General features: G+C 41.7%; 4 protein-coding genes across 6 annotated transcripts; 2 read left to right on the top strand and 2 right to left on the bottom strand.

Moving 5' to 3' along the window:
* Nucleotides 1–5,184: 5,184 nt before the first annotated feature.
* zbtb25 (zinc finger and BTB domain containing 25) lies at nucleotides 5,185–10,771 on the bottom strand. 2 transcript variants are annotated; one of them, XM_066677591.1, is made up of 3 exons: nucleotides 10,698–10,771; nucleotides 9,142–9,340; nucleotides 5,185–7,516 (listed from the first exon to the last, which is right to left on the bottom strand). In XM_066677591.1, exons 2-3 carry the CDS (start codon nucleotides 9,312–9,314, stop codon nucleotides 6,379–6,381), a joined length of 1,311 nt encoding a protein of 436 aa, XP_066533688.1. In that variant the 5' UTR covers nucleotides 9,315–9,340; nucleotides 10,698–10,771; the 3' UTR covers nucleotides 5,185–6,378. The 2 variants fall into 2 exon arrangements, with proteins under 2 accessions (XP_066533688.1, XP_066533689.1); XM_066677592.1 differs by lacking the exon at nucleotides 10,698–10,771 and having other exon boundaries at nucleotides 9,142–9,424.
* A 1,990-nt stretch (nucleotides 10,772–12,761) lies between these two features.
* zbtb1 (zinc finger and BTB domain containing 1) lies at nucleotides 12,762–21,114 on the top strand. The gene is made up of 2 exons (XM_066677573.1): nucleotides 12,762–12,964; nucleotides 15,271–21,114. Exon 2 carries the CDS (start codon nucleotides 15,285–15,287, stop codon nucleotides 17,328–17,330), a length of 2,046 nt encoding a protein of 681 aa, XP_066533670.1. The 5' UTR covers nucleotides 12,762–12,964; nucleotides 15,271–15,284; the 3' UTR covers nucleotides 17,331–21,114.
* A 14,489-nt stretch (nucleotides 21,115–35,603) lies between these two features.
* zgc:153157 (uncharacterized protein LOC751674 homolog) lies at nucleotides 35,604–38,070 on the bottom strand. The gene is made up of 2 exons (XM_066677243.1): nucleotides 36,933–38,070; nucleotides 35,604–36,846 (listed from the first exon to the last, which is right to left on the bottom strand). The coding sequence occupies exon 1, from the start codon at nucleotides 37,813–37,815 to the stop codon at nucleotides 36,943–36,945; it is 873 nt and encodes a 290-aa protein (XP_066533340.1). The 5' UTR covers nucleotides 37,816–38,070; the 3' UTR covers nucleotides 35,604–36,846; nucleotides 36,933–36,942.
* A 9,263-nt stretch (nucleotides 38,071–47,333) lies between these two features.
* Nucleotides 47,334–52,379, top strand: vrtn (vertebrae development associated). 2 transcript variants are annotated; one of them, XM_066677240.1, is made up of 2 exons: nucleotides 47,334–47,584; nucleotides 48,984–52,379. In XM_066677240.1, the coding sequence occupies exon 2, from the start codon at nucleotides 48,986–48,988 to the stop codon at nucleotides 51,035–51,037; it is 2,052 nt and encodes a 683-aa protein (XP_066533337.1). In that variant the 5' UTR covers nucleotides 47,334–47,584; nucleotides 48,984–48,985; the 3' UTR covers nucleotides 51,038–52,379. The 2 variants fall into 2 exon arrangements, with proteins under 2 accessions (XP_066533337.1, XP_066533336.1); XM_066677239.1 differs by having other exon boundaries at nucleotides 47,334–47,594.
* Nucleotides 52,380–71,877: the final 19,498 nt, after the last annotated feature.

The raw sequence follows: 71,877 nt of genomic DNA, 5'->3' as shown, positions 1-71,877 counted from the left end.
CTGCTTTAGAACTATGCCACTGTTATTTTTGTAAATATTTGAACATGAATGTAAAACAGAACTATTTCATTGATTGATTGGACCATGGACTTCAGTAGTTAGTATAGTTTTAACAGTTTATTTTTTTATCCGCAGTAATCTCACGCTTACATTTGGTGAACTACAATCTCAGACATCTACTTTCAGTCAGAATACAGACTGACAATGCTTTAAACCCTAAACACTCCAATCACAGTCATTTCATTTTTCTAAAATATATTTGGAAAGCTCATTTATAGCTCATAAAGAAGGGTAAAGTATATAAAAATTATATAGAGTTTGCACTTCTCTGGAGCATTAGAAAGCTGCCTTTTAGTAGATGCATTCAACTCTGAACTGATTTCATTGAAAGGGATTTTTAAGCACTGAGCTAATGCCCCTGTTTAGAAAAGTAAAGAAGAGTTTTATGAGGAAGAATGCATGTCCAGTGCATGTTTAGTTTGAGTATCTGGACCTCCTCCAAGCACACAAGTTGTGATAAGAAGCAATCCAGTCAGTGTTTTTGTGGGATGCCTAAATCAGAAAATATAAGCTCTGCTTTTGTGCTGCTTCCTAAGTACTGAGACTCCAGAATCATTCTGCCTCCTTGTCTGACTATCTTCAGTCACAACACTGGACCTGCATGTATGCAAGAGCGCAAAACAAGGTTAAATGCAGTAAAATAAACACAATGAGAGCACTGATTAATGGATAAATAGAGAACCAAGCGAAAATACCCTTTAATTAAAAAAAACAGCTTCTGCTCCTCACTTCTCAGCTCTTTGGATGAACTGAGCTGTGGGTCATTCTCATTTAAAGGAACCGGTTCAGAACGACTGAAATGTTCAGAAGAGAACAGTGCTAACTTGTGTAAAAGGGGTATAATGGGTTCCTTTTAAAAACACTCTTCACACAAAGCAAGATCAACTACTGTTTAGCGATATTCTGTAGAGATGATCATAATGATACTGATAACTTTACACCTCACATGATGTTATCTTGTTTGTTTGTTTTGCTTTGCAGCCACACTGAAGGTTTGACACTTGAAGACACAACCTCTGAATATCTGACTGTTCCATGATTTCTGCCATGGCTTATCGTCCTTATTTTTGCTGACCGGATTCGTCTCTCTTTACAAAGAAATGGAAAATGAGGAGCCAGGAGAGTTTCAGGAGAAGGTAGGCTTAAAGAGAAAACTAACAGGGCCACCCAGGCTTCTTTTGGGCAAAACCAAATCTCCAACTCAAGATGAGAAGAAGTCAGACGCTCAGGCTTTGAGAAAGCAACGGCGAGAAAAAAATAACGGTTCGCCCAAGCACATGGCAGAAGAGCAAAATGGCAACGAAGATGGAGGCTGTGAATCTCAGCAGGTTATGTGTCAAAGCCCTACACCTGCCTTAGCTGTAGAAGAAGAAACTTGCACAGATTTTCAAGAAGAGTCTTTTGAAACGGCGTCAAAGTCGGAGAACTGCAAGGACAGACGAGAGAAGCGTAGGATGAAACGAAGCAGAGCTAAAGCAGCGATCAGAAGGGTGTTCTCCCCTGCCTTTATGTGTGCTCGAAGGAGAAAACCGCTGGATATTAAATCTGTGGAGGATGCGGAAGACAATGAGACACACACAGCACACATCAACCTTCAGGACACTGAGACTAAGACCACATGTGAACTTCTGACCCTTTCAGGTGTTGGTGAAAGGCACGAAAGTGTCCTGAGTAAAAAACATGGCACAAGTAAAGGGAAAAGAAAGTTCCATGTCAGAATATGGCCTATCTTCAAGAGACTTTCAGCGATGTCCAACAGCAACCAAAAGCAAGACCAGGGTTTTGCAGGCCAGGATAATGACACTTTCATTGAAATAACTTCAGAACGAAGCATTGAAAGGTCCAGCTCAGCGGCTAATCAGTCAGATTACTGTACTCCTGAGCCATCTGGGGATAAAGCTGTGGCTGAACAGCTGCAAGGATCAAGTGAGATTCATGAGGACATGGCAAGACTCCACAAAGAATGCTGTCCAAGGAAAGATGAAGATCATGAGTTGGAGGGTACAAAGAAAGCTCTATTCAGTGCAGAGGTGAATGAGGATTTGAATCATGAGGAGATTGGAGAAGTACATTGTCCGGAGCAAGATTTATGCACATCACAAACCCCAGACCTAAAGGATGAAATTCGGACGACAGAGATGGCAATATCTGAACCTGAGACGTGTTCTCATGAGGCTAATAGAATGAATTCAGTTCCTGGGACTTCAGCAGATATTGATGCCCTAAATCTAATCCCAAATGACATGGCTAAGACTGTCCCAATTCAAAATGAAGTTAAGTGCAAACCAGTAATCACAATAGAAGATGCCCACTCATCAGACGATGAAATCCAAGAACCTGTGGAGAACAGCCCTCTACAGCGCAATACCCTGTCGCCACATGTATCAGTGAACGGAACCTGCCATCGGTTAAATGTTAACAGAACTGCAAGAGACGTCATACACCCATCAGACCACAGTGACAACAACAGTCAGCTTTCTGAGATCTTACTGGTCCAGACTGCCTTCTCTTTAGTCCATGCAGCTATTAACAGTGCTATAGAACAGCTTTCAGCGGAGATCCAGAGTAATCAGATAGAGCACGACCATGCTTAATAGACAACACTGTGCAAAAGACAGAGACCACCCCTCATTTGTTACATTTTCAATCAAGAAGTTACACATTTTTCAGCATAAACAGCAAAGACATTTTGCCTTTAGTAGAGCTTCAATACGTATCTGAAAATCTGCTTTCAATTTTTTATGCAAATCTGCGGGGATAAGTTTCTACACGTCCAAAGTTCAGTATCAGAACTCGCATATTCTCCTTCTCACAGTGGAAGTTGGCACTCACACAGTCGGTGATGTGGAGGTCTGAGCTCTGCGAACAGTCTGAGAACAGCAGGAGTCTCTTTGTCTAGTTGAATTTTTTCAGTAACAGCTCTTTCAACACACTTTATTCTTTCAGACCCAGAGCGTTGGGTTGTGTTCTCAGTGGGAGGGTGGACACAAACGTCTGCAGACATTTACAGAAGCTAGGTCTGGGCTTGCTTTTCCTATGTTTACCTGATGGGGAATGTTTGTTACATGGTTGTTAGGTGTCCATTTTCTCTATAACGTCAATAGGATTAGGGGTTTGTTTTTATTTTGAACTCCTTCGTTAGCCAAGTGAGAAATATCAGAAATATATATTGATAAATGAAATGAATCATTTGTTTTGACTGGAAATGAAATAAAGGCTGGTCAATACTGACCATAAACTTGTCTCACAGCATGCAGCAGAGAAAACGTTCTTTTTCTGATTTATATAACTGTAGCATCCAGGCTCCTGTTTGGGTGAAGAATCTATATTCTTTTTCGTGTAATCAGTGTTATGCGAGTTAGCATTGTATTGATTGCTTTTTAATTATGCATGATTATGGCATTTATAATAGAACAAGAGCTGTTACATTACTACTATTGTGTACACTGGGGTGTATTATATGTAATGATTATGTTCATATAATAAATGTCATTGCAATATGATTGTCAAGTCCATAACAAATGCACATTACTCAAAGTTGCGGGTAATCACCTATTAGAATGGACAAATATGTGCCTAAAACGTGCATGTGCAAGTATTTATATAAATATATTTTTCATTATTTCTCCCACTGTTTGTATTTTTAGCCAGAATGTGACATTATCCTTCATATCACTGCGACATAAGCCTAGTTTCTATAGCAATGGATAACCCACGTATTTCAGTTTGCAGCTACACAAGAACATTTATAACTCCTTGGAGCCTTCTGTTGTGTAAATCCATACAAAATAAGACGGCTCCTGCAGTCTTAGTCTGATCATCATCTGTGATCTGTGTGTGTTGAACCCACAAAGAAACATTCAAAGATTTGTTTAAATAAATGGAAATATGCGGTGAGGGCAGACAGGAAAAGAAGTCATTAGTCTTCCGGTGGATCATGATCATATTTAAACGTAGTAAAATGTTTCATGCTCTAATGCGTGTTAAGGATATGTATAACGCTCCAGTTAGGTTTAAGATGTTTAAAACTGACTTATTTATATTAAATTGTGGTTTGTGAATTACAGTTTGTAAGCGTCTTCGTCTCAGTACGTGATTTCTTCACTTCTCAAGCAAATGCTGCCCTCTTGTGGAAAGGTGGAGGCTCCAATATTCACATAAAAGTAAGGAGACATTTCGAGGCGTTAATTTTTCAGATTCTTTTGTTTTTCCGAAGTCATTCAGAGTGTTTAAATATGAAATGGTCTGTTCTAGAGAGAGTTCTTTGTTCATTACCTTGTCCTGAGTAGTGGTGATAGAATTTAAGGTTTCTAAAAGCTACATGATGAAAAAACAACGTTGCACCAAATGTTTTAAATGGTAAATGGCCTAAAAATATTGTTAAAAAATGTATTACATGTTGTAGATGCACAGAGTGTGAAAGAACAAAAAATAGTGTTCAAAAAACATTTTCAGATTTTAAACTTAACACTATCAAGGTTACATTTTTTAAAACGTATAATAGTAAAGAATAAAGCTAGATTTGTGAGGTGAGCTCCTGTACACATGACCACAAGGAACGTCCCTGGACGTTCAAAATAGGTCTAAAAGTAGTCTGTCCGTCAAGGACATATTTTAAACGTTAATGGACGTCCAAAATCCATCTTAATAAGTTAGTTATCAAGTGGTGACCAATCGATAACGTCAGTGGACGTCCAAAACGCGTTTTATACAAGTAATTTATTTCGGGACCAATTAATAACGTCAATGGACGTCCAAAATACGTCTAATAGTCGTCTTTTCAATGTCTGTGTTTGGACGTCTTTTCAACTTTCACTTTCAACCTTAAGAGAACGTTGATTGGACGGCAGTCATTGCGTTGTTTCAACGTTGATTCAACGGCTAAATGTTTACTGGGTTGTTTTGTTTATATTTTTGGCCACCTACAACCGACCATTTCACATCACGTGACTCTGAATAACTTTTTCATATCAGTCACTGGATTAAAGTAATTTTGAAGATAATGAAAAAAGTGGAGTTTCTCTGTGCGCAGTGTTGAAGGTCGTTCACTATCTTCATCGATGACATTCCAACGCTGCGAATTAAAACGCAGTTCACTGAAAATGCCATTTATTTAAAAAAATAATCAGAACACAGTATTACACAACATTACTCAGTGCTGATCAAATAAAAGTCATAAAGAGACTATTCAAAATGCACTCTACGAGTCACACGAGCATCACAGACATTAGCTTTTCACGGGTTTAAACTTCTCATCACAGTACACTGACCTCGAGTGCTCAATAAATACAAAACAAAATCTTGCCTGTGGACACTCCAGACACAAGTAAAGAGTGAATCATCGTTATCATTTGCTATTTACCGTTCCATTAGAGACAGAAAGGTCAGCTCTCAGTACATACCACACATATTCCACCGGTGCTGATGACAGGAGACCTTTAAGACATCGCGGTTGTAGGTGAGAATGTCAGTGATGTTACTGCAGCCGCCTTGAACTTTGACCTTATTATAGAGAGACATTTTCACTTCCAGTGGCGTGACCACGTAATACCAATTATGCAAGATTTCTCTTGGTGATGTGTCAAAGTGCCAAGTAAAGATTTTATTAACTGCTTTTAGTTTCTTTCTGTGTACCCTTTGACGGTTCTTGTTTAGGGATTCACTTAAACAGAAAGCACCAGTACATTACATTAGTCCAGCTGTGCAGATTTCAGAGAGCGTTTCACAAAATCAGGCACTATACTAATGTGGTAACACCAACATACGGTACAACAAAGGAAGGAATGATGTGTTTTTGTAATTCACCACAGACCGGATTTGGTTTGGCAACACTTTAAGTGCTTTTAGCGCTTTTAGCGTTTGCTTGGCAAATATTTCTAAGGCACTGAACCAGATTTCACAGAGGATTAATCTCATGTTTTTAGAGTGAATGTCTCACGTGTGTGAATTCAATCTTTTGGACTACAAAACATTAAGAAAACTGTTCTGGACCTGCGCCCTTGTTGTAACAACGTTAGAACTGTAATCGGAAATTCGTTATCTGTGCTGCTTTAGTTTCTTGTGTGAGATCTTTGAAAATACAGTATTACCGAACAAAACACAACACCTAGCTCTTCAGTCCAGCGGTGCTCAGTTACATCCACAAGCCACAAAAGAATATACACTAACACTGGACTCGTCAACAGAGGGCTCTTAAAAACAGCACTTCTCAAACTGAAACGTACTGACGTGGGTTACATAAGACGGGACAGTGTCTGAGGTCAAAGCTGAATGGTGTGACTGCATGTCAAAGAGAGGGGTCCAGCTGTTAGTGTTGCTTCACTCCACAGTCACAGCGTCTACACTCTCCTGAGACACCTCAGAGTCCAGAGAGTAGCAGGAGCTGCCGTTGTCCTGAGTGTCCCGTACGGCCTCCTCGGCAGCCGCAGCTACTGCAGCGATGTCCGGCGGCCCCTCGCAGCCGTGTAGGAGCTGACCACAGAAGCGGCCGTAGCGGTGGTAACGCAGAGGTTTCCCCACGTGGGCGAACATGTGCTCCTGCAACTGGCTCTTATGAGAGAAGCGCAGGTTACACACGGCACAGGCCATTTTCCTCTTGCGGGTGAAACCTGCCGTCGGGCTGCTGCCTCCTCGCCTCAACTCGGCTGCTAACTCATCGGCCAGCGCCTGGCTTTGCCTCAAGGCCTCCTCTAAAGTGCCCCCATCCGCTCGCTCTTTCTGGGCTCGTCTCTCTTCTGGACCCCTGACATCTCCACCTCCATCCTCTGAAGGGCCCCCTTCCATCAGACTGCTTATTGAGGGCTCCAGTGTGCAAGCTGCATGGGTGAAAAGATGCTCCTGCAAGCCCTCGGGAGACAAGCAGCGCTCTCCACAGCGTGGACACAGTAGGGCTAAAGGTCCGTCCTTGAAGAGGGATGCCTGGCAAGGGCTACCCTGGGCTGAGGGGAGAGAGCGGGGGGCTTGCTGTTCCTCCTCCGCCTCCTCCCGCTCCTCCTCCTCCACCCTCTCCTGCTTGATCTTGGTGGAAATGGAGTTTGAATCATCCCCCGAGGCCACTGAAGAGACGTTGCAGAGGCCGCGGGAGGACGGTAGGCCTTCCAGCCCCAAAGCCAGAGTGGGTCGGCTGCTGTGGGTGCGGTCAGGCCGAGCGCTGGAGCGTCCATCCTCAGTGTCCCGGGAGCCGGCGGCGGCTTTTAGGCCTGAGGACTCTTTAGCGGCCAGCTGGGAAGAGATCTGGATGCCGTAAAGGTTGGACATGCGGATGGAATCGGAGGAGGCGTCGGCTCCACCCTCCCCTGTCTTGCGGCACAGCTGGTATGCGTGAAGGAACTTGATGCCGTCCTGCAACCTGCTCTGATCCACAGGCTGCTTAGGGCCCATGCCTGTGTACATGATGTGCAGCAGGTAGCTGAAGACGTCTGGCTGAATGTCTGTGGGCTGGATCTTAATGCACTCACTAAACACAGGAAAAGAATTGGAGTACATTTAGCTTGAATGCTACATGTGCAGACTTTATACAGAGAGGGATTAAGGTAACTGAAGCACATTTACAACACTCTGCAAATCAGACACCAGCTTTAACATTTAACTACGACTTATTCATGTGAGAACAATAAACAGAAGCCTCAAGAACCCAGTATGACCACTTCTAATTTTTTTCCGTATTAAAAGTGTGCAGGGCGGCTCGGTGGCGCGGCCTGGAGGTTGTGGGTTTGATTCCCGCTCCGGGTGACTGTCTGTGAGGAGTGTGGTGTGTTCTCCCTGTGTTCGCGTGGGTTTCCTCCGGGTGACTGTCTGTGAGGAGTGTGGTGTGTTCTCCCTGTGTCTGCGTGGGTTTCCTCCGGGTGACTGTCTGTGAGGAGTATGGTGTGTTCTCCCTGTGTTCGCGTGGGTTTCCTCCGGGTGACTGTCTGTGAGGAGTGTGGTGTGTTCTCCCTGTGTTCGCGTGGGTTTCCTCCGGGTGACTGTCTGTGAGGAGTGTGGTGTGTTCTCCCTGTGTCTGCGTGGGTTTCCTCCGGGTGTCTGTCTGTGAGGAGTGTGGTGTGTTCTCCCTGTGTCCGCGTGGGTTTCCTCCGGGTGACTGTCTGTGAGGAGTGTGGTGTGTTCTTCCTGTGTCCGCGTGGGTTTCCTCCGGGTGACTGTCTGTGAGGAGTGTGGTGTGTTCTCCCTGTGTCTGCGTGGGTTTCCTCCGGGTGACTGTCTGTGAGGAGTATGGTGTGTTCTCCCTGTGTCCGCGTGGGTTTCCTCCGGGTGACTGTCTGTGAGGTGTGTTCTCCTTGTGTCTGCGTGGGTTTCCTCCGGGTGACTGTCTAAGAGGAGTGTGGTGTGTTCTCCCTGTGTCTGCGTGGGTTTCCTCCTGTGCTCCGAGACTCAAAAATGTCCGTAGGTGTGAGTGAATGTGTGTGGGTGTCTGTGTTGCCCTGTGAAGGACTGGCGCCCCCTCCAGGGTGTATTCCTGCCTTGCGCCCAATGATTCTGGACCCACCGCGACCCTGAACTGGATAAGCGCTTACAGATAATAAATGAATGAATGAATTAATTAATTAAATGTGTGCCACTTTTGTCTTTGTTATAGCTTCCACACTTTTTAGGCAACTTGAAGTCTCAGAATTTTATTTTTTTTTTTCAGTAAATAGCTGTATTCTTAAAGTCGAAGGATTGACAGAAACACTTAAGAATCAGATCTGGAACAACAGGAGCTTCAGATGTACGTAACAGATATTTGCAAAGCGTTTAACTTGTCTTTGGGTAGTGACTTGTGTGAATGCCAGGGTCTGTGAAGGTGTAGATTGCAGTAACTTGTTGGTTTTAAGGCTAGAAGCATGGAAGATGTAAAGTGGCAGTAGCTGTGCAAAGAAGTAGAGAGATTTCATATTATACTTAGTGTTGTTGGCTATAAATATATTTTTGTTTTTTTTTCTCTGGCACCATTTCGACTGGAAATTAAATAAACAGAATGGTGGCTTCTGACTTTAACAAATTATTGCGCGGCATGTTGCCAATATACAGTCAGTATTACCGTGTGCTTACTGTGTTTTTGTGTTCACTTCTAACAGGAGGAGTATTAGCAGTTTTGCGAACCTGGACTGATGGATGAAGATCATTTTGAAATAGTTGGAGAAGGCTGCCAGCACTGCTCTATGGGCTTTGAAGTACACATTGCCAATGGCCACTGTGCAGTCACACAGGAAACCGAACTCCCTTTGGATATTCAGCTGCTGCAGGAGGAACAGACTGTGGCTGGAAACGTCCATGATGCCTCCTCTGTTAAACTAATAACCTGCACACAAAGTGAAAGGCAAAAGAAAAACATCTGGCACATAAATGAAAGACATGTGAGATAATATATATATAATATATATGTGATGGGTTTGATAAATTGATAATTAAGACTAGCCCTGGACTACCCAGCATTCAGAATGGAGATCATCCACGGAGAGGACAGTTTAATGAAGAACTAGGACTAGCATTAGGATTTTGTCCAAATAAAATAAACTCATAAAGGAGTGCTATATTTTCACCAAATACATTTTCTGTGTAAGGCTCAAGTTGCAAGACACGTTGCTTGCAGTAGATACTGTGAAATGTGCCGTTAACCTAATTGAACCTGAGTAAAACATCATTTAGACTCTGCATGAAACATTCTGGAACAGTGGGCAGTCACACCTGTGTCTGGGGAGCAGTTGGTGGTAAGGAAGCATGATTAAGGGCTCTTCAGCTGGGAATGCTGAGGGAGGAGAAAGCATTGTTCCTTCACTCTCCCTGGCTCTGTTTGTTCCTGTCAGTCTAAGGGGTCAAATGACTGTATGGTCCCAAACCTATTTCTCTAACCTTCAAGCCACCACTGACCCGTTGATAGAGGCATGACACCAAAGAGATGATGAAAGGCTTTCGTCATAAATGACAGAAAGTGCAGTGTAAGAACAATCTGACAACAGCAGGGTAGGGAACTATGGGCTTTCATCATATACCTGGGTAGATTCATAGAGTGAAGGTGAAGGGGCAATGGGCGACCTCTGTTGGTGAAAAGAGGTGAAGCTTCCCCCCCCACACACACATTTTTGGGGGAAGCCTAGGCCAGATGTTTACATCTGGAAGGGATTGTCCCGGCGACTCTGACGTCTGCGAGGCTACACGTCTGCGCTCGGCCTCGCGTTACAGACTTTTACTGTGGCGCAGACAGGCGCGTGCACCTTTTTGCAACTTAGAACAGTGGTTATGTAGGTGTCTCGCTTACTGGGGGGTCAGTGTGAGTATGTGGAGGCCTGCTTCTCAAATCAGGGGCTCATTTATTGTTTGTGGTGAAGTGGAGAGGTTTGAGCTTCTTATAAACGCCGAGGAGCTGAGACAATGCCGGACTGGCGTTACACAAAAAGCGTTTCTTTATCCTGAGCGGCGCTAATAGTTGCGAGAACAGTTGGCGTCAAATGGCAGCCAGACAGACAGACTCTCGTGCTTTTGTAACGTGCTCGTTTGCTCTCCCACCACCAGCATCTCGTCCATCTCTCGCACGTCTGCTCTACGCCGAATAGGGACGGGGAAGGAGCGGGGAACGGGACTCACGCTGCATGCATCTGCACAAATAACGCATGCACGTGTTCACGGAAAGACGCCAAAGAGAAAAGACGCAATCTTACCGCCTATGTGCGTGAAAGCGCTTTGTATTTGGTGCGCGCCGCCGCAGGAAAGCGCTCGAGCTGCTTCCTATGCGTCTGACTGACGGGGCTCTGCTCCGCCGCGTCACGTGACCGAGATGTATATTAGCAGCTGCAGACGAATGTGAAACGTTACTTCACGTCACTCTGGTGCGGTGTGTGGAAGGCTTCGCCAGAAAACAATGCAGACGTTCCACTGGAAACATATGTCCATAAGCGACTAAGTGGCTTTTTAGTGGTCATCTGGACAGTTGTAGAAGTGTAGAAGCCCGGGAGAGAAGCAGCAAACAACCAATACATGCACTGTATACATTTCTGGCAAAAGACTGGTGAAAAATAAAGTATCTACCGCTGTGAAAAGACAGAGGATTCATTTCTTGATGTACACGTTTGGTACTAAATAAAAAAATAACGTTATGAACGTACATTTAACCCATCAGCGAACACACAAAGTATTACATTTCAAGGCAATTTGGGAAAAATAAGTCAGCCGTATATTTACATAGTCACATTTTATTTTACAATAGAAAGAAAACAATGAATTTCCAGATGCTCCCTCATTGGACATTATTGCCAGAAAATAAGAAAATCCTTGTTTTTTATTGATTTTTAAAATGTGTTTAAAGGCTAAGCACCAGCTCTATGAAAGTGTCAAACAAATAAATACAGTGGAGTTTGAGTTGCTAACTTGTGTTTATTGATAGTCAGAAAACATGTTATTTCTTACTAATTGAAGGAATAAGGTTTAAAAGACCGTTGGACACCCCCCCCCCCCCACCGGTGTTGGGAAACTCTAATAGGCGTCTTGCCTGTGACGTAGATGGTGGACAACAACTCTAGAAGCTGCACTTAATTTAATGCAAAATGACGAAAAGGTGTGTTGTTTTTGGCTGCAATCATTCAATGTACAGTGGGACATCTGCGCACAAATGGCCCAAAGATCCCAAAATATCCAGAAAATGGACTAAATTTGTCAACTTTAAACGGGCACTTTGGAAAGGACCATCCGCTCACTCCGTTATCTGTAGCTCAGTTTGAGTTTAGCTTATTGCTAGGCTATTGTACTGTCATAACAGTCAGTCATAACGGTGTTTTACCGCGGCGTTGTTCAGCTGTTGTCCACCAGTGACGTCACGGTTGCGTTCAAGAATTTCCGTAGCGAGCTCGGGTTTTTCCGTCAATTTAATAAAATTGTCAGTTTTAAAGCAAATTAAGCTGCTATTTTCATTTTAATTCATACTTATATATGTCAGTAACTAAAATAATGTGAAATATTCATGGAGGTCCATTAAGTGGTGCTTAGCCTTTAAAGCCCCCTGTGTAAAAATCTAGTTGTTATTCTTGTTAATTTTGTCTGTGTAGTTTTCTAAGTTAAAGGATGTATCCTGACTGAAATAGTTTCCACTTTGGAACTGCAGTGCTGCAATAACAGTCACAAACACGGATTCAGAAAGCCAGGGTTTCTGATGTCATAAACCTGAGGAACAAATTAATCTACCCAGAAATTAATTAGGGTTTAGGATTAGATGTAAAATACAAAAGCAGTTGGCCTTTTCCTTAAATAATAACCACTAAATTTATAATCTTTATGTGAACATAGATGTGGTTTTGATTTAATCAGTTTAGCCATAATTTTTAACATTGTTTACTATCAGATGTGCTCTGTGCAGAGGATACGGTAATTAGTTTTTATGTAATGCTTTCAAAACTGAGTTGTATGTCCCATCTTCTCTGCGGGGAGTCTGTACTTCTATTCACTCAGAGTTTAAAGAAACCGCCTTTTCTGACACCAGGGAGGTGTTGAAGCATCTGAGAAAGACTGTAGATATTATATACGCTTTCGTTTCCAGTGGGTGCTGCGGTATGGCCGTGTCGGAGGGTTACATTTACACACAGCCTAAATGTAGTGTATGGTTGCAGTTCACTGCTGCTGTTGTGTGGTCGTGTTTTAGGGCGGGTTGCGTTTCTCTTTCTCTCCCCCCCTCACACCCCCCTCCTCTCCTTCATTTGCGTGTGCGTGCTCGAACTCGCTGTGCGGAAGTTCTTTCATCCTCCTGCCCCTTTCTGCTAGTGCTGCGAGGAGAAAGAAAACGAGGGAGACATTAAAGCAGCTCTCCGCGTCCCAGACGAACACCAACTTTCCTCCGCGTCTCCAGCCCAGAGAGAGAGAGAGAGAGAGAGAGAGAGAGAGAGAGAGGCGAACCCGGCTCGGTTCCCTGCTCGCCCCCGCTCCGCGCTCGGTTTCCGCGGTGAGTAACTCGGGCCTGGTGCGGAGTGTAAACATTAGCTTTAGCTCCGAGGAGAGAGAGAGAGAGACCGACCGAGCCCTTCTATCGCTATTCACTCTCTCCTCATCTCTCGCTTCTTTCTTTTCCTTCTCACTTTCTCTTCTGTCTGTAGTTCATATTCTCCTCTCTCTTTTCTCTCTATCTACCCTCTCTCTCGGTTGGTGCGGGGCTTGCGGGAGAGACACACACTGAGAGAATAAGACAAACAGGGGTAAAGTTTGGGTCCTTTTACGCCAGTGTCTTACTCTAATTATTCGTTCCACCTTAAACTCTGCGAAGGTTTACACTGTAAATAAACGAACGCCTCTAAACGCAGAGAGCATTTTTTAGTGCCCCCCCTTTCACCTCCCATTGCGGGATGATTGACAGCTTCGGTGTCCGCATGAGTCCGACCCCCAAACTGACCAATCAGAGCAAAGGGGCGGGACCTACAGCTCACTCAGCACAACAAAGGGAAAGAGCAGAGATAACGCCAAGTCTATTGTGTATACTGTAAGACATATAGACAGTCTCTCTCTGATGTGTCTATTGCTCACTACCAAGAGAGTTTGCCTTTGTACAATGAGGTAAATATTACTGGCTGAATTAGACTACAGGTAAAAGTATCTTCCCAAAAAAATAAAAACACCACAGAAGTACAAAAATAGCTGCCCAGAAAAAACAACTGCTGAGTAAGTTAGGCTTTAGAACCGCATGGCAATATTTAAATATGTACAGATGCAAATCCTCAGCACAACAGAGGGAAAGTACAAGTGGTTTAATGTATACTCAGAATGGAAGGGATGTTTCTGAAATCTCATTATTTGCAACGCTGTATGTTCAGGGCTCAACAGTTAAACCAGACTTACCTGCAGAGGCTAAATCCATACTCAAGAAAACGTACCATCTCAAAATCTACTTGAATAGAAGTACAGAAGTGACAGCTAAAATATGTGTACAGATAATAAGTAACTAATTTTCTGAACTCTGTTGAAACATTTGAATATATTTCACATCTACAAAGATCTACAGATAATAATAAGTGCACACTACACTTTACCAAAAAAATCCAAAAGTTAATTTAAAGTGTTTAGTGTAGATTTTGTATTGAAGCGTAGGCCTATATTTCAAATTAATTTTGTTTATCTACGATATTTATTTACTTATTTTACATTCGACCAGGGGCACACTATTATAGCTCTCTCTGGATTGATAGAATGGATGTCCCTCTCCCAACATCAGTTAGCATGATGTTAGCTAATGCCAGCCTCTTTTAGCTTTTATAACAGATCTGGGCTGTTCAGCGCCCCAGTGGCATATTGTTAGTGACAGTTCAATGGAATCTGTGTCTGGCTTCACTTATCTCAAAGGATGCTAGTGCTTGTGTTACTGTCTCAGCTTAGTAGAATCGTGTGTGTGTTTGGACGAGCTTTGTTAATGGATGAAATTGGCAGTGTGTTTAACAAAAGAATAAAAACACTTTGCATTCATACATTTTATATACATAGTGTAGCCTAAATCCCCACCCAGGTTTGTCTATGGGTAGAAACTGCAACCCAAGTGAGTGTCTACACTCTGCTCATGAGTCTGTGTAGACTTTATAAAGCCTATAGGGACGGTTCAATTTTAGTAAATGTGTGTCTAGATATATTCATACGTTATATATTTTATGAAATATTATTTTTCATAATGTGGCTGTCCAATAATAAAAAAATCATTTGAACACAGTAGCTGTACTTTACATTGTGTGAAAATGTCATGATGAATGAACCAATAGAAATGCTCCATTCACTTTCTTTGAAAATGAAGAAGAATCAGTGTAAGATCTACACAGTGTAATTATATATAACATTTAATTTAATTCATCACAAATATAATCATGATTAAATGATTAGCTATTTGTGGGTGGTAGGTAAATGTTTGGTGTGTTATGCATTACGGAGAGTCTAAAGAAAACGTTTTAATAAAGTAATAAAGTGTAGCTTTGGTGATGTTTGAATTACATTCTCTTATTTTGCTGAGTAACATTTTTTTTAAGGGAGAATTTTAGTTTTGAAATCTATAAAGTTGTAATGGAGAGCATTAACCCTGCTGTTGTTCTTGTTTGTGATTATGTGAATCTATTGTATAACTGCTAACACTGTCATAAGAAACTTTATTTTTACAAATAGTTAATGTTTATTTTGTCTGGTAATAGCTACTGCATAGATGTGCTGTCTCGTTATTTAACACAACACAAGTCTTATATCATTACGAAACTGTGTTATGTTTTTTTTTCTTTCCTGTAGTCCTCTACAGGGTGATGGCAAGGCCAAGCCACAGTGAGCATGTCTTGCAGCAGCTTAACAACCAACGGGAGTGGGGCTTCCTGTGTGATTGTTGCATCGCCATTGGTGACATATACTTCAGGGCCCACAAGGCTGTGCTTGCAGCTTGCAGCTCCTACTTCAGGATGATGTTCATTCGAGATCAGCAGGGGACAGCACGCCTCGATCTCAGCAACATGCAGATCAGTGCAGAATGCTTCGACCTCATCTTGCAGCTCATGTACCTCGGCCGGATCATGGTGGGCCATTTTGAGTTTGAGGAACTGAAATCCTCCATGGTTTATCTGCAAATGTACTACATCCCTGATTCTTTGGAGGATCTCAGAGACCTAAGAACATCCAACCTAACTCCCTCATCCTCTGCATCTTCATCATCATCCAGCTCCTCGTCTTCCTCCAGTGCTGCAGGGGGCAAGATGATGTTTGGCGTACGCATGTTTGAACAGCGGAGGCCAAGCCCCGTCGAAAGTGAGCATGCGCCTAAGGTTGTAAACACAACCACCCGTCAAAGCCTTACCATCTCAAATGTGAGGCCTGTTGAAGATGTGGTCCTCACACTTGCTCCATCACACACTGAGAATCTAGGGGAGCAGCCTTGTGACTTGAGAAAGAGGACCTCGGGCCGAAACGCCACCTTAAAAGAAAGACCCCGGTTTGGCCGCACTTACACATGTGATGACTGTGGCTTTGTCTTCAGCTGTGAGAAGCTGCTCATTGAGCACATCCTCACATGCACCAACCGCAAAGCTTTCCAGACACCTAGGGCCAGCAAAGCTGCTGACAATGACTCCAGCAAAGCAGAGAGTTCAGCCTCTGAGGGAGTGGAGGAAGGACAAAGAGTAGTTTGCAAGGGTGAAGAAGATTGGCCTGACCACAAGTCAGATTCAGAAGCTGTGATCAGATCCATTGCCACAGGAATGGACACGGATTCTGCCATGTCCAGGAACATAACTATCAAAGTAGAGCCGGAAGATGATTCAGACACAGAAATGGAAAATATCAAAGTGGTCCAGGTGGGCAACCATAGTGTAGGGAGCTGTAAGGTACGCCGCAGGACATTTAAGTCTGACGTTGCAGACCAAATGAAGTTTGACAGTGAGGAAGAGGCCGGAGGGTCTGCCATAGATGATACCGCCAGTGCACTGGAGGGCCATAGTAAGGAATCTGGTCCAGAAGAAAAGATGCGCAGGGTCAAAGAGGAAAGGCAGGATGGGGAATGCACTCCCTGTGAGCTGTGTGGAGTCTTGCTGACTGAGGAGAACCAGTCTGCGCATTACATTTCTAACCATATGGGACATATATGTGCCTGCGGAAGGTGTGGCCAGGTGCTCATCAAGGGCAGGCAACTGCAGGAGCATGCTGAGCGCTGTGGGGAGCCTCAGTGTGTGGAGACCGATTCCCCAGGTGAGGAATCCCCTCTACCAGAAGAGGGGCAGGCCATGGAGGAAGGGTTACTCGAAGGTGCTGATTTGGGCTTCCGCTGTCCCCTCTGTGGCTTGATATTTGAGACTGAAAGCCTGGCCATTGAGCACACCCTAGCCTGCCCTGAACAGGAGCCCTTCCGGCCTGCCATGATCGAGGACGGCAGCGAGCCAGACCACCGGCGCAAGCACTTCTGCGCCATTTGCGGCAAGGGCTTCTATCAGCGGTGCCACCTGCGGGAGCACTACACTGTGCACACCAAAGAGAAACAGTTCACCTGCCAGACCTGCGGCAAGCAGTTCCTACGAGAGCGGCAGCTCCGGCTGCATACTGACATGCACAAGGGTATGGCGCGCTATGTGTGCCCTGTTTGCGATCAGGGCACCTTCCTTAAGCACGATCACGTGCGCCACATGATCTCGCACCTCTCGGCCGGTGAGACCATCTGCCAGGTGTGCTTTCAAATCTTTCCTAGCGGGGAACACCTGGAGAAGCACATGGATGTCCATCTGTACATCTGTGGCGTGTGTGGGGAGAAATTTCGCCTTCGCAAAGACATGCGGAGCCACTACAACCTAAAGCACACCAAGAGACAGTGAGAGACAGAGACGTTGTATATCATGTAAAAGTAAAATAAGCCATTCTGTATCAATGTGAGAAGAAATCTATGCACTCAGACACCAAATAATTACCTGTAAAACTGCACTTTTAAATGATATGCATAATCCAGGTGTTTTTCTTATCTTTTTGTTTATGGGATTCAGTGCCTCTAATTTTAGGCATCACCCCACGTGTTGAATCTCGGTTGAACACTCTAAATATAAGTGATTAAAGACAGTATATTTTACTGAACAAACTCATTGGTCTAACACACAAAGTTCCTTAACTTGTAAACATTCGTTATTGGTTTACCCTCACGTGATATGCCAAGCTCTGTGTGCCTGCTTACCTTGTAAAAAAGGGGTTAAACAGAGCCTTTTAATTTGCCAACGACGATCTTTTTGGTGCTCTACATTTTCTGTGAAACATAAGACCTTTTTATGGTTATTTTCGTTTATAGTAGCTTTGGAGAATTTTTTTTTAGGTGTAGATGTTTAAGAACAAAAATATTTTGGAGTTTGAGGTAAAAGCCTAAAATAGCATTACAGGGTAAGCGTAGACCCCCTTTTTTATTTTTTTTTTATAACCAACAAAACACTAAAATACTTCATTTGAATACAAACCATTCTTGAAACACTCTCCAGCTCATTCTAATTTGCCGTCAGTCTCATGTCCTTTGATGTAGAATTTTATGTACTAACTATGCAACTCGGGCTTGTTAATAATACATAAACTTAGTCAGAAATCAGCAGGAGCCGATAAGTACTGTTATTAGACATTATCCGCTATGTTTCTTATTATTTAAGGAATATCTGTCAAATTTTATTAAGTAATAATTTCTTAACTGCACATTTCAAGATCTACCGTGAATAATTTCAGGCGTTTAAAAGATATATAATTATGCAGTTGTGATAAACTAACAGTGATGGTCTAAGTCTGTCTTTTTTTTCAGTTGGTCTTTAAACGTAAACATTTAAATGCTTGAAAAATATTGGACAGGTTACAGCAGGTTTATTCCTAATGGAATGAACCATTTACAGTGTGGGCACAGATACTTGCGTTAGACTTACTGCATGGTACACAAAGACACATTCTTATTATTCTTATGTTTTTAAGTTTTGTTATGGGGTGCCTTGTAGGTTTTGGTGTTGTATAAGCTGTTTCACATCTCACTTTTCCTTGGGCAATAGCACCACCACAGAAAAATATCGACATGATTTCAGGGTGTTGTAAAATGTCATATTATGCCTTTATGCACATTATGAGATTACAACATTAAAGACTAGTAAGTGAGAAGTGTCTGACTCATCTGAAGCATATTATGAGAGAATCACCCATGGAAACACCTGATTAAACTGATCTCAGGCAGCCTTTTATGGCTGGACGGGCTATAGATCCCCTAGCAGGGCAAAGTTGCTGTTTATCGTACTGGTTTGCAATACTAATGTTAACTGTTATCAGTTTGCCTGTTGAGGACCGAGTGTATATGTATCATTTTACAGAAGTCGTTAATGTCCCTGACCCCTTCAGGGTGTGTTCCCTCCCCGGGCCGGGTATGCTCTGGACACAGCGAGACCCTGAACTTGGTCAAACATCATGAATGAATGAATGTTAATGCCCCCATGAAATGCCAGAAACATTCAGTTTAAAAACGATTTAAATTTACTGAACAAAATTTTCAAACTTTAAATGAAATGTTTTAGAATTATAGCGTTTTCATTTTCTTGACGAGTTGAAAGAATACGTTCTTACTGGTTTAGCCATTTCATTTTTTATAATAAATATAATATATATTTATACACATAAAATGACATCGCATTTTACTAGTAACTTCAACTGTTTGAATTGTAATTTTCAGTTTCTTAAAAACAATGGTGACCAACTGTATGCATGAACATATCTACTTTTATCAGAATGATACAGATAACCTGAAAATCACGCCTGAAATGAATATATATAAACGCAGGGCAGACATTGTTTTGTTTTGGTAGTGGCATATGCAATTTCCATTGTGACTAATTTGCTCCAAATATTGACATACAGGGGGTCCTCGACTTACGACGTTGATGCGTTCCTACGTCGCGTCGTAAACCGATTTTCGGTGTAAGTCGGAACATACGTACATATTGTACGTAAATAACAAACTGTAAGCACTTATCCTATCCCAACACCTATCCTCCTCGGTCCCGAGCCGCGTAACCGTGTATTCTTCCGCCGCGCACACCAAACACGAAGTTCGCGTTATGACGTTTACGACGCAAAACCACTTAAGTCGAAACTTTATACAGTAAATGGGAGATGTGTAGTAACCACGAAACATCGTAACTCGGGACTGACGTAACCCGAGGACCTGCTGTAATATATATATATAGTTGATAACGTAAGTAGGAATTCAAATGTGTTTAGAGAGGTAGTAAATTTGGCAATTAGAGAAAGTACTTGCTTTTTTTGTTTTCTAGTATTAGAGAAGTAAAATAAGATTTCGTCTTCAAAGATAACCTTTTTAAAAGTTTTTTGAACCCTTCTATAAAATGACCCTTATGTCAGGCTCAGTTTCAAGAGAATTTCCTTAATTGTGACTTTTTAAAGACAACAATTGACAAGCTTGAGTTTCTTCTTTGTTTTTAGTATCTGGATAATACTGATAAAATATGTTCAAACATTAGGCATATATATAATATTTTGCTGAATCTATTGCAGATTCGTCTGGTCAGATGTGAATTTAGAACAGTGGCCATGTTCTTATAATAACATCTGGTATTCAAACTGTATTCACCTTTTAAATGTGCTGTACCACGTGAGAAATATTTGATATAAAATGAGATGCAAGCCTCGTTTCCTGTTTTTTTCCCAATAAAACATACTTGAAAACTTGGAGCACATACACTTATAGATGATGGCTCTACAAAGATTCTTTAGTAAAGAAAACTGTTCTATATAGAACCCTGAACACTTGAAGGACCGTGTGCATGATTAAAGTGTTCTTTGCATCATGAAGGGGTTCTTTAGATTGATGAAGAATGTGCTTTAGACGGAACTAGCACCTTTTAAAAAGTGTTCTAGAAGGCACTAAACATTTCTTTTATTGTAACAAGCTTGACATCATAACAAAAGAAGAACCCTTTTAGTGCCTCTTTTTGTGAAAGGTGCCATTCATTCATTCATTCATTCATTCATTGTCTGTAAGCACTTATCCAGTTCAGGGTCGCGGTGGGTCCAGCTTACCCGGAATCACTGGGCACAAGGCACAGACACACCCTGCAGGGGGCGCCAATGCTTCACAGGGCGACACACTCACACATTCACTCACACCTACGGACACCAATCCACCTATCAACGTGTGTTTTTGGAGCTGTGTGACTGCGACACTACCTGCTGCGCCACTGTGTATAAAAACATCTATAGCATATCCTCCATCAATCTGAATACACCCTTTACAATGCAAAGAACCCTTTAATCGTGTGTTTCTTTAATAAATAATCCTTGAAGAACCATACAGTTTAAGAGTGGTAGACAAATGAAAAACATATCCATGATACATAATATGACAATATCTAAATATGGCTTTAAAAATGCATCATATTACAGGGAACAAACAAATATTCAGTGCAATGTCTATGCATTTTGATACTAGTATATTGGAAAAATATACCATAACTTTTGTATTTTTCCCCTCACCCCAACGTCAAATTCAGCAAGTACACTGCAACTGTGTATTCAATGTACAGAAACATGTTTTCTGTAGCAAATGTACACTATAGAATAAAAAATGTTCCTGGAAAATCCTTATGACCCAAACGTTTTTTTTGTTTGTTTTTATTTGATTTTTGTTTGTTTTTATTTGATTTTTTGTTTGTTTTTATTTTTGTTTGTTTGTTTGTATTTGATTTTTGTTTGTTTTTATTTTTGTTTTTATTTGATTTTTTTGTTTGTTTTTATTTTTGTTTGTTTGTTTGTTTGTATTTGATTTTTGTTTGTTTTTATTTTTGTTTGTTTGTTTGTTTGTTTTATTAAAGTTTTTTGTGGAACCAAGTCCTCCAAAGGTAATGTGTCATTGCAGTGACACTCAAATTTGCATCTGTCACATTTTAGCTCCTGAGAATTGTTAAAAGAAGAATAAATTTACAGCTTCTTTTAAAAATATGCATTGGTTATTCGAGCTCAATTGTAATCAAACATTGACCTAAATTTGACAATAAATTAGTAACTGTAATTTATGCATAATGTTAACATTCAGCAATGAGCGGTTACAGATAATGAATGAATGAATATAGACTGTATAAACAGATATAGACACTATAAACAACCATTTTTTTTAAAAGAAATTAAATAAATAATTTATAGTATTTTTATCTGTATAAACGTATTTTGTAATATAAATATTACAAAATATTTTGTCCAAATATGTGACAAAACTTATTTTTAAGGAGAAAAGTAATTTCCTCTTTCAATTTCATATATAACCCTTCTTACCATAAGTTTAGATTAAAAAAATACAACAATAAAAACAAAAAACAAAACCATAACAGTTTTTGCCAGAGATTATTTCTTTGATCAATCGTCCCCTTTGTGTCCAGATGATTGTTTGGGTCATATTCTTGGCTCTGTCTCTAATATGGCAGGCCTAAGAAAAGGTAGATAGATCTAACACCTCATAAAAAGCCACGTTTAGTAAAACATGTAATAATTTGATGGATTTGAAACCAATACGCTTTGTACAGTAAGTAACATTAACTGCTTTCTAGCTGAAGTAGTTGCACACGATACGGAGGTTTTAAATAAAAGTCAGTACGAACAAATTATATAGCTACGCACTTAAGTTCATCTTCATATAACTGCTAAATGTTAATATACATTAAGAGTTGAGTTGTGTAATTAATCAAGAGCTTTGCTTTAAACTATTTATCGCTACAGGTCTTGTATTTATCGCTAAGCAGATTTCACTGTTGTCATAGCAACACTAACCGAACACTTTCGTGTATGATAAACCAAAACAACTCAAATTTTGAGAGCTGGAGAAATTGAAGACTTTAATACAGTTCACATGGAGAAGGGACAATCTTCTTTTACCGAGGTAAACCCCTTGAAAACGAGCTAGAATGGATGCACACTGTTTCTCGTGTGGAAACCAAACTGAATCAGGTCTGAGCTGAAATGGACCTTCACGTTACTTTCATCCTACAGCAGCATAATTCAGTTGCTGAGACGTAAATGCTCGGTCTCAATCAGCTCCCTGCTCCCTACGTAGTGCACCAGATAGCACAATAATGTGGACAAACTTCCTGTCTAAGATTTTTACCCGGATGGTGATGGGAATCAGATATTGCAATTTCTAATAGTCATGGTCATTTTGTTTACCACACGTATGTATTTATGAACCTATAAGATCTGTATTGTTTTTGGTGGTAAAATCTGATTACTTTGTCAACTAATTGGTCCTATTAAGGGTGAGTGTGGGCAGAAAGCTTGTTCATTGATTAGTTAGTGAGTAGTTTATTAATATGTACACAGTCTGCTCTTTTCTCTGTTATAGATCCCAGAGGACTTCGTATCTAAGCAAAGCCTTTTTGATCTTATGAAGGTAAAGAATAAGAAACTGCTGGCAAGGTTTTTAGTAAGCATCGGTCAAGATGAGATACGAATACTGACATAGAAAATGATGGATACATTTGATGTATTAACTGATAAGCAGTTTTTATTTATCTTTTAAAAGCGTACATTTTGTGTGAATGAGTGTATTAACAGTTGTATTGAAGGCAAGATTAATACATTTCAGAATACCCAACGTACTTATGTAAGATGTTCACATTTGAAAGGAATATGATCACTGCTTGTCTATAGTGGTGTAGGACAGTATGACTAACATCTTCACATTGGTGTGAAGGGTCCTATAGTTGTGGGTTTGGGTCCCGCTCCAGGTGACTCAGTGATGAGGAGTTTGATGTGTTCTCCCTGTGTCCCTGTGGGTTTCCTCTGGGTGCTCCGGTTTCCTCCCACGGTCCAAAAACACACATTGTTAGGTGGATCGCCTACTCCTAAGTGTCCAGTCCAATTACCAATGTGTTTACTTACCAAGTGTCCATAGGTGTGTGTGTGTTGCCCTGCAATGAGCTTGTGCCCACTCAGCGGTGTGTTCCCGCCTTGCGCCCAGTGATTCCGGGTAGGCCCTGGACCAACTGCAACCCAGACAATGAATGAAGTAATGAGTGTAGTTCTACTTTTGATGCTCACTGTTAGTTAGTTTTGGATATTTGGCAGTTATTTGGTTATTTAACAGTTATTTTTAGCATTCATTTTATGTTCATCTGCAAGCACTGTTATCTTATCCTGATTTAATATGTTCTTCTGGCTTTGTTGTGGCTTTTCTCTGTGTTTCAATCTTGTCATGTCCACTCCTTAAGGAGGTGGAAGAAGACAAGAGGAAAGCTGAAGCAGCTGGGGCAGCCCTGCCAAAACAGAGGAATCAGCTCAGCAGCGCCATCCTTAGACACCAACTGGTCAGTGCACCTGGGAGTAACTTAGACATAGTCAGAGTTCAGAAGTGTCACAAAAGGAAGTAGGCTTGTAGATTGACCTACATGTCAAAATGTATGTGAACAATCTGGTCTGGAGGAAGGTGAGTGACCTGCACCGAGCCCTGACCTTGTCTGCTCAACACCTTTAGGAGGAACTGTAGAACAATGGTTGTGGTGGTCCGGTGTCCATGTACTTCTAGGCCGATAGTGCATTTGAGTTAGCTGAGAAACGGATAAGGTGGTGGTATGAAGTTGGCCAGGTGCGACGGGTCTTTGGACATCAAGACAACACAAGGTAGTCTTGTTCCAGTAATGTGTCTTTATAAGTGGGTTTTATTCTAAATCATTTTCTTTAACTTCTCAAGATGTGTCAGAAGAACAATTTGCACACATACAGTAAAATGTTCACACTTTCATGAATTCTGAAATACTTAACATATTTATCTTTATTTCATGATCATATTTAATTGACCTGGGGGACCTGGAGGTTGTGGGTTCTCGTCCTGCTCCAGGTGACTGTCTGTGAGGAGTTTGGTGTGTTCTCCCTGTGTCTGCGTGGGTTTCCTCTGGGTGCTCCGGTTTCCTCCCACAGTCCAAAAACACACGTTGGTAGGTGGATTGGCGACTCAAAAGTGTCCGTAGGTGTGAGTGAGAATGTGTGTGTGTGTGTTGCCCTGTGTAGGACTGGCACCCCCTGCCTTGTGCCTAGTGATTCCGGGTAGGCTCCGGACCCACCGTGACCCTGAACTGGATAAGCACTTACAGATAATGAATATTTAATTTGATATGTATTTGACAGTACAATGTTGCATTAATCTGAAATGTAATATGTCACTTTGTATTAGATTATAATGTCACCAAGACATCATTATTGACATTTGCGTACTTATTTCTTGTTACATTTGGATAGTAAAAATGATCTTGGTTAACATTTGTGTGTTACCTGGATGTCAGTTTCCCAAAACCTTTGTCTTAGTAATATCGTACTCCTTATAGACAAGTTTAAAGATTCATTCATTTTGTTAGTCTTATATTGTTTTATGTTCTACTAAACACTGCACACTCAGTCTTTGTTCTAATTGCAGAGAGATACTTGTCAGATGACGCAAAACACAAGAGGAAAGCAGCCTGGGACTGAAAAGCTTAGACTGTGTACAACAAGGAGGTTGATCGTCTCTCCAGGTTCTGGATGGAAGGTAGGATATTTACTCTCAAAATGAGCATACATTCCCAATGAAACACCTTTAATTCACAAGGAAAGTGTAAGTAAAATCAAGGCAATTATTCACAAATAGAGCAGTTAACCACCAGTCCATCCCAAGTCAGTTCTGTCCCACTTTTAACTGAACAGATTTATGGCAGATTTAAAATCTATCGACACACGCAGCTCATTGTTTATTGCTCATATTAATGACTGGTAAAACACCTAGATGATATTATGATGGAAGCATAAAGATTATGAATTAATGAGGATTTTAAAAATATCTAGGGTGGTGCAGCAGGTAGTGTCGCAATCACACAGCTCCAGGGGCCTGGAGGTGGTGGGTTCGATTCCCGCTCCGGGTGACTGTCTGTGAGGGTTTGGTGTGTTCTCCCTGTGTCCGCATGGGTTTTTTTTTTTTTATATAGTACATTTACCGAAGTGTTATATTTAAAGCAGTATTTAAATATAATACCACCATACACTTTAAATTACATCAAACCAAGTATGAGTTGCACATATATTTCATCTTTGTCCTGTGTTTCAAATTGCCTCAAATAATCCGGAGGACAGGAGGGCGTGTGTCTGCCGCTCTCAGCCCTTGGTCAGTCAGCAGCTCTTTAGTGCTGCAGTGTTCTTGCAGCTGTATTACAGCCTCTACAGCTAACAGGCCTGTGGCTCTCAAAACCACACTGGAATCCCTGGAAAGCTCTTGTGGTGGTCACTGTGACGCAGGCGGGCATACGTTTACCACACTGAAAGAGAGTGCTGTATGAAGGCGAAACTCTAGCAGCACATGCTGAGTCAGCCTCTGTGTAAAGAGTACTGGGCTACTTTGTACGGCTGGAGGAGATGAGCAGATGAACGGGAGATTCTGTTAGAAAGCATTTGTTAGTGGTGGATGATGCGTTTTGAAGCAACCACAAGAAACCAAGTTCAGTAGTGAAAAATAGTCTTTGGGTAACTTCGGGTCACTGCCCACAGCCAACTGAGATGTAACTCTTTATAATCTAATGGGCATTGACTTGTATCATTTAAAAAAAACACACACAAAAACATTTAAAGCGATGTTTTCAGTTGGCTGTAAATGCCGTTATAAGGATTTGGACTGGATCAAGTGTTGGAACACCAGGCAAGGTTTAGGCAGACAAGCAAACAATGAAATGCAAATTTGTCTTGAGACGCCTGGACATAACATAAAATAAACAATGATGAATAATTGCTTTGTTGTGAAAACTGTGGATAACAGGAAAGTTAGCAAACTATACAAAATTTGAGAGCTCTGAACACACACACGTTTTGTGCTTTTACTGTAAACCGTAATGATTGCTGACTGGGGTCTTGCTCACTATGAAGCAGAGTTAACTAACACAGCTGTAGACCAAACTTCAAGAATGCTTGTGTATTATCAGTCAACTATCTAACATCTAACCGAGCTAATAAAGACATTTAATGGCATTTTATTTCAAGCCAAAACAATCAAAGAAGAGAATAACAGACTTTAACAAACATTCCAATGCCAGTAAATACTGGGTTACGTTACGATGTTGCACTTAGATCTAAGTTCTTTGCCTTTCACAGCACTCGTAGTTTTGAGCTGATACTTTTGACTTTTAAAATTGTTTGTTTATTTATTTTTTGTTTCCTTTCATTTGTTTGTTCATTTGTTTGTTTTTCATTTAGGTCGCTCTGGTTGTTTTTTTTTAATTGCGTACAAAACTTGCGTTTTATTGCATGTAATCGTGCAATCTCCTGATTTGTCCACTTGGTGGCGTATTTTCTTTGTGGCCTGTATGTTGTTCAAAATCATTCCCCAGCGCTCACAGTTTTAGCGGCAGTGTAATCAACAAAGAAAGTCCTGATGATTGTTATTTGATTTATAAAAGATGACGTTGTTTACGTGTGTAGGTGTTATGTATATATAATGTATATATGTCCTGTGTTATATATTCTAGCTTTTTATAGATAGAAAGTTGATGGTTGTGGAACATGAAAAATGTTACTGCTGAATAAATATAGACACAACATGATGTATTTTTTATATATAATGTAAATAATTTACTTAGTATTCACTGAGCAAGAGACTCTACTCCCAAATGTCCTTACAATTCTGGGAACTATTTGTTTTGTCCACTTTAAAATGATAACCATCTGATGATTGTTGGTCAGAAAGTACTACTTTATTTGAACCATTTTATGGGACTTTCTGTGGAATGATGGATAAAACACTTATGGGTTGTTTCAAGGAAGGGTTTTTGCCCCCTCTCCCTGAGCAAGAGCGAAAGACGGGTTCTGAGATTCTCTTTCTTTCATGTGAAGTAAACCTTATCTGAACCTGCACTGGATATTTGTCTTCACTTTTCCGGCGCACCCAGCTAATTGGGTTTCTTAACCTCTATTATCCCTAATGACATGTTCCAAAGGCGCAATGGTGTGTCTGTGTTCAAGGCTGCTGTGCTGCTGCAGCGTTTTATCTGCATCTCTGTTGTGTCTCGTTAATGTAATATCCCAAAGACAGACCTTTCCTGTCCAGCATGTGGGTGTCTGGTCTTTAGTGGAGAACAGGCCTACCTTGATCAATAGAGGGTCCAGTTCTCCTCCCACTCTTTGTAGCTAACCGACAGATCTGATTGGTAGTACAGTTCCTCTTTGGTTTTGAGTCCTGCCGTCCAGGGTTCTGTCCCAAGGTTGTCTCTATTTTAATGCCTCTGCTTTTTTCGCTCAAGTCATTCTTCATTTCTTTGTTGATGCACTGTAATTTTCTTCTGCTGTGTTTAAGCAAGTGAAACTAATTTGGGGAGAGGTTTTAGTAGGAATTTGCTAATAATTCCCTCCAGCTTTTCAAGTCTTGGTTAAAAAACAATAAATAAAAAAATTAAAAAATAAATGCAGTCCTAGGGGTGGCACGGTGGCGCAGCAGGTAGTGTCGCAGTCACACAGCTCCAGGGACCTGGAGGTTGCGGGTTCGACTCCTGCTCCAGGTGACTGTCTGTGAGGAGTGTGGTGTGTTCTCTCTGTGTCCGCTTGGGTTTCCTCCGGGTGCTCCGGTTTCCTCCCACAGTCCAAAAACACACGTTGGTAGGTGGACTGACGACTCAAAAAGTGTCCGTAGGTGTGAATGTGTGAGTGTGTGTTGCCCTGTGAAGGACTGGCGCCCCCTCCAGGGTGTATTCCCGCCTTGCGCCCAATGATTCCAGGTAGGCTCTGGACCCACCGCAAACCTGAACTCGATAAGGGTTACAGATAATGAATTAATGAATGAATCTACAGATAAAATGACTGATATTTGTTGTAAACTATTGGTCAGCTTTAGTCCTATGATTAAAAACAGAAGAGGAAATGTCATATATGTCCAAGAGAATGTGTTCATTTTTCATTATTTAAGCAAAAAGAAGGTTGTCTCCTCCTTCTGGGCCTTTAAATGTATTAAAATGTCATGCAATATAATCAGGTTAAACAGTACTTTATTTGCCAGAGTCCGTTGAATGCAGCATTTGATATGAATTGAGAGGATTATATTCTGTACTACAATATTACATACATTGTCTAATCACATGCCCAGAAAATACACAGCGGAGAAACAGCATGGAGTTAGTTGTATTTGGAACAAATGGGATATCCACAGAAACATTTTCAACAAATAAGTAGCTCAGAGTATTGAGTTTTGTCCCAGAGTTTCTTTTCTTTTCCCCTCAGCCTGCAACGAGAATCTACCTGAGCCTCAGAGTCCATTTGTCAAAGAAGGACAGGACCGTGTACCTGATATCATCAAGAACATGAGTCTACTAACCATTACAGCTCCATGTGCCATGAGGAAAGAGGCCAGTTTGGTTAGTTTCCTATGTGTTATGTTGAATCTTATACCGGCACTATGTTTATTTTAAAAAGCCAATAATAAATATTTTAATGCCCAATAAGTCCTGTACTTTGTATGATGGTGTCCACCTTAAAAGTGCGGATTTTAGCCCATTCCTTTCTGAATCTATAAATGATACCTTGTGTTTATTGCGTTTGGATATTTAAAGCTTTATTTTTAAGGCTTTGATCAGTGTTCAGAGACCACTAGAACGGCACATGGAACCGTTGAGTGAGGCAAGCACAAACAAGCCTCAAATTATCACATGGCAGCATTCCCAAGCCATCTGTCTTTGACACTAAGTCCCATGCAAAACATGCTGCGTAAATCTGTCATTAAGCGTGCTGGGATTTAGTCACATACTACGAAAATGCAATTCTGGAGTGCTTTGATGGACGGTATTCTTAAGCTTACAGAGTAATGAAGCTGAATTAATGGGGGAACGTGTGTTGAGGGAGAAGAGATGTTCTAACATTATGGTCTAAAATTATGGCTGAGTTCATAGACACTTGCTCATTCAAATTTGGTTTTGAATTTCCTGCTAAAAAGTGTATTTATAGGACATTGTTTCAAACATTTCTGTAAGAAATTGATAGTGTTCAGGCTTGAAAACTTTGTGAGGTCAGGTTCTGATGCTGCATGATTAGTTCTGCATCACAGAAGCTGCTCCAACCCATTTCAGAGATGTTACATAGAGCTCCATCACTGCTGAATATAGCGCTCCACTGTTCCACAAGCAAGAGTTTTTACCACTCCAACACTTGGTGTTTGAAGTCCAATTCAGTGTTTTGGCCAAATTGGAATGAATGAGGTGGCATGGTGGCGCAGCAGGTTAGTGTCGCAGTCACACAGCTCCAGGGGCCTGGAGGTTGTGGGTTCGATTCCCGCTCCGGGTGACTGTCTGTGAGGAGTTGGTGTGTTCTCCCTGTGTCCGTGTGGGTTTCCTCCCACAGTCCAAAAACGCATGTTGGTAGGTGGATTGGTGACTCAAAAGTGTCTGTAGGTGTGAGTGTGTGTGTTGCCCTGTGAAGGACCAGCGCCCCCTCCAGGGTGTATTCCTGCCTTGTGCCCAATGATTCCACCATGACCCTGAACTGGATAAGCGCTTACAGATAATGAATGAATGGAATGAATGAAAAATTATGACCAGTATCATATTGTGCACATTTCCAACAATGCTAGAGCTTAGGGGCATTGAAATAGTGATTGGTGCTGATTGTTTAGAGGCGGCACAGTGGCACAGCAGGTAGTGTCTCAGTCACACAGCTCCAGGGACATGTTCTCCCTGTGTCTGTGTGGGTTTCCTCTGGGTGCTCCGGTTTCCTCCCACTGTTCAAAAACACGTGGGTAGGTAGATTGGCGACTTAAAAGTGTGTGTGTGTGTGTGTGTGTTGCACTGTGAAGGACTGGCGCCCCCTCCAGGGTGTGTTCCCGCCTTGCGCCCAGTGATTCCGGGTAGGCTCTGGACCCACTGCGACCCTGAACTGGATAAGAGCTTACAGACAGTGAATGAATGAGTGTTTATGTTTTATACGGAATGTCCTGAGAGAAATTAAATTGAAAAGAAATTAAAACAATGCAAATACATCCATCTTCAATATGAAGTTGAGCCTGTGTTCTTTGGCATATTGTAATAGATAACTAACAGTATGGCTAGTGTCCATTACACTCTTGACCTTTCCCACTAACACAGTGTAGACTGTAGGTGAATCTACCACAAGGATTAAAGCTGTAATGTACAGTGTATACGTGGACTGTCCAGTTTCACTAAGCGTGTGATTTATGTTTTAGAATAACTGAAGCTGAGTTGGCACTGTGTAACTGGAGGTAGTAAAGAGGTGTTTGTATTCTGACTGAAGGTACTTTGTGAACCTGTTTATTCTGCATTTATTTATTCAGACGGCTGATAGTAATCACCAATGGCTTTTTGGGTTATGTGATGAGATTAAACCACTGTGCGTCACTGAGCTCCTTCACTGTGGATGACCTTGACTGAAATCACACCTGCATCACTGAATTTAATCCCTTTTATCTAACCTTCATATTCTATCCTGAATGGCCTCACCTCAGTTCATCAGCACGTTTGAAGGCATTTATTTTTAGCTCAAAGATCCATCCTGTGCTTCTGGTTTTATTTGTAGAGAAACATGTTCTGATGAAAACTGAATGTTTTATTTAAAGTATTTAAATGTCCTAAAATTAGATCAAAAGGGACGTCACTTCCCATTCATTCCCCAGTTCCTACAGTCAGTGTGTCTATGCAAAAGAACCTGCGGAAATGGCCAGTTTTAAAGTATTGATTTCACAAATCCCCGCACGTTTCTCTATACACACCTATTCCGCCTACAGCACGTTTTGCTTTATCTTGTTGAAGTTACAAGGAGTGTTTCACACATGCTCACTGGCAGCCGATACGAATGGTCTTTATATGTGTATAAGGCATAAAAAAGCAGATTGGAATATTTATATAAATATAGATATGAATGTTCATAACGCCACACTGGACTGGCTTGTGCCTCTCTCATATTTCTCTATTAATCTCTGGGATATGAAGAACAGTGCTGGTATTGTTATGTTTTCCAAGGGGCTATTGGAACACTGTCCCATAGATAATTGTAAGACATATTGGTTCATGCAGTTCATTATAAAAAGAATAAGATGTGGAAGGAGTTAAATGATACAATAATACTTCAGTGTATATCACTGAGAACAGAAACACTGTACTCGTCGGGATGAATCCAGTTAGTTTGTAGATAAGGAACCAGTGATTAAAAGGTGGTGTCAAAAACGGAGCTGTACATGATTCTAAAATGCCTGAAAAATAAACTTTCCACAATGATGAGAAAACGTGAGGCATGTGACTTGAAAACATTACAAAAATTTGAAATGATTATAAACAAGTGGGGCGTCATGGTGGTGCAGCAGGTTAGTGTCGCAGTCACACAGCTCTAGGGACCTGGAGGTTGTGGGTTCGATTCCTGCTCCGGGTGACTGTCTGTGAGGAGTGTGGTGTGTTCTCCCTGTGTCTGCGTGGGTTTCCTCCGGGTGCTCCGGTTTCCTCCCACAGTCCAAAAACACACGTTGGTAGGTGGATTGGTGACTCAAAAGTGTCCGTAGATGTGAATATGTGAATGTGTGTGTTGCCCTGTGAAGGACTGGCGCCCCCTCCAGGGTGTATTCCCACCTTGCGCCCAATGATTCCAGGTAGGCTCTGGACCCACCGCGACCCTGAACTGGATAAGCGCTTACAGGTAATGAATGAATGAATGAATATAAACAAGTGAGGAGTAATGTAAATAATCCTATATTATTACTGTATTGACCTTGATCTGTGAAATAGTGTATTTAAGACGTTTTCGCATGTAAATATTCACTTGTTGCCATTTAGAAATAGTATAATAATGTAGTAATAATAAAATAGTGATAAATTCCCATTTGTTGAGAAACTGAGGTCAGAAGATTCAGAGGGTTCACACAGGAGTAATAGATGACAGTAGAGGTGGGTGAATATTCAACTTATGGCTTTTATATGGGTCATTTCCTATAGGATTTCAGGATTGTTTGGGAATCTGTTTGTGGGAGCGCTGCTGTTTTCCATGGCTGTTTAGTGTGTAGATGAGTGAGAGTGAATCTCTGGGCTGGTTGGAGTGGTATGTCTGAGAGCACCAGGGGAGATTTCATGTGAACTTGGCCTTTTCCTGTTCTTGGCTTGTTCAGTCACATGGGAGCTCTCCTCATTCCTCAAGGCCTCAGCATTAAACCAGAATCCTTCCATTTCTCAGGTCAGTCTGGGTGCTTTCACACTGCACTTCTGCTTTTAACAGTGTGAGGAGTGAAGTGATAAAAAGGAAAGGTTCAGTTCTTATTCTTCTCTGGTACAACATTTATTCAGAGTGTTGGCAAAGTCCTCTCCCAGTAATTTGGTAAATACTTGTGTCCGTAGATTTATACTGTGTGTCTCTTTAAGGGAACACTAGATGCAGTTTATCTATCGATCTATCGATCTCTCTCCTGGGCCCCCCTCCTGTAATTAATTCAGTTTAGAGATTATTTTCCTATCTTCTTCCATAAGTTACATAGTGCATTTTCTGCAGTGCCGAGCCCAGAGTAGCAATGACAGAGGCTCTGTTCGCCCTATTACAGGTCAGTGAAGTATCACAATGATTCTGAAGCAGTCATTTTAAGGTATAAGTATTATATTGTTTTCATTTAAGTACAAAACAATAAAAGATATAGAAGTTACAAGCCTTTTATAGTGACCACAGTATTATACAACTCATTCATTCATTATCTGTAACCCTTATCCAGTTCAGGGTCAGGGTGGGTCCGGAGCCTACCCGGAATCATTGAGCACAAGGCGGGAATACACCCTGGAGGGGGCGCCAGTCCTTCACAGGGCAACACACACACTCACACCTACGGACACATTTTGAGTCACCAATCCACCTACCAACATGTGTTTTTGGACTGTGGGAGAAAACCGGAGCACCCGGAGGAAACCCACGCAGACACGGGGAGAACACACCACACTCCTCACAGACAGTCACCTGGAGCATGAATCGAACCCACAACCTCCAGGTCCCTGGAGCTGTGTGACTGCGACACTACCTGCTGCACCACCGTGCAAATTATCAAGTAAATTATAAACTCTATAACTTTTCCCACAATAAAAAAGCAGATGGAATTTGAACATTTGAGCGAACCATTTTCCAATGGTTCCATAATCATTTCCAATTTGTTAAACTCATTAAAGCAAACAGAAAATGAACATTGCAACATATTTAACCTGTACAGGACATTATCAATTTCATGTCACATCTGCTAGAGTTTAAAAATGACTATCCAAACCCAGTCATTTGAGTATGAATGCGTACAGAGCATAAGCTCCCTGCCATCTTTACCCTGGGATGTGTGACCAGATGCACAGTGGTTCCAAAAAAGACCCCAATGAGAATTTTAAGTTCGCATGTTCCCTGCAGCAGGAGGTTCACATTAGATGGTTCTTGTCTTTTTACCAAAGTCGTTTGAAAATATTTTGCCCATTAGGGCTAGAGAGGATGGAAATATGAGATTGGCAGCTTATTATTTTGGATGCAGTGTGCAGTCTCTAGGTGATTAAGGACTGGGAGATGAAAGCTACCTCTAAAACTGCATTTGCAGTCAAAAGCCAGTGCAGGATAAAGCAGTGCGGCTCATCCATTTGAAGCTAATGGAATCAGGGCTATTATTTGCTTCAGTGGGAGCAGCTCTGTGCCCAGAGGAAGTCCCAATGGAGAGCGTGTTAAAATATATATATATAAATAAATAAGTGAAAGAGCCCATGGAGACACAGTGTGAGACATGCAGCATGAGAGAGGGTTCAGCTGACTTTAGATTTCAGGCTGTTTTTTCCCATCCCTTGTACTACAGCTGAGCAGCAAAGTGATTTAAAAAAAAATGTATACATCCTAGATTTACATACACCTTCTTAATGAACTGGCAATGATTCGTCAGGTTCACGACGTGATGCTTTCCAGGTGCCCATTTTTTGACGATGAGAAACACAATTTTCAAGGCCTTTAATGGTTTATAACGGTTTTGTTAATCAAGTTGTTTTCCAACAAAGCATTTTAAAGTTTGTGAAAGGCTGTGTATGTTTTGTTTGTGTTCAATGGAGAAGGAATCTAAGATAAACAAGTCGTTCAAAGTGGAATCCAGGAATCCAGGCAGGAACACACTAAACAGGGCATCACGCACTCATCCAGTCACTTACACTTTGGACAATCTTACATCACTAGTTCACCTAGCAACATGTGGTTTGGAGCTAGAGCACCTGGAGGAAACCCATGTAGACACAGTGAGAACACTCCAGACACCTCAGAGACAGTGACTGAACCAATAACCCCAGAACCTATGGTGCCCAGAAAGATGATTATAATTAAGGTTAGCTGCCTGGTGACTGCTGTGAGGAGTGTGGTGTGTTCTCCCCGTGTTCGCGTGGGTTTCCTCCCACAGTCCAAAAACACACGTTGGTAGGTGAATTGGTGACTCAAAAGTGTCCGTAGGTGCGAGTGTGTGAGTGAATGTGTGTGTGTGTCTGTGTTGCCCTGTGAAGGACTGGCGCCCCCTCCAGGGTGTATTCCTGTCTTGCGCCCAATGATTCCAGGTAGGCTCTGGACCCACCGCGACCCTGAACTGGATAAGAGCTTACAGATAATGAATGAGCATTAGACTAAAATGTATATTATATTCACTGAGGCTGGAGTAATATGTGCAGGGCAAAATATGTGTGTTAACTGCTCATTCTGGACAGTAAATCAAATGGTTACACTTGGACTTTAATTATCTCTGTACTGTATCAATTCGCATCAACTTACACTAAATTAAAATAAGCTTAATTTCATTTTTCATTCATTTTTATCTTTTTGGCCCTCGTTCGGAACTCTGATTACTTGATAAATCATCAAAATAATCAGTAGCTCGATCAGTTGTTCAAATAATTAGCAGTGTTCATTATTCAGTTTCATCGCTTTCTCTGTAGAAAGTCTTGAGGGTGAAGCGCATGTTGAACGTGTGGAAGTGCAGTAATTATTTACGTCTGTGGTAATTTAGAGTCCATTCCCTTTTGGGAAACTTTCCAAACGAAAAAGACTCCTAGAGACGTTTACCCAACGTCCTGAAAACAAAAATAACTGGACTCAGGTCAGTTGTGTAGGTTTCAAATACACTGCTTTATTACAAAGCCTTGTCTTTTCATCCCTACCACTCAGTACATGCACGGTGTTAAGTTCAGGCCAGTTTTATCATCAGGCCTTTATGTAGCCATCTGCTTTGTGGTTCTTGGAACATTCAGAGACCCTGTCACTCCCCTGCTGTTCTCTTGGACTTAAAACCGCATGATTTTCAGCACTGGAAATGTCTGCTTCTTGTTTCTTAAAGTAACACAAGGATGGATTAGTGCATTCATTCAAATACTGATACCAGTGCAGTCCTACAGCAGAATTCAAGGTCTAGCGCTCATATTATTGCAGTCTTTCTCCTAAAAGCGGAACTCCATAGATGTTATCAGTGTTTCAGCTGTAAACAAAGTCAGTCTGAGTGGTCTGTTGTGAAAATCAGAATTGTTCACAGTGGTGGCGATAGGAACCAGACGTCCTTAGAGATAAAACTGCTGAATGCTACATCACAGAAATATAGTTTGTAACTGAGAGGATACAGATACACTGCCTACTGTCTGACACTTTATTTTACTACAGTTTGGCGATACAGCAGAGGCAGAGATGTACACACTGGCCATGGTAACCCGTCACATTTTTACCCTTTTGTTTTTGTTTTTGTTTGACTGTCCGACATGTTTCAGCAGGTCGTGGTGACTATAAAAAATGTATTATTAACCTCTACTGAATGACTTTGTTTACATCTCAACCACTGAATCACAGAGAATGAAATCCCCCTTTCAGTAATGTGTTAAATTAAACTAAACTTAAACTTCTCATGCTCAATAACAGCCCCCTGCCTTGTACTGCTCCAAAACAATGATATACCAGCTGCTTCAGTGTATCTGTATTCATATCCAATATATGTAGCAATACGCAGGTATTATTTTATTATTAAAAAACTACCTAGCTTGACTAAAAGGTCAACATAGATTATTTTGCACAGTGTCAGTTTGTCTATTGGACAAGCTTTCTTTGATCTTACGTAGATATTCACCTGAGCAAAACTAATACGCTATGTGTTTCTACCTTAGTTTCTTTGTCAAATCTGATCCCGTATGGAAACACAAACAAGCTACTGTGAAATGGGCTTACAGAGTGTCCAGCTTCAGCTTTTGTCTAAAATCAATGGCTCATATTCCTTCGTCAGTCTTGGGGACTGCTGTCTTTCCTCTGAGTGTCTTGGCTCTGATAGATGCTGGATATAAAGCTAATGAATCTAAAAGGACTGCTGCCTTTCTGTCCATCCTGATGGGAAAAAAAAAGGTGGTCAACTCAAAGCAAGTCCTCACTAGGTCCCGCACTTGCTCTCAGGCCAAAGTCCTGGGACTCACGTGCGTATAATCACGTCCTTGGAGTGAAGGTGAAGGTGGAATCATCTGGATCTTTGGGAGCCATCTCGTCGTGAACTGCAGAAGAACCCTCGGCCAGTTCCAGGTCATTTTCCGTGACGGACGAGGTGCTTGACCGCTCCAAGAGGGATCTCCAAGGGGTGGTCCAGTCTGGAGAGCTCTCGCTGGGAGACGCAGGGTCCCAGCTGGGTGGTCTGTGGGTTCGGGTCAGTTCTACTGGCTGGTTCTCTTCTCCTGAGTCAAATCCGGGGCCTTCGTACCTGGGTCTGTCTTGTACAAAGTTGGTGGCCCCTTGCGTCCTGGGAGAGTCGCTTACTTTGCTCTCTTCTGATGCGGATGGACTTGGCTCTGTGTAACTCTGCACTGTGGGGTCAGTATCTGTTGTAGCTGTTGATCCTCCGGGGGAGTCAGTAGAGCCCACCTTTCCATTGCTGTCCACTCCAGCAGAATCTGTCCCTGAATCTGTGGATGTAGTTGAAATGTGCGTTCTATTTACAGTGGCAGAGAGATCAGTGCTATTGATAAGACTTGAGCTCGAGGAGGTAGTACACATCGCAACATCTGGACGTCTAGACGACGCTGACGCTGACGTTGGCTTCCAGATCAGGCTGTAGTAAATGGCCAGGATGATGGCAGCCAAAGACACGGACAAAACGTAGGCGAAAACGGTAGCCAGCCTTACCCACTTCTTGTTGGTCTTCGCGGCCATTTTCGCCTTTTTGTCCCCGGTGTATGTGGCGGGTTTGCCTCGTTCCATGTTCGCCATGAAGCCCCCTTCCCTCGTGCTCCCCCGGTTTCTCCGTCTTTGCGCCTTGTCGTCCGTCTTGAGGCTTTGTTGCTGGGGCTCGAAAAGGCGCAAACTCATGAAAAATCGCTCTCCTCTTTCCTCACGCGTTTATTACTTTCCATTGCCCGCTCTCTTCAGCGCCATTCTGAGTCACTGCAGCTCGAACCTGTCTGTCGCCCGCTGTACAGCTGCTCTCTAAAGACGGGTCTTCATGCTTAAATTCACTCCTGTTTTTCACGCTTAACGCAATCAAAGTCTGACCTGCGCAGCACATGCTGTGCGTCTGAGAAGGAGGAGGATGATAATAATAATGTTGATTGAATGAAGAGCTACAACAGCACTGTCGTTCCCCCCTTCACCAGCAGGGGGAGTCTCAGAAAGGAACAGTGAGTCTCTCTCTCTCTCTCTCTCTCTCTCTCTCTCTCTCTCTCTCTCTCTCTCTCTCTGTCTATTTTTTGTTAGCTTTTGTTTACCTTCGTCACAATCTGCGTCATGTAAACATGTATGTAACTTGTAACACCGTGGGGAGCGGGGTTCTAATATAATATTGTGATATAATCTAGATATAATTGTTCTAACTATATATATATATAAATGAACATTTTCTTCATATAAACATTGTGAGGGCATTTGCTCCTCATACATTTCTTCTGAAATCGGTTCCATCTCAATAAACCTCTTACAGCTGGCTGCAGCCCAGTACTGGGAGGGCTTTATAGCATTTTAGCCCATCCTTGACAATGGGCCTGAGGACCTAAAGCTCTCATAGAGCTGCTCCAGGACATCTCATGTCATTTCATATGTGCACACAACATTTGAGTCCATAATATGTGCACCATAAATTAGTATCTGTATTCACCAGTTATAAAGAGTGTTTATAAGTTTGTAAACTTTTGGTCTTAGAGTGTACTCGACAAAATGAGTTCCTGACACTGAATTAAGCCAATGATCTAATATTACGTACAAAATTAAGACATACCACCTTAAAAATTTGAATATTCAGGACCATGGACAGTTCACATGCTCTCAGTATCTGACAGGAATGAACAGCTGTACTTTAGCCCAGAGTCCTTTTAATTTATTAATTCATAACTCCATATGAACCAATTGGCCATATCATTAATGGCACCTGCTTGCCACTGTGCTCACTGTCTATTTTATCAGCTCTGCTGATCTTTAGACTACAGTCTGTAATTGTAGAACTACAGAGTGCTCCTGTATGTTCAGTGGGGCTGACAGAATAGACAATGAATGTAGAAACAAGGAGGTAAATTTGATATTATGGCTGATCGTTGTACATATATCTATTTTTTTTTTTTTTGCTGTAGGAAATAGCATTAAGTAGCTGCCACAGTTTGAGGAGCTGATTGATTTGTTTGTTTGCTTGTTTCTTCTTCAGCAAATGTGTGCCTCGTATCCTTTCTAATGTTGCTTTTCATTTGTATTTATTTTGATCATCGTTCGCTTTTTCCCATTTGTTTACAGAACAGAGCCAGAAATTATTTGCAGTAGGTCTGTCTCTGTCTTGAAGTCAGAATGAAATAGAACACGTGCGCCACCCTCTGGACAAACAAACAACATCAACATGACCATTGTAATAGAAAAGCTCCCTTTGGATCCCTGAGGAACGCGGTATAGAATAAAAATAGGAGAATACTACAAGTGAGCCATAGTTGATTTAATAAAAGAGTGTATGTGGCCCTGTTATTACGTTTCATAATTTGGAATAATGCTGGACTCTGAATCATGACTGAGTGATGACAGTCTCACTCTCAGCAAACCTATCCCCTCACCCCTATTTTTACAGTGGGTCCAAAGCAAAGCAAACAATTAGATACTAAAATGGCACTTTTGTAGTTTTGTACAAGGGCGTAGAATTAGCATAGAGGGAGGTGACGTGACCCCACCAGTATTCAGCGATTATTGAATTGTCCCCAACAATAATCTGATCCCCTCCAAAAATAATAAACCCGATCTGTCAACGTCTCATTAACTGAGAGGTGCAGAAAGGGTTAAATCAAGTTTTCTGCTCGAGTCCTACCGCCCCGTAACACATATGGCCAGTGTGACTGGCTGTGCCCTGCTGTCACGTGAGTCTTTGTAGCTACGTTTGGTTGTTAGCAGCGCCAAAACGTAAGTTCACTTAAAGTTCGCTAATGGCATGAGTCCATCATAATAACATTAATGGCAATGCTAGGCACAGCATACAGCTGTGAATAACATGGTTTGGAACTTAACTACACAACAAACTGCCAACTCCTCTGTCAGTCATTAATTCAACATTAATTTAACATTATATAACTCATGAATTAAATTATACATTTTTATACTGAATAATTTAAAAGCACACAGAATGGCATATGTATTATATCAGTCCTTTATTGTTTAATCACACAGCAACGAGAAAAGAAAAAAACAGGCAGTGGTTGGTTGGTGGGGGTGGGGGTGGATTCATAGGTCCCCACCAATGTCAACAGCAAATATTCACCCTTGGTTTAGTATGAAGTACATTATTTATAACAGATCTTCTGGAGTTTGGAGGCAAAAGACATGTATGTGTGCGTCAGTGTGAAAATATTCTCATCTACAAACAGGGCAGAAAAGTTTGGGATCCACTGCATTATACAGTGGATTATTGTCTGACTCCTGGGGAATTAGCCTTTATTACAGAGGGGTTTTTTTTCAGCATGCAGACAATGGTGGAGTATTGACATTTATCTAAATGTCATCTCAGCTAAGAAAATGTTGGCGTACATGCACAACACAATCGGCGAAAAACATTTATAATGTTTTAATGCTAATGCCTCTGTAGTATGTTTGATTGTGATCTAGACAATTAATCCTCATTATGACATCATAATGGATTGGAAGCTTCCTCTCAATAAATGTTTTCACTATATGGCAGTTCTGTTTGTATTTTCATGAAAAGAATCTTTACTGGCATTTGGATCTGTTGGTGTTTTCTGTGCCTTTCCCCCCATTTTGTCTTGGCTCCAGGATGGTCAGCAGTTAACTGAGTGTCCTTTTCTCTGCCACTGCTGTTAGAGATCCTACCCCAACATGCTATTGCACAGAAGAGGACGCTGGATACCACAGACTGGTAGAACATCCGCAGGAGTTTCTGGCAGATCCTGAAGAACCAGAGCTTGCTCTTTTCCTTCTAATGACCTACTGCCTGTCTCATTATATTCTTTGAAAACGCCACACTACTGACTCACACAGTAAGTGATCGTTTGTTTAGTGCCCTGTAATCTAGATCAATAGCTCCTCCTCTGCTGTGGAGAGCTAGTCACGGGTGATGTGCTCACTGTTCAGATTTGATTAGTATGTCTATCCTGGCCAAGTGTCTCTCTTGTTGATTCTTTACTGAATAATATGTCGTTTGGCCCTTTTTCTTATTTTGCACCATTACTTTTCACATGTTAATTATTCTCTCTGCGATGTAATTATGGAGTCAGCTCTAGTGGGCAGTATAGAGTTTTCCTGTTTGTGGTACTGCAACAGGGCTGAGGCCATTACAGTAAATGTGAAAGGCAACGTCATGAAAATGAAACCAAAGTCTTCATTTTGTTTAAATAGTCAGGCACCGATTGCATTAAAAATTTGATTTAGAATCGACAGTGTTGTACTGAACTGAACAGGTCCACAGCATTACTGAATGACACTGTTGTCCAGCTGAGTGGTTCAAACTGAGATAAGCCTAATGAGTCTAATGCACATAGTTCAAATTCCCACCATCTTCTCTTCTACTTCACAATGTAGTAGATCAGCCAAGACTTGTTCGTTGTCTGAAGCTGCTTCTTTCATTTTAATCTGGAGCTATGAGCCGTGTTCAGGATGCGTTCAAGCCTTGATTCCAGGCACACAACCTTGATCAAGCTGAAAATCGAATGTTGAAATGAGACAGTTTTACAATTTCATGAAAATTATTAACACATCTAGAACTTGATGGCAGCAACGCTTCTCAAAATTTGGCACAGGGTCATGTCTACCACTGTGTAGCAGCCCCTCCTGGGAGTTCTGAGAGAGAGGAATGTTTTTTGGTTTTTATTTGCTGAAAGGACTCTTCTTCTGCGAAGCCATGCTGTTGTGATGGATGCAGATTTTTAACTGATTCATCTGACCACAGAACAGTTTGCCATTTTGCCTCAATCCATTTTAAATGAGCTTTGGCCCAGAGAAGATGCTGGCTTTTCTGGATCGTGTTGACATATGGCTTCTGCCTTCTTCACACATCTTGACCTGGAATGCACCCTGAGGGACCTGGATCATGGGGTTACAAAAACACTCAAAATGGCCTAGAAATGTTATTACAGTCACAGTCTGGCTGTTTTCAAAGTGTTTCTCTGAATGTGACAAAGAGGCTGGACCTCTACCTTAAAAACAACAGCAGCAAACCGCAGTCTGCTGACCTTACCATTGACCTGCAGTGGTTTGCTTATCGTACGAGAACAAATCCAGTGCGTTGATTATGCAGTATGCACTCCTTAAACCCCAAGATATTCAGAAATCATTATGCATTATTCTTTCCTCAGGATGGCGTAGAAGTTATTCTGGAACCCTGAGATACATCAATAATACATATATCTCATAAATGAAACATTACTGTAATAAATGATTTTAAAATATATGTGAACATTATGGTGGGGAGAGAGTTAACTATTAAAGTGCCAGTGGCATGTCGAAGATACACTGTTCACAGGCAATCTGTTACATACAGTTATATTAAGACCTGGATGGAGACTTGGATGTGATATTAGTTGCCAATAAGTAAAAAAAATAATCGTAAAAGCTACTAAAAAGTTGTTTGAACATGGTTCCTCTTAGATTTTGTGCACGGCCTTTGATCAAACTGAGCCACCGTTTGATTAATCACAGTTGATTGTGTGAAAATATGTAAATATCTCAGCTTATTTATTAGAGCATGTCTTTGAAACTGAGTGTTAAAACAAGAAAAGGCCAGAGTCCTAAACACAAACAAGAAACTCAGACACAGAGAAACGATGTTTACACGTTCTAAACAGTGGAATCTTTGCAGGCCCTATTCCAGCTAAAAAATAAAAAGGAAGGGGGGGGGAAGTGGTTTCTGATCTCTTATCTCCATTCATCTCAGCTTAGCATTCTCTGGTTAATGAGATAACACAGCGGACAAAGGCAAACAGTCAGCAGCGCAGGCTTCAAGGGCCGAGGCCTCATGTTGAGAAGCTCTGGGTGAAGGTGTTAAAGGCCTGCTCTTGACTCTTGCCTCGGCCAAGCTCAAGAACAAAAGGTGGTGGGCTTCCCCTCGTCCCCCTGCACCACACATCTTTGAAGACGCCCCACACACACACACAGTCCCAGCCCCCCAGCATGGGGCAGACCGCCGGAGCCGACCCCAGCATTGCAGCATTTGCATTTTAAATGCCGCCGGGGGAGGACCACGGGCAGTCCCGCACACCACACGTCTACTCACCTGTCCACTCACTGCTCATTATATGCTAATCATTACCGCTGGAAACGTTTGATCACCCTGGTCATACTTTGATTGTTGATGGGCTGATTCTCGACCAAGAACTAACACTCCTGCACATTTTATTACTTACTTACTGTTCTTTAGCTGATGTTAACTCACTGGCTAAAAATAAATGATGGCTTTTTTTGCAGAGATCTTTGTTTGTTTTCCAATATATTAACCTCAGCTCTGTTACATAATTTAGCTTTTACACAATAGCTCCAAGACTGTCCACATAAAATAATAGTTTTCAGTTTTGTTAACCACCATGCGCTTTTTGCAGCACTTTTATAAAAAAATATGTTCAGATCCTTTAGATCTCTGCCACATTCCACAAGCGGAGACATTGGAAACCACATCTAATATTTTTCAGACATCTGCATGAAAACATATGAAGGACAGGTGTAGCTTTTTACTAGGCTAAATATACTAAATAGCAGGTAGTGTCGCAGTCACACAGCTCCAGGGGCCTGGAGGTTGTGGGTTTGAGCCCCGCTCCGGGTGACTGTCTGTGAGGAGTGTGGTGTGTTCTCCCTGTGTCTGCGCGGGTTTCCTCTGGGTGACTGTCTGTGAGGATTGTGGTGTGTTCTCCCTGTGTCTGCATGGGTTTCCTCCGGGTGACTGTCTGTGAGGAGTGTGGTGTGTTCTCTCTGTGTCTGCATGGGTTTCCTCCGGGTGACTGTCTCTGAGGAGTGTGGTGTGTTCTCCCTGTGTCTGCATGGGTTTCCTTCGTGTGCTCCGGTTTCCTCCCACAGTCCAAAAACACACATTTGTAGATGCATTGACAACTCAAAGGTGTCCATAGGTGTGAGTGAATGTGTGTGTGTGTGTGTGTTGTTGTGATCCCTTCTTGCGCTCAGTGATTCCAGGTAGGCTCTGGATCCACCGGAACCCTGAACTGGATAAGTGCTTACAGATAATGAATGAATGAATGAGTATCCATCATATATAATTAATGCAAAGCGAGCTACAAATCAGTACATTTTTTCGACTTTCTTCTTTTAATTTCTTCTGAAAAACTGTTAAACTGTTCTCATAGTTCACTCTGAGCCGATGTGCCCTGATGTCTGTCTTGACTTGGACCTGATGTGTCCTGGTCTCAGTAAATAAATATGAATACTTTATTGTACATGTATAATAAGATTTAGTGTGTCAGGTTACATATATAATAAATAATAAATGACAATATTAAGCTACATGAAAAATAAAATAAAGTAGTGAATATGTGAACAGACTTATACAGGCATGTATTCACATCTTTGATTGTGAGCATGTGCCTGATTCTAGGGTGAGATGTAGTAGTATAGTCTTCTTCATAATGAAGTTCCATGACTGTAGCGCTGTGGTGATAAATGGATGGTAAAAAAGCAGTGACATGTAAGCTGTAAGCAGCATTACAGATGTACATAGGACAACAACGAATTGAATTAAAAATATTTGACAAATAAGGATTCTGAATGTGGTTAAAACAGCTTTAACTGCAGTGAGTTCTGCCCCTGTCCGGTCTGCAGACTTCCAAACTTTACAATCTCTGTTTCTGTTATAACCCATGCTATAAGTTCAAGGTAAAGCCGTCTGCTAGATGGAGTGTTCTGTGTTTAATGTCAGACAGAAACAGTAGGGCCAGGCGAATGTAGCAGTAAATACTCTAGAGGGCAATATTAAGAATTTATTTAAATTAAAGCTGGTGCTGATTTTGTGAACTTTCTTTTTTTATTTATCCCAGGTCCCAGGGTGTCATATATATACATACATACATTGAGTATATACCTGTTAGTAGTCAGTGAAGGTGGGGATTGTGTGTGTGTGTGTGCATTTGTTTGAGACTGAAATAGCATTGACTGTGCTCTTAGAACAAAAGGTGTTGCAAAAGGCAGACAGGCAGAGGTGTTAAAAGTCATACCCCACAGAAATGAGAGCTAGATATGCACTGTGGCTGCTATCCTATGTCTCTCTCTCTCTCTCTCTCTCTCTCTTTCTCTCACGGCCATTTGCACACTTTGTCTGCTCTCTTTGCTCCAATCAACAAAACACCTCAACTGGCTGGACGAGAGAGTCGAGCTCAAACTGTGTTTGACAGCAGTAACGTGACCAGAAGTGTCCTTTAGAAATCCTCATTATGTAAGAAATGCTGGAGCTTTGGAAGCGGGAGTTGTTTCTTCCTATAAACAGTACACCACCACTGTCAGAACAAGAGTGTTTATGTCCATTTTTGTTTTTCATTTATTGCAGTTTTTGCATTACAAAAGCCCTAAAATTATTGTGTTTTTTTTTCAAAACAAATCCTGTCACATTAACTCCCATTCAAAGTTTTAAAAAGGCATTGTCAGTCTCCTGTAATGTTACCATTTTGTAGTTGTCTCTTTCAGAGACTTTAAGCAGTTGCTTAGAGCACCACAAGCCACAAAGCGTACAGATTAATTTGTTTTACATATTTATTCTGAATTTCTTTAAATTATGAACAGGTTTGAATTGGCCCACCAGAAATATATATGTGTGTGTGTGTGTGTGTGTGTGTGTGTTATGCAAAGTTTTCTTAATTTCACTATTTTCGAAGCTGTGAATTTTAATGCACAACAACTTTATAATCTATAGTTGTGATGGAATTGTATCAAATGTACAGTAAACTCATTGATGATAACTCTATAGTCTATAATTGTTATAATATTCTCAATGGACCTAAAGTGCAGCTTTATAAGATTTACTTTCAGCTTGGAGACTTATCAGGAGACAAATTATTCTTCCCCAAAATACTTCTGTTTGTCAGTAGCTGTAGTCACACATGTGCAGTGATGTCTATTCTACAGCCAAGTGGGCAATCAAACATCTCGCTAAAGCTATATATATAATTCAGGTAAAATCATCAAAATGTCCTTATCATTACAGAGATGTCTACAGTGTTAAAGGTACATTACAGGAAAATAAAAATAAATATACACTTCAGTTATTTAATTGATAAAACAAAATGTGTGTGATATTAGTTGTCAATAAGTAAAATAATAATTGTAAAAGCTACTAAAACGTTGTTTGAACATGGTTTCTCTTAGATTTTGTGCAAGGCCTTTAATCACAGTTGATTGTGTGAAAATATGTAAATATCTCAGCTTATTTATTATAGTGTTTGTATTTTATTTTCAGCCTGTGGTCATCTGCTGTTCCCACATTCCCTCTGAAAGGAAGCAGGCTAATGTGCTGTTTTAATTGATGATTCAATAATTAAAAAAAATATAATAATGTCATCTTTACAGTCAAGAATATAGCTCTTATTAAACCTTGCGTTAAAATACAAGACATTTCACTGTTTTCTGACACAATGAAGTAGTTCACAATACTTCAGGGTAAATCAAAAACAACAACAACAAAACATTTGGATTAGGTGTATCTTGACCCTGGTGTGAAAGGGGGTCTTTGTTAGCGTCTGCTGGTTAAGTGCACACTGAGTGGCAGTTAGTGTTCGCAAGCTGCACCCCCCTCACACACACACCCATACACCCTCTCTCACACACACACACACACCCATACACCCTCTCTCTCTCACACACACACACACACACATACATCCTCTCTCTCTCTTACTCTCTCTCTCTCTCACACACACACACCCATACACCCTCTCTCACACAAACACACACCCATACACCCTCTCTCTCACACACACACACCCATACACCCTCTCTCACACACACACACACCCATACACCCTCTCTCACACACACACACCCATACACCCTCTCTCTCTCTCACACACACACACACACCCATACGTCCTCTCTCTCTCTCTCTCTCTCTCTCTCTCTCTCTCTCTCTCTCTCTCTCTCACACACACCCATACACCCTCTCTCTCTCTCTCTCTCTCACACACACACACACACACACACCCATACACCCCCTCTCTCTCTCACACACACACACCCATACACCCTCTCTCTCTCTCACACACACACACACACCCATACACCCTCTCTCTCTCTCTCACACACACACACACACATCCATACACCCCCCCTCTCTCTCACACACACACACCCATACACCCTCTCTCTCTCTCTCTCTCACACACACACACACCCATACACCCTCTCTCTCTCTCTCACTCACACACACACACACACCCTTACACCCACCCACCAACCACGCTGTTTAGTGATCGACTATTTCCTGGAGGGAGGTACTTATCATTTGAAATGTCCACTGCTCGGACCACCGTCCTTGCCCATGTCTTGCCTGTTTTTATCACGTCCAAAGCTGAACGCAATGGACTGAAATCCAGCTCCCAATAACACACGGCTACACGGGATTTATTCTGCCGCTACCGCTACAAAAACATCAAGCTTTCACCTTTAAAATAGCTCCACGGTGGGTCCAGGTAAGCTCTCTTTGAGAGAAACTCTTGTCCATATATTAGTGAGTACATGAATCACGAATTAAGAAACGACCGTAAACGTTTCAGCGATGTTTTAGTTAGGAACCCGGGCTCGGGCCTCAGAAACCTTGAGTTTACCTGCTTTATTGGACGTTGTTTGACTGTTACCTTGAAAAATATCTTCCTACAAGTATAACTTTGAGGAAAAGTTTGAGACTAAGTATGTGACTAAGTGACTACGTTTTGTTGAAATAATTAGCGTTTTACGCCGTTATTATGAATGAGGTAGATATCGCTAGATAAAAACGTTTAAGGAACGTTTGTTTTTCACAATGCATTTAGTCTTTACAGTCTTGTTTCTTGCTAAATTTCATGTTTTTGAATATACTTTAACACCCTTTACAGAGAACACACAACTCTTTCTGCAAATTGTAATGAACATTTCCTATCTTCGTGTTAAATTTAACGTATTGGACTGAAAAAAAAAAAACCAAAAAAACTGTACCTGTTTAACTGGGCAAATAGTTGTTTTGGATCAGTTTGTAATTAGTTTTTAATGTTTTGTAGTTTTGGTATTAATATTTATGTTATTTTTGTTCAGGTCACATTTTATACATAAATGTAAACATAATATTTAAATATTTATACATAATATTTAAACATATCCATCCTTGTTGCGCTCATGTGTGTTGAACCTGGGGGTAACTGAGTTCAAGATGCCCATGGGTTTGGGTGATTGGGGTTTTATTGGGACCCAGGCTGGCAGCCAGTACCCAGCAAAAGACCAGTGGGTCACCATAATTTAGAAATGTTGTGTTTTGTGGTGGGTTCCCCACACTGGCTCTATATTAAATCCATTGCTGTCCCTGCATTTGTATGTGGTTCCATAGTTAAACCTGTGGACAAAAATGATCCATACCTGGTTGAGCCCCACATCACTGTAATATCTAGGAATAAGTTAATTCAACACATCATTTTTACAACTGATTTAAAAATGTGAAAAAGTGTGTTCTTTGTCAAGTATGTATATTAGACTTTCAAAAACATTTGATTTGACCAAAGGGGCACAGTATTTACATTACACTATTTTTAGGAGCTAGGTTTCTTCTGGTGATTGTTCACTTTAGTAATAGGCGTGTCACTGTTATAGAACCTGTAGGGTAATTTATGGAAACACTTTAATATCTTGTCTGTACAGTTTATGTAAACATAGGTTATCCACCAACGTCTTGCACTTATTTGTGATTAAGCTAAAGTCTGTGTTAGATGTAATTTTAGCTTCTCAATCCAAATCAAACAAGCTACTTAAATGTCTTAAGTATACTGAATGTTTAGCATAAATACAGCCCTTCATTCTTCAACCCTTGATTATTATCTGCGTTTCACCTGCAGGCATGATTCACAGAAAAGAAGTGGTGCTCTCTGTCTTGGGGGAGCTCCAAGATGCCACAGAGTCCACAGGCTTGGACGCTTTGACTAAAGTGGCCTTAGAAGTGGAGCAGGCCCTTGTCCCTTTCCCTCTGCCCACAAAACAGTGCACAGAGATCTCCTCTTGGATGGGTGTTGATGGGGTGGCTCACAGACTGTATCCAACAGATGCTCCAGCTGGCCTGCTTCCTCTGGTCTGCAAAGGAGAGGGCAATATGCTGTTTGATGCTGCTAGCATGCTGCTGGTGGGCTCCACCAGCCTGAGCTTGGAGCTGCAGGTGAGGACGGTGGTGGAGATGCTGCTGTGGAAGAGGTACTACCTCTGCGGTATGATAGACTCCAAGGTGATGTTACAGGCAGCCAGGTTTTCCCTCTGTGCTGAGGAAACCCAAGACATGCTCAGGCTTCCCATGCAGGTGCTGGAGGCCATCTTTGATGCAGATGTCAAGGCCTCCTGTTTCCCCGGCTCTTTTGCCAACATGTGGCATGTCTATGCACTGTCATCTGTCCTCCAATGCAACATTTACTCTATCTACCCCATGTACAACCTGAAGATCAGACCCTATTTCAACCGTCTAATCCGCCCCAGGTCATACCCCAAGGACACTGAGCCGTTCACCCTTCATATTATGTGGTCAGGTGAGCTGGAAGCAGGCTCAGTGTTCAAACCCCACAACTTTGTCGCTTTAATCCATGCCAGCGACCTTAAAATCGGAAGCCCTAGCTGTGAACAACGGTTGCCATCGGTGAAGTCTTTAAATATGTTAAGTCAGAACTCTCAGCTGTCCTATTCCACCCTGAAAGACAAGTTCAATATCACAAAAAGCACCTTCTATCGCTGGAGGAGGCAAAGCTCAGAATACCACAAGAAGTCAGTCGCCAGGTATGAGGCCAAACACTTTTTTCAGGCCTGCTACAAAGAAGGGAAGCTCATACCCCAGAACCAGTTCAGAGAGTTCTTTCCAGAAATCTCCCGATCAACATACTATGCCTGGAAACATGAACTCATGACCACTGGTAGCATTGCCTCCGGAGGATCAACTGGAGAGCTGAGCCCGGGAGAGAGCATTGACCAGGACTACTGGTCCTGTCCAGAGATCAAGAAACAAAAAAGTGAAGATACATTTGCCAGCATGCCCACCTCAAAGTCTGAGAAACTAGAAGGTGATCGAGCTCAGAATGCAGCCTTGATGCAGGAAGCCAAGAAGAGCCTCCAGAACTGCATCGCCACAAACACCTTATTCCCCTACAGAATCTTCAAGAGAAGGTTTCCAGGAATTTCTAGATCCACATACTACAACTGGAGAAGGGAAGCCATGTTGTTTACACCTTTCAAAGATCTGCCAGGTAGTGGCGAAGAAAGTTCAGATGGTGATAAACCGCAGAATCCGAAAGAGAAGCTGTCTCCAGCTTTGTCAGAGAGCCGCAGGGTAACTCCCAGAGTCAGAATCTCCAGACGTGGTCACAAGAGTCTCAGGATGATCTACCTGCAGAGGAAAAATCACAGAGAAGAGGCCAAAGCATGTGTTCAGAACTCCAAGATGTCACTGCTGAAATTCAAGCTCAAGTTTCCTGCCATCTCAACATCTTACTACTGGTTTTGGAGACATCCCCGCGACAAAGAAGCTCAGAAAAAGCCACCGCTGAAATTAGAGACGGATGAGCCGAAACGAGTAAATGTGACTAAGGATCTGTCGGAGCAGGTGGGAAGTCAGTCACACTTTCCTTTTGATGGAGCTATGGATTACCTATGCAGGCAGTCAGCCATCCCCACCGAGTTCAGTCTGCCTGAAGACCATCTGTCTGAGAAGAGCAGCAGTGAACAAATGTTTGTGATGGATGTTGTGGCGTTGGCAAATTTCAAGGCCAAAGCTAAACTGTTCCTGCAGCAACGCTTTGAAGAGAAGTCTTTCCCTACTTTTAAAGAATTCAGATCCTACTTTCCTCTCACTCCACGCTCCACCTATTACATGTGGAAAAGGGCTCTGCATCATGGAGTGCCATTAGTTCATGGATAAAGGCCGGTCTCAAAGCGAATTTCTTCCACTTACCCAAGCTACCGACGTCTTACACAAAGCATCTTCAACGTCCAAGATAAACATTTTCTGAAGAATAGTGGACCATTCCTCATGAATGCACATCCTGTGTTACTTGAGTCTGGCCGATTCTAGGTGACTCCCAACATGGTGTAATTGCAGTTCATGCATCTTAATTGTGTGTTCCTTTTAGCCTCTTTGCTCAACCACTTGGTTCCAGCTCAAGGACATTTGCATGTGTGTGAAATGAGACGGTCTTTACATGCCACTCAAGGCCTGATGGCCCTCAGGCAAAAGGCAGTTCAAAGCCCTAGGTATCAGGGTTTCAAATGACTCTTTGTTCAGGTTTCCCCCTCTTTGGTTTAAAATTTAAATTGACCAAGATTTTCTTGTGGGAGCTTTTTATTTTCATGATCTTATTTTAAATGATTTGAATGTTTGTATGTTTTTTTTTTTTTTTTTTTACTTTTTTTTATTTTATTTTTTTTAAACATTTAATTTGATCTCATCTTTTTATAGCCAACAATCAGTGCTGTTGTTTTTGTTTTTTTCCCATAAACAATAGAACTTGTATATTTTGTTTTGGAAGTGTTGACTCTACACTGCAGGATTTTGTTACACATATATATTTTTGTATTGACTATTGAATGTTATCTCTGTTTGCGAATTAATTCACTCGGGTACAAGGTCTAAAAGAGTTCATCTGAATAAGGGTGTTGTTAAGCGGTTTTGCACAATGTCACATGCTCACTTTTATATCACAGTAGTGCTGCTAGCCTCTTAATATGCTGCTCTTCAATAATTCTGGATTGTCAAAAATTTTTGTGTTCTTAGACACTTCCCTTGGACAAAGTTCTCTAGCTTTTTGTTATACTACCTATTTAGATGGATTTGTTTAGTTTCAGCCTCAAAGTGTCACTGTGAATGGCTTGTATAAGCTTTATTTAAATTTTTGCAACGCAGCCAAGGAATTTTTTTTTTGTTACATTTAAAACATTCCTGTATAAGACAAGGTCAAATGAGTGTATAGTGCTATGATACAGGAAATAAATCTTGTACTCATGCTATGTTCCAGGGCTCTTGATTCCTGACTCCAGTTTAATGCTAAGGTAGGTTTTGATGGTTGGAAACAGTATACATTAATACCTTGACTTACGAGTTTAATTTGTTCTGTGACCGAGCTCGTAACTCAGTTTTTTCGTACATCAAATGAAATTTCCCCTTTAAAATGAATTGAAATGCTATTAATCTGTGCCTACCCCCCCCACCCCCAAAAAAATAAGACAAACAAAAAACACACCATATGTGTTTTTAAATAAAAAAAATTAACCTTATGAACAATAAATTATGTATTTAAAAAACATAATAAAAAAGAATGTAAAGAAATAAATTGGTTCTGTTCAGTGTATTTACCTTAAAGATTAGACGAAGATGCTGACGGAGGAGGTTGGGGATTTTTCTTTTCATGTTCTATAGTTTTACAAAACCAGCGATAAAAGGAACATTGAAAAGACCACTTTTTTGTTTCGTTAATTTGCAATTAAATGGTCATTAGATACAAGTTGTTCATTTTTCAGTGTCGTGGGGGAGGGGTCCGAAAAATGTAAACAATTTGAGACTTCCACAATGTATCTGTGTATTTATTACCCCATGCCTTTTTCAAAGACATGCTTTCAGGTTTTCAGATCTACAGGAAAACGTTGACACTTCTAAAGTTTGGTCTTAGAAATTGGTTGCATTTACTGTGCCTCAGTATCCTATTTATACATTAATCTTTTGTTCTTTTAAATCTTTGATCTTCATATTTCTAGTGCCCGTGGACTGATGTGTAATATTCTCATAAACGTTACCTGAAAATGAATAACATTAATGACAGGTTTATATTTGTTTTCAGTTGAAAAAAATAATTTTTAAATACTTTTTATAGCCTTGGATCAGTTTTGCATTAGAAACAAGTTTCAGTTTGCGTTTAATTGTACGTCATTAGATCATGATCTGTGCATATGCTTCAAATTTGGATGTTGATTTAACCTTTAGTTTTAATAAACTTTAAATAAAAAATAAACCACAGCCCTTCTCCAAGGCCTTCCCTTTTCTGATATACAGACTGTTCTGGAGTGTGCACATATAGTCAGTTAGAAAGGACCTGTGGTTGAATGCCACAAACAGTAGCTTGTTCAGTGCTGTGAGGCAGGTAGAGATGCAGTCTGTAACTGTTGGTGTGTAATTGGCCTTGAGATGACTGGGCTGGGGAGGTGTTTATAGTGGAGCATGACAGTGTACTTTCTCATCATCACTGTGACTGACAGCTGAATCGTCCTCATTTGTTTTTCTGAGGAGCTTCTGGCCCGAGGTCTCTGTGCTGTACATTTGTTTTGCCTGAAAATAGCATGAAAATAATGAGTGCTGGCAGGTGGGCATGGAAGCCTTCAAGGATTAGCATCCCACCATCAGTAGTCTCTGAGCTCTGAAGTACGGCAGCCTTTCAAGGATGCCAAATATCTGTGAAAAACAAAGATGCATCTGGGAGTTGCTCGTGAATTTGTCCTCAATTATGCATCGCTGAGACGCATGAAGAAAGCCTTGTGACCTTTCTTGGAAATAATGAGATGTTTTTTTAGAAATGCTCCAAACAAATGATGGATTATGCAGAAAGCTTTCAGGTGGAGAGGCATTATCATAATAGGGTGATTATTTTGCCCCCCCCACACTCGATGCACATTCGGAGAAGCCAAATGTTACAAAAGGTGGAATTAAATATGAGAGCTTTGTCATCCAAACGATGTGAAAAATCTATACAAAAAATCTTGTAAAGAGAATACACTTGTTCTGTGCTGGTTTGAATCGACCCATTGCCTGTTACCAGGACCAATGTAGTGGGTCAGTGCAGCAAATCATTAAAAAAAATCCCTAATGGTTCACTTTGTAACATTTGCATCACCAGTTCTAATCATGTTCCATGTGCCTTTAAGACTGACGAGTGTTGGACGATATGCCCAAAATTTGTATCAAGATATATTTTTTAATTTTGATCAATGCAATATAATTCCAATATCTTTAAAATTGAGTGAAATAAACTGATGGCAGCACTCTGTAACGACCGTCAGTCAGTGACAGATGATGTAAATAATATATATTGAGAATGTGTACAGAATAATTGGAATTCATTCATTTATTATTCAAGCGCTTATCCAGTTCAGGGTCGCGGTGGGTCCAGAGCCTACCTGTATTCATTGGGCGCAAGGCGGGAATACACCCTGGAGGGGGTGCCAGTCCTTCACAGGGAAACACACACCTACGGACACTTTTGAGTCGCCAATCCACCTACCAATGTGTGTTTTTGGACTGTGGGAGGAAACCGGAGCACCCGGAGGAAACCCACACAGACACAGGGAGAACACACCACACCCCTCACAGACAGTCACCCGGAGGAAACCCACACAGACATGGGGAGAACACACCACACCCCTCACAGACAGTCACCCGGAGGAAACCCACGCAGACACAGGGAGAACACACCACACTCCTCACAGACAGTCACCCGGAGGAAACCCACGCAGACACAGGGAGAACACACCACACTCCTTGCAGACATTCACCCGGAGGAAACCCACACAGACACAGAGAGAACACACCACACTCCTCACAGACAGTCACCCGGAGGAAACCCACACAGACACAGGGAGAACACACCACACTCCTCACAGACAGTCACCCGGAGGAAACCCACACAGACACAGGGAGAACACACCAAACTCCTCACAGACAGTCACCCGGAGCGGGAATCGAACCCATAACCTCCAGGCCCCTGGAGCTGTGTGACTGCGACACTACCTGCTGCACAGGTATGTGAGTAAACAGTGTGAGTGGGCAGGACTAAAGTGCAGTCAAATAATAACAATGTATGTAAATGTGGTCTTTGTGACATTGCAATAACAAAGAATCCCAAACAGGTTGTTGTTGGAACTTACTTTTCATAGACGGAGTGTATGAACTGGGAAGTCTATTATATGGGTCTTTAAAAAGTGATTTGAAGGTACACTACACTTAAGAATATTAAACCGCTGAGTGAATATATGATCATAGATATGTTTTACAGACCTAGGCCTGAAAAAATATAGAAGGTCATGCCAGGTAAGGCCTATGCATTAATTAATTTCTAAATTCACTGATTTGTTTAGAAGAACCACAGCTCAAAATGTGAAACACTGCTCAGACCCATTTCCAAAACAAAAAAAGTGGGACGCAGTGCAAAATGTAAATAAAAATTCAGTGATGTGCAAATCATTCAAATCCTATATTTAATTAGAAATAATACAAAGGCTTAAATGTTTTTTTAAATCATTATTTGATGCCAGCAACACATTAAAAAATTTGGAATAGGGGCATGTTTACCACTGTGTTGCATCACCTCTTCTTTTAACGCTGTAAGTGTTTTTACACGGTAAGTGTGTGGATGAATAACTGAGGAGACCAGTCGCTGTGGTGTTGAAAGTAAAATGTTTTCCCATTCTTGCTTGTTATATGATTTCAGCTCAACAGTTTGTGTCTCAGTTATTGTGGTTTGTTTCACAATGCACCAATTGTTTTCAATCTGTGACAGATTGGACTTGTTTTGCACCTGGAATCTTTTACTAAGGAGTCATGCTGTTGTAGAATGTGAATTAGCTCTGACAAATTGAAATAAACAAGGCTTTCCCCGAAAAAAAAAAAAAGACGTCTAGATGCAAGCATGTTGCTCATAAACCTATATATAGAGTATCATTTAGCATTAACAGTGCCTTCCGAGATTGGACAGTTCACCCACACCATGTGCACTAATGCACATCCATGATGTTATGGATGATGGCTTTTGAACTGTGCATTATATAACAAGCCAGATGGTCCCTCTCATCTTTAGCCTGGGTGATGCAGCATGTAGTTTGCTGCTGTATCCACAAACACTTCACAGGCAGTGGTTTTGGGTAGTGTTTCTGAGCATGTGCAATGATTTCCACTGCAATTCAGTGCCACCTGGGGCAGCCATGTCCAAAGGGTTAAAGAAGTGGGCTTGGGGCCTGAAGGTGGCTGGTTTGTTTTTTCATGAAAGTCCAAAGTATTAAAGTGGGTGTGGGGTGGGGGCTGTCTTTCTCCATCAGTCTATGGCTTGAGAAAGGCACCTACCCCTAACTGCAATTCAGACACTGGGGCTGCCCACCTCTCTGGGTGTGTATGCTCAATGCCCCCGAGGCGTTTGTATGTGTGTAAGTGTGTTCATAGCCATGGGTGGATTAAACGTTGAAGATACTTTTCATTGCACAATGAGAAATATGTGTATGTTTATGTGTTTAAGATCATAGCCAGCCAATATGGGTTCTGAGCCTTGTCCCTTGCAAATGAAGAGTTCTTTGGATTTTGAAGCTTTTAATGATATTATTTACTGAAGATGGAGGAATCCCTGGGTTCTTTTCTATGTTGTGTTGAGAAACCTCGTTCTTGTGTTGTCGCTGTATTTGCCTTTCACAGAGTGATGAACCCCTCCGCATTTCTACTTTAAAACTCAGTTTCTCTGAGATGCTCTTCTTAAACCCAATCATGTCACTGATCTGTTACAAATTATTTCCCCTTGTCATAATTTTACAGTGTTATTTCGCACAGGTTGCTGCCATCAAACATTTGATTTCATTGTTTCAATGTTTAAATGAGGCGGCACAGTGGCGCAGCAGGTTAGTGTCGCAGTCACACAGCTCCAGGGACCTGTAGGTTGTGGGTTCGATTCCTGCTCCGGGTGGCTGTCTGTGAGGAGTTGGTGTGTTCTCCCTGTGTCCGCGTGGGTTTCCTCCGGGTGCTCCGGTTTCCTCCCACAGTCCAAAAACACACGTTGGTAGGTGGGTTGGCGACTCAAAAGTGTCCGTAGGTGTGAGTGAATGTGTGTGTGTCTGTGTTGCCATGTGAAGGACTGGCGCCCCCTCCAGGGTGTATTCCCGCCTTGCGCCCATTGATTCCAGGTAGGCTCTGGACCCACCGCGACCCTGAACTGGATAAGCGCTTACAGATAATGAATGAATGTTTAAATGATGTGCACATCTTTGCATTCTGTTTTTATTCACATTTAGTCCAGTGTGTCAGCATTTCTGTAAGAAGTGGGGTTTGTAAATACTCATAAGCTGGACATAAGGAAAAGCATTATTAGTAGTGAATGGTATTTGGAATGTGGAGAACCTGCACACGAGTCAAAGGTCACAATGTCTATCACCCCCCGCACTGTACTGTGGGGCAGTGGAACTGTGTTCATTGGAGTGTTCATCCATTTCCTTTGGGGTAGGTGGTAGTGGCCTGGTACCTGACCTTACTAAAGTCCTCACAGGAATGTTCCAGTGTAAAGCCTTCCCAGACGATCAGCAAAAGAGGGCCACTGCCTGTTAATATTCTTCATTACAAATTAAAAATCGGAACGAGCAGATGTCCACAAACCTTTGGCCATGTAGTGTACTTGCATATGAAGACACTAGATGACAGTAGCGTTCTGTGTTTCTGGTGCAGTGTGAGGTGTACGACATTGTTTCTGGCGGTCTTCACCATTCACATACCACATCATTTTAGGATCTGTCTCCCTTTATAGCATCCACCCCCTTATAATAATGTCTTCCTCTGGACTTTGAAGGGAAGAGCTGCACTACAATCACCTTGTCCAATGCCAAGTGTCAGCTGGAAGCGGTGGAACATCTGATATGTTTGGGATGAGCTGGAGATCCAGAGCTAATTAACATCCGAAACTGAACTCACCTCACAGATGATTGTTGAGACTGAATGCCATCAAATGTTCACAGATATGCTTTAATATCAAGTGTAGGGCTTAGTTTGAAGGGATGAGGCTGGAACTGCAGTAAACTGGGCCAAAAAACCTTATAATACCCCTGAGATCAGAAGACCTAGACATAATTAATAAAGCCATATTGCCCCAGAAACGTGAGATCATCCATCACATGCAGTGATCTCACACACCTTTACAGCTGAGTGTGATGTTCCTGGTTTCTAACTGAGAGGCTGGTGTATGGTGTATGTTTTTGATATACACCAATCAGCCATAACATTAAGACAGTCTCCTTGTTTTTTTTTATAGTAATATAGTTGCAGGCTGTTGTTCATCGGTGGATATCTGCATTTTTAAGCCCCTTTTCATTCAGTTATAAGCCTCAGTGTTCACGACCACCACAGAGCAGGTATGATTTGAGTGGTGGACCATTCTCAGTGCTGCAGAGACTCTGCACTTGACAAGAATGACAATCGTGGTCATAATGTTATGGCTGATCAGTGTATCTCCTGCTCTTCGCCGAGGGAACGTGGTTTCCAAATGTTTCGACAGGATATCAGTCAAAAGCTTGTCCCTAGTTTATCTCCTTTTCTGGGAAAGCTTTACAAAAGGTGGAACATTGCTGTGAGGATTTGATGGCATTCAGCCACATAAACATTAAGCAGTGTGGGTGATGTTGTGGGATTAGTTCTTGATCGTAAATGCAGCTGTGATTTACACCGCTCTGGCTGACACTTGGCACAGAGCGTGCTGATTTATAACTATGTGCAGCAGCTCCAGCAGCTTTGTGTATGTGCAGTAGAACATCTGTGTGCACAATGGGTGCATCTATTGTTTCTATTTGCCAGCGTTCTGAGCTCTCACACCAATGGCTGGAGTGTTTATTGGGATGTTTAGCACCATGCATTAAAAATAAGTATCACAGTCAGGGTGGATAACCTCTCTTAAAGCCTAAATAGCTGAAACAGTGCTATATTCAGCCCTGCATTAGCTCTAAATATACTGTGTGGACAGAAAGCATGCTTAACCCACAGTACATTTCTGCATCTTTGCTATTCACGAGCCTACAGCAGATGTAGCAAAACTGATCTGCAAACTGTAGCCGTTTCGAACCACAGACATAAACCCTATGTGAAAACGTGAGGAAAATCAAAGGAGAGATATATTTAATCTTTCATTTTTATCTAGAAAACAAAAATATCAGATGAAGACACAGAGGAGATGCTGTAAATAGTTATTGTCATATTTATCTGGGTCATAAGAATTTTATCATTTTGTCTGATGCTATTTTTCCTGAAGAATTTTTTTAAACTTCAAGAAATTAACAAAAAAATACAAAATAATAATAATAATAAATAAATAATGGAGGTATTAACCTAATTTTTCTTTATAATAAAGTATATTTCTCATAGGGTGAGATCCCTGAATGAACCTGTCCATGCTCCATAGAGTGAGTCGCCCATATGGGTGTGGCCATGTTTAAAACAGGTTTAATACATATTCATGAATCATCCATGCCACTAGGTGTCGCTATAATGGGAGTTTAATAATGTGAGGAAGTTCTGAGCAACAAAGAAAAGAATAGAAAAGAAAAGAAACCCTGGACTGTCATCCACCCTCATGTACGGTATATAACTGTAATTATACCTCTCTCTTAAATAAGGCCAGTGCTAAGAGCGAGTGTTTTATTGGCCTCCTGATTGTCACTGCCCCTGTAATTTGTTTAGGTCGATCTGTCAGCTCTGGATTATAAAACACACACTTGAAGTAGATTAGACATGCCACTGTGCTTCCACTTATTTTTCACAACTCTGTTTCACACTCACCGTCCACGCTGGCTGTGATGTGTGCTCATGCAGAGCAATGGCAGTTTGTATTTTTATGTTATTGTTAAATTAGTTTTGCTGACATCTCATTATTTGGGTGGCTTCAAGCCAGAAGATCACTGATCTACACCCATTAGATTTGTCATAACATATAAATAATGTATATTCTCAATTATTGTCTTTGAGAGAGAGAGAGAGAGAGAAGTAAAACTGATGGAGTGAAAGAGAGAAATTTACAGAAGCTAGGACTGAAATGGAATGGTGGAGATAGAGAAACAGATAGAGAAAATAATACAGGGAGAGAAAAGGATAGAGGAAGAATGAAATACAGAGATTAAAAGAAACCTAGAGAAAATTGAGGCTGTGGATACAGGCTCTGCCAAATGCCATGTACAATGTGAATGTAAAATAGTGAAGGGCTGAAATAGAGAGAGCCAGGGGTAAAAGAAACGGAGAAAGTGAGAGTGACTGAAAAATAGGAACAGAAAAAGAGTAGAAACAAGAAACGAGTAGAGAGAGAGAGAGAGAGAGATGAATAAAATGAGAGAATGAAAGGAACTGGTCTGGAAATAAGCTCTGAAAATGACCATGAATGTAGTCTAACCAAAAAAAAAAGTGAGTGAAATGGAGGGAGAGAAAGAGAAATGGAGAGGAGAGAGTGTAATGAAGAATGAGAGAGTGAAGGAGAGAGAAATGAAAAAATGGAGTCAAAGAGAGAGAGATGGAGAGGAGAAAGAAATGAAAAAGAGAGTAATGAAAGAATGAACTAGAGGGAATGTAGTCAAATGAAAAGAATAGAGAGAAGGAGAAGGTAAGAGGGGGAAGGCTGGAAATGAGCACACAATATAAAGGGAGAAAGAAAGAGTGTAAAACAGAAGGAGTGAACTAGACTGTGGAAATATTAAATCCAGGGAGGGGCAGGTCGTGTATATGTCAGATTTTGGCATCATTCTCAGTGTGTTAATGCTCCATTCCCTCCTCCTCTGTAATAAGAGCAGCTCATTAGCAGCTCCACCTCTCTAATAAACCTCATCACCGGTAACGGCCAAATGACTTCCGCTGTGGAACGCTGTTCCCCACCTCTCTTCTTAATGGCTGTGTTCCTCTGTGATTAAGAACAGAGTCAGTGCTGTCCGCTCACTCTGTGCACTCTATTGTCTGCAGGACAGAGAGAGGAGGACAAAGGCTAGCTAGGAGATTTTGTTGTAACACCAGAAATGAAAAAGGGAGGAGTGTCAGGCAGGAGGAATAGACATGAGCTCTGTTTTAGCACGGCCTGCATTAGGGCCCCGTAATTAGATTTTTAATAAGCTGTACCAACTTGCTCACATCTGAATACATGTCAGTGTGATTTAGGCATTGTCCGACCTCGGCCAGACCTCGGCGCAGTGCATTATCTAAACTTACCGGACGCTTTACTGGAATCACTGATGGGTCCATCTACAAGAAAAGGTAGCCTTTCTGTTATTGCACAATTTGGGCAAGTCACTCTGTAATCAACAGTGGCTTCTGAGGAGCACAACTGTCAGTGCTATCATCGGGTGATCAGATGTTCAACACCCCAGGCATTCATGAGCAGGAATCCAAACTGGTCTCACTCTCTCTGTCCATGAGCTCAATACTAGCCATTTAAGTGTCTGTCGTCTGTCGCCTGATGTTTGATGATTTTGATCTGTGTATTATTCTTGAAAGTGTTTTGGGTTCTTGAAAATCTCTGTACCATAACAATTAGCATTAGCACTCTTGTAAAATAGCAGAACTGGGCATTTAGTGTTCTCCTGTGAGCATGTTGATCTGTCCAATGATGTAACAAAGGCTGCAGTTTGAAAAGAAGTAATGGTTGGTTTCATGTCACAGAAACAACATAGTCACATTTTCAGCTGTGATTGGAGGAGGCCCAGTGGGGAGGAATGGCAATGACTAAAAACCAAGAACAATTATAGGGACCTAACACATTGTTCCACATTTCTGTTTCAACTCCAGGCTTTGTATTTTGTCGTTCGATTTAAAGCATTTTTGTTCTGAAAACTTACAAATATTCACCCTTTAGTCTGAAAAAGAGTATGTATCGCATCTTTAGTGTTTGTTCCTTTAGTCAACTTCTTTCCCTGTGGTGGAAGGCCAGAGTCTTCCTCTGTCACAACTTCTATTCTGACAGTGTACTACAAATGCCCGCAATTATCATATAAGCAACAGGAGTAATAGGTTCACTAACTGTTTTGTGAAAAAATCAGAGCAATCTGAAGCTGGAGTCCAGCCCAGTTTGATGATTTTCTCATTCAAATGCCCCTGCTAAAATTGCTTATTAACCATTGAGTCGTCATGCTCAAACACTTGACGAGCACCACAGTATGTTGGACTCTGGCCCTCCGCTACAGGAAGTGATGACCCATGGGCCTGACAAATTGTGCATGACAACAGATGGGCTATAGGCTGTAACTGTTCGCTCTCAGAGTGGACCAATAAAGTAGGTAGACCTCATAAAGTGGCCAATGAGTGTAATAAAGTGGATGGTGAGTATATATTATATACTGTGCAGTAAAAGAACTAGAAAAGAAGTGATGCCTGTTCCCTTTTCTCTTTTGGGAATAGGTGGCCTACATTCTAAGGTCAGACTTGAAATATATGGATCAGCGTTATGTAATCAAGAACTGTATTCCATTTTAGCTACAGATACATTATAAAAAGGGTCATTACTAGACGAATTACATTAAAACACTCTTACATAACCCCCCTGGTGATTTTCTTGCCTGGGAATGTCATTACCGGTTGTCATCTCCACACATCAGATCTTTACTCTCTAAGCAGGCCACTGTTTTTCTGACTATTAACATTGGCATCTGTCTCCCACATTCACTCGTACAGGGATTATAATCATGTCGACTGTGGCTTAAACACAGATTGTTGTAGCGTTCAAGACAGTCAAGTAGTATCTATCTATCTATCTTTTATTACACAAAGGTTATCCCTCTGATATTACTTCTCTATTTAATTATATGTTTTTAAATGACAGTCTAAAGTAATGGATTACTATAATCTGATTACATTACTTTAATGGAGCAATCCTTGGGATTAGATTACACACTGGTGATTACTGATCTGTACTAAAACTCATTTTTAAGGTAATCCTCCTAACCCTGACTGAGTTGAATGTGCACTCTGTGATTTTATTTCATTTAATTTGTTTCATCAAGTAGAACATATTAACTGAAGAATATGAAAAAGGTGATTTAAAAAAACAGTTATTTTAAAAATGGCATCAGCTCTAGTGTATTCTCTGCTGAATAAAACTTAAAGGACTGCACACTAGGCCGGAGAGTTTTTGTTGTGGCCACTGGAGGTTGCCTTGACTAATGCGGTAGTGCATAGGTTTGGATCCAAAGCAAAGTCTGGCAGCTATGTACAGGGGTTGGACAATGAAACTGAAACACCTGGTTTTAGACCACAATAATTTATTAGTATGGTGTAGGGCCTCCTTTTGCGGCCAATACAGCGTCAGTTAATGGGAATACAGTTCTTGGGGCGGCACTATGGCTTAGTGGTGAGCACGTTCGCCTCCCAGCGCTGGGATCTTGGGTTCAAGTCCCATCTGGGTGGAGTTTCCATGTTCTCCCTGTGTCTGCGTAGGTTTCCTCCGGGGGCTCCGGTTTCCTCCCACAGTCCAAAAACATGGAGGGTAGGTGAATTGGCTTCTCTAATAACTGTTCTGGTGTGTGAGAGACTGAGTGTGTATTGGCGCTCTGTCCTGGGTGAAATCCTAGTGCCTGATGCAGTCCTCCAGGTGGACGGTCGTTCCTGGTCGAGAGTACGCTGTGCGCGTTTGGCTGCCGCTTCTCACCAGTGTGTGTGTGTGGACAGAGTGTTCTGAGCAGTGTGGATTGTAAAGCGTCCTTGGGTGTCTAGAAAGGCGCTATATAAGTGTAAAGATACATACAATTCCTCTTGGGAATGACATATACAAGTCCTGCACAGTGGTCAGAGGGATTTGAAGCCATTCGTCTTGCAGGATAGTGGCCAGGTCACTACGTGATGCTGGTGGAGGAAAACGTTTCCTGACTCGCTCCTCCAAAACACCCCAAAGTGGCTCAATAATATTTAGATCTGGTGACTGTGCAGGCCATGGGAGATGTTCAACTTCACTTTCATGTTCATCAAACCAGTCTTTCACCAGTCTTGCTGTGTGTGTTGGTGCATTGTCGTCCTGATACACGGCACCGCCTTCAGGACACAATGTTTGAACCATTGGATGCACATGGTCTTACTGGTGCAATGTGCAATTAATGAAGATTGGCCACCAACCTCCCACACTAAAATCACAGGTGTTTCAGTTTCATTGTCTAACCCCCGTAGGTAAGCTACAGTAATACAGACAAGCACTTGAAATTGTCTACTGCACTTTTAAAGGAGTTAGGAAAGAAAATCTTGGTCTGAAATATTATGCAGTGCTGCATGTGTCTTTCTGCTGGCCTTCCTAGAGGCACACCCATCCTTTGATTTATAATGAAGCCGCTTATTAATTTGATCATTTTCGTGGTTTGTAGTTCCAATATAATTTTTCTGCTGAGACCAAAAGACTGTAAACACTTATAGAGCGAGGTTGTTCTATCTCTTGGCAAGCAATCTGTGCAATTATTGAATTTGTGTCTGATATCAGCTGCAGAAAACCCTCTAAACAGGTTAATTTCAGAGCTCTATCATATCAGCTTGATAGATCTTCTCTTTTTTCCTTTTCATTTTCTCTGTAAAATGACGGCAACAGAAGCCATTCTCTCGTGGATGGCATTTGCTGCTGTGACAAGCCAGACGTAAACGTTCCTGATGTTTGGAAAACGTCTAGGTGATGTTCAGATCAGCATCCACTCTGCTCTCAATCTGCCTTCAGTCTTCGTCTCAGAGCTGCGGTCAGGCGAGGCAGCACTGAGAGACGTTAAGGAGAGATAGAGGGGAGATTTCAAGAGCTGTTTCTTTAGCAAAAAAAAAAAAGGCTTTGGATATGGCTGATGACAAAGTGAAAGTGATTTTCTGCAGCATCTGGTGGAGGCTACATCTGGGAGGAGGAAATCATTGTGCATTGCATTTAATTTCAGATTCTCTTCCACACTGCTGTCACTTTTGATTGCATGATTCATGTGGTTCTTTAACTGAGAGTAAAGCAGAATCCGGTCTTCTGATGCTGAGCATGGCTCTACATACTCTGTTCATACAGCATGCCGTTCACACTGTGTGTGTAACAAGGGATTGCCCTGTGTCTGTGCTGAATTATTGTCCTGTCACTTCCAATCCCTCTTGTCATCTTTCATGGCATGCAACCACGTGGAATTTCTTTGTTGCTGAACTATTTTGGCATTCTGTGGACTAGAAAAAGTACTTTCTGACAAGAGCATTGTATCTCTTCCAACCCCCTTTGGAAATCTGACAACTCTGACTTGAACTTGTGCTTCAACATTCAATTGTACGGCCTCTGATCATTGAGACCATTGCGATTTGAGACGTATTTAAGCTTTAGGCTGAGGGACGATCAGAAAGGTTTTTATCATTTATGCCCTGTGTTCTTGGAAACTATTGGCTGGTGTCATTATCATTTAAGTAGGGCCTTTAGAAGAGCATTTGGCCTCAGTCTGCGCTCCGACCTGTCAAAATGTTGTGTGCCCTTCCTGAATAATAATCACTTTCCATATAAATGTATCAGTGAGGGGGTGGCACAGTGTTGCAGCAGGTAGTGTCGCAGTCACACAGCTCCAGGGACCTGGAGGTTGTGGGTTCGATTCCCGCTCCGGGTGACTGTCTGTGAGGAGTTGGTGTGTTCTCCCTGTGTCTGTGTGGGTTTCTTCCGGGTGCTCCGGTTTTCTCCCACAGTCCAAAACCACACGTTGGTAGGTGGATTGGTGACTCAAAAGTGTCCCTAGGTGTGTGTGTGTTGCCCTGTGAAGGACTGGCGCCCTCTCCAGGGTGTATTCCCGCCTTGCGCCCAATGATTCCAGGTAGGCTCTAGACCCACCGAGACCCTGAACTGGATAAGCGCTTACAGATAATGAATGAATGAATGTATCAGTGAGGTGGACAATAAATGACATTGAATGTTATATATCAATCATATACTGTACATTGTAAACATAGGGACATATACCATACCATAAGCACTGTTTTTGACTTCTGTTTCCATGGAATACTGTTACACGTTTTAAACTGTGTCTAGTTTGAAACAGAACCATTCTAATACTAGAGCATGTCCACATTGGCAAGAAGAGCAGGTGATGTCTGTTGAAAAATGATAAAAAAAATGTACTGAGAAGGAATTCCTACCAGACAGGGAATAAAACAGTACTCAGATGGCTTATCACACACTAGACCCTTTCTACAATGCCCTAAGGTCTTATTTGCATGCAGATTATGCATTTCTATGTATTTACAACTACTGTTCTTTCCTGAAACTACCCTTTGCATTCTGAAATAGACTCTATTTCGACACTGCAATTTCTGTGATTGTTACCTGCTGTTGGCGTCCTCAGATATCTTATTTTACTTTAAAACAGAGTAAAATAAAGTCTACCACACTGACTGTAGAATAAAGAAAAGGTCTGTGGTGTGATGACACATTTTCATCAAGGAAGTATTAATGGTAAACATTGTACATTTTTACAGTCTTGTCCTATGTACTGTCCATTCCTTGTGTTTGTGTGATGCCCTGTGATTGACTGGAACGTCATACAGGGTATGTTCCTCCACTGTGCTCTGTGATTCCAGTTAGACACCCACCGTGACCCTAAACAGATTTAAGTGGGTGCTCTGGAGGTACCTTTGTTTGGGAAGTGTCTTGTTGGTGGAGAGAGGTCAGGAATTAAGTTCTCAGAAAGTGAGTGTTTAATATTGATGACCAAAACACCAAATACACAAAAAGAAAACAAACGATATTTACAAAATACATACACTAATTACACTTTTGCAAAGAGGAAAGCTAATTATAGTGGGGTGTGGCTACCACTGGTTACACTGGATGGCGTAATAATTGACCCTACTGAGTAACAAAGTTCCAGTCATGAAGAACCACAGCAAACAAAGTCCTTTCCTCCTAATCCTCCCTTTCTTCTGTTTACACCCATTAGCCCCGCCCTGGACTAAACCAAAATGAGTATATAACTCTCAGGGTGTGCTTTAACGAACTTTAAAATATAAAAATAATTGAATACTTATATAACCTGTTAGATCTCTGTGTATCCTTACATTCCCAGATGTTATAGGTAAGTATAGTCATTTAATTATATATAAACATGAATTAATCAAAGGACTGGCGTCCCCTCCAGGGTGTATACCCGCCTTGTGCCCGATGATTCCAGGTAGGCTCTGGACCCCCCGCGACCCTAAATTGGATAAGCGGTTACAGATAATGGATGGATGGATGAATTAATTAATTTTTTTTACTTTTTAAAGGTTCACTGGATCCCCCTGCACCAGCATGGGGGTATATCCCAAGTCCACTCAAGATTACAAAAGCTGTGTGACCGCCGCGCTGCCACTCCTAACAGAAAACAGGTATGTACCAGTTTCCTATTCATAATTGTTGTCTTTTTGAAGGAAGTGTCTTCGGTGAGGGGTTTTAGAGAGATGGTGATGTGTTGGAAATGAATGACTGAAGTCATATACCCAGTAATTAACATCTTCAAAGCTTCACAGACCTAGTTACTTTCCAATCATTGCAAGATAGGACCAATTGAGCAGGCATTCCTGATGATTCCTAGTCTAAGTTTTCATCACATTGATTGGCAGACCAAAGCTCCGAGGACTCAGGCCATTGTGGGTTCTGTTTACAGAACCAAAGCCAAAATAAGTGAAGTACAGTTTTCATCTTCTAGGTATGACACTGTATATAACCCCACGCTCTCTGTGTTAATTCCTCTTCAGCTGGCACCATAGCCGCTGACCCTCTTTGGCTGTTGCTGTGGGGAAGCTTTTTTTTTTCTGGAGGTTATCTCCTTTCAATTTGCCGCACTCAAAACCTAAGGGTCACAGCACAGTCCCACAACTCTCCCTGCCTTTACAGCTTTTTAATCAACTCCTGCAACCTCTTCTAACTCCTTTCCCACCACCTGAGGGACACGGCAGGGCTGGAGGTGTTTCCTCTTGTAGCTTCTGTGTGATAAAATTGTGCTTTTTTTATGTTACACACATCATCATAAGACAAGCAGTGACAGGGTCCAAATTAAATGTCGTACCCTATACTTTTGTATACATTAAGCCCTCTGCATTGAAACTGCCAATCACATACGCGATTACTGTCAAGGCTTCAGAATAGCTTTTAATATTTTGTTGAATTGGAAATCAGCAGCTTCATTCGTTTTTTCAGGAGTTGAATAAGCACAGGCTGTGTTTAAATGTGCAAAAAACTGAATGTATTATTCAGGGATGTCGAGTTCTGCACAAGCAAACAGAGTGATTTCTTCTTCTTATGTTGAAAATCACTGAAGGTTGAGTAAATGGGCATTTAATGCTATTTTAGACAAGATTTTACAGCATATTAATAACACACGTTATCAACTGTGGCGATTACATGTTTTAAGCAACGCACTTATATCCTGTTACTGCCAGCAATAAAAATGCATCAAGAGAAATGAATCATTTTATTTATGAGCAGTAATTGCTGATGTAGCTTTTTAGCCCAGTGTCTGTACACATCTGTAACTCAACTTTCCATTATCAGAGTTTGAATATAAATTCAGTGGGTTCAAGTCTCGCTCCGGGTGACTGTCTGTGAGGAGTGTGGTGTGTTCTCCCTGTGTCCGCGTGGGTTTCCTCCGGGTGACTGTCTGTGAGGAGTGTGGTGTGTTCTCCCTGTGTATGCGTGGGTTTCCTCCGGGTGCTCCGGTTTCCTCCCACAGTCCAAAAACACACGTTGGTAGGTGGATTGGCGACTCAAAAGTGTCCGTAGGTGTGAGTGTGTGAGTGAATGTGTGTGAGTGTGTGTTGCCCTGTGAAGGACTGGCGCCCCCTCCAGGGTGTATTCCCGCCTAGCGCCCAATGATTCCAGGTAGGCTCTGGACCCACCGCGACCCTGAACTGGATAAGCGCTTACAGATAATGAATGGATGAATGAATATAAATTCAGATTTACATCGCCAAGAGTTATTTAATCCATCCATTCATTTATTCATTCATTCATTTTTGTCTGTAACTACTTAACCAGTTCAGGGTCCAGAGCCTACCTGGAATCACTGGGCGCAAGACAGGAAAACACACTGGAGGGGGCGCCAGTCCCTGGCAGGGTGACCCACACATACCCACACACACCTATGGACACTCTTAAGTCGCCAATTTACCTACCAACGTGTGTGTTTTTGAACTGTGGGCGGAAACCTGAGCTGTGTGACAGCGACACTCCCTGCTGCGCCACCGTGTCTAACCCTGTGGGAACAATTACCAAGAAATCATGGACACAGTGTTTTCACATCAAAACTATACAAATCAGACACAATGTTTTTTTTTTTTTGGAACTTTGCCACCGGTTAAACATTTGTTCACAGTGGACAAAACAGACAATGTCTTCATGACAAAGACACTTTTGCTACTCATAGAAATATGCAAACGCTGATAGTGGGTCCATCTGGTTTTGGAAAACAGACAGAAGCACAGAGGGTTTCACAATCTCTCAGAAGCTGAAATGTAGTAATGAGTTTTCAGGCAGACTTTCAGATGTCAGTAACCCAGTTTTAACTGGTTATAAAGAGTGTCTTTTTTCTGTGTTTCTGCATTCTTCTGTCAGAAAGTCTAGCAGCTGGGATACAAAGATGAAAGTTGATTGGCTTGTTGTTGTTATGTTCATCCATCCATCCATCTGTAACCGCTTATCCAGTTCAGGGTCGCGATGGGTCCAGAGCCTTCCTGTAATCATTGGGTGCAAGGCGGGAATACACCCTGGAGGGGGCGCCAGTCCTTCACAGGGCAACACACACTCACACATTCACTCACACACTCACACCTACGGACACTTTTGAGTCACCAATCCACCTACCAATGTATGCTTTTGGACTGTGGGAGGAAACCGGAGCACCCGGAGGAAACACATGCGGACACAGGGAGAACACTGTTGTTATGTCATCGTTGAAAATAGAGATGATTGGTTGGTGAGTTTTTGTCACTAAAATCAAACAGAGGGTAAACGATAGTGTCACATATTCTCTGTCTGTATAATCACATTCGATGTGCAAGATACCATCAGTTATACGTGTTCCAATTAATGTTCAGTGTGTAAAGGGTTTTAGGGTGTGTTTAGGGGACGTCTTTGTTCTCTTAGGGTTCACACTGACACATTTGACACTGAGCAAAAAATATTTTCTGATATATATTTGGCAACAACTGCAGTGTTGTCCACTGAACTCTCTGACCCTTGCTTTGGTCTGACCGATGTGAACTTGTATGTTTTATGAATGCCTTGTTTTATCTGTCTGATTTTCTAGAGCTGTATATCAGTGTAAAGTGTGCATTACCTTGACTTTAGCCAAGTGTAGCATATAGTGTGTGTGCGTGTCTATGGTTTTAAACAGGGGCTGACCATATCTTGTATTAAAACTGAATCTACCACTACGTAAATCACATGGAATGACTGAGATGGGCATTATAACAGGAATTTGAGAATATACCCAAACACTTTGGAAAGAAATAATCATCTCCAAAGCTCCTTCAGTTTCAGGGTCAGGAACCTCCAAGTGTAAATAAGCAGCACTATCCGTGAAGAGCTTGGTGAGAATGTCGGAGAAAAGGAGAGAGAGGTGGTCCCTGGGCTGCTCCATTCAGCTGTGTACCCCCCCCCCCCCCGCTCTGTCAGATCAACATGCAGCTCCGATTGTTACAATTTCACAGTTGGTCGTGCTGCACTGTTTGGCATTTGCTGCTTTAACAGAGGTTGAGAGAGTATGTCTGAATGCATGAAGAGGAGAGAGAGAGACTGAGTGAGGTCCAGACACTAAAAAGCCCCTGTGTTTCTGTGCATGTGTATGTCTGACATATTTGATTCTCCATCCTACTTGGCATGCAGGAAAGTGGCCCTGCTGGGGAGTGGCTGCAAATGAGTGCAGTCTATCTGTTTGTTCCTGAGGCAGCAAAACAAACCCTCTCATCCCCGCTATCACAGCATCAGAAAGACCCTCAAGCATCAATACAAAAACGCTAACACCATCAGCCCAGCGAGCCCTGCTTTACTCAGCCAGTCACTCTCACTTCTTAGTAAGTACTTTGTCTGCCATTTGCTCTTGTTGCTCTACTGATATTACCATTCTCACCAGCTTGTGTGTCGCTCGCTGGACTCAAGAATCTTAAAGAAAATGTAATTGCTTTTAAATGGCTCTTTGATGGCTCAACAGATTTAAGGCGACATGGAACATTTCTGCCTCCTGTGTTATCAGAGCCTAGTGTGAGACTTTACTGTGATATCCACTAAGAATCAAGAGGAGACAAACACATCAGTGTTTTCAAAATGTATTCATTCATTCATTCATTCATTCTCTGTAGCCAATTCATCCTGACCACTTTCACCTCAGTGTTACCCCACCAATCTGAGAATGGTTCCACCACTTAAATAAAAATCTGGATGACTATCTGTGAGGAGTGTGGTGTGTTCTCCCTGTGTCTGTGTGGGTTTCCTCTGAGTGACTGTCTGTGAGGATTGTGGTGTGTTCTCCCTGTGTCTGTGTGGGTTTCCTCCGGGTGAATGTCTGTGAGGATTGTGGTGTGTTCTCCCTGTGTCTGTGTGGGTTTCCTCCGGGTGACTGTCTGTGAGGATTGTGGTGTGTTCTCCCTGTGTCTGTGTGGGTTTCCTCCGGGTGAATGTCTGTGAGGATTGTGGTGTGTTCTCCCTGTGTCTGTGTGGGTTTCCTCCGGGTGACTGTCTGTGAGGAGTGTGGTGTGTTCTCCCTGTGTCTGTGTGGGTTTCCTCCGGGTGAATGTCTGTGAGGATTGTGGTGTGTTCTCCCTGTGTCTGTGTGGGTTTCCTCCAGGTGACTGTCTGTGAGGAGTGTGGTGTGTTCTCCCTGTGTCTGTGTGGGTTTCCTCTGGGTGACTGTCTGTGAGAAGTTTGGTGTGTTCTCCCTGTGTCTGCGTGGGTTTCCTCCGGGTGACTGTCTGTGAGGAGTGTGGTGTGTTCTCCCTGTGTCTGCGTGGGTTTCCTCCGGGTGACTGTCTGTGAGGATTGTGGTGTGTTCTCCCTGTGTCTGCGT

This window comes from Hoplias malabaricus, chromosome 7 (genome assembly GCF_029633855.1).
Source record: "Hoplias malabaricus isolate fHopMal1 chromosome 7, fHopMal1.hap1, whole genome shotgun sequence".
Lineage (NCBI taxonomy): Eukaryota > Metazoa > Chordata > Actinopteri > Characiformes > Erythrinidae > Hoplias > Hoplias malabaricus.
Note: the sequence above shows the minus strand (reverse complement) of the source record. Positions and strands in the feature narration are given on the sequence as shown.

Coding starts and splice junctions, on each gene's coding strand:
- zbtb25 (XM_066677591.1), bottom strand. CDS start 9,314: ATGGACGTTTCCAGCCACAGTCTGTTCCTCCTGCAGCAGCTGAATATC. Junction 7,517..9,141: donor ATCTTCATCCATCAGTCCAG/GTTCGCAAAACT, acceptor TCCTGTGTTTAG/TGAGTGCATTAAGATCCAGC.
- vrtn (XM_066677240.1), top strand. CDS start 48,986: ATGATTCACAGAAAAGAAGTGGTGCTCTCTGTCTTGGGGGAGCTCCAA.
- zbtb1 (XM_066677573.1), top strand. CDS start 15,285: ATGGCAAGGCCAAGCCACAGTGAGCATGTCTTGCAGCAGCTTAACAAC.
- zgc:153157 (XM_066677243.1), bottom strand. CDS start 37,815: ATGAGTTTGCGCCTTTTCGAGCCCCAGCAACAAAGCCTCAAGACGGAC.